Below are 57,350 nucleotides of genomic sequence, written 5' to 3'. Positions count from 1 at the left end.
TAGTAATATTTAAAATATGCAAATAATCCATTTAAGGCTGAGGATTGCATTTGAACGATAAGGAGCAGTACCACTGACAGTACTAGTTGCAGGCCTCCCTCTCTAACAATCCCTCTTCCACTTTTTTCTCTGCCTCTATCCTGTTTGTAAATCGATCTTCCTTTCTGTTTAGTTTCTCCATTTTGTAAATGTTCTTTTCTATACCGTTTCGCCCTAAGAAAGGTGCTAAATCAAAAAATGAATATCAGAAATAAAGACAGAGTGACAATTTATCCATTTATATTTAGGCAGTAGCATGTCCTTTAAATATTTCCTCCAGTAGTTTTTTGTTAGGTAGTTCCTGCTGTTCTTATTGGGTTCTAGCAGAATAATGTAGCATTTGGGGATAAAGATACAGCCCAGGAGTCCAGCACTGGAGGCCAAGTAGCAAATATATCCCTGCCACCATGTACTTGCCCTTGGTGCTCAGGTACGTTGGGATGAAGGAGATCCAGACGCTGCAGAACACCAGCATGCTGAAGGTGATGTACTTGGCCCTCATTGAAAGTGTCGGGGAGATTTCTTGCTAGGAAAGCTATGATAAGCTGATGCCAGCCAGAAATCCCAGGTAACCCAGAACACAGTAAAATGCAACTATTGACCCTTCATTACATTCAATTAGTATTGCTCCAATTTCTGATCTCATATTAAGATATGGGAATGGGGGAGCAGTGAACAACCAGGCGAGACACAGAACAGTTTGAATAAGGAACAGAAAAGGACTACAAAAATTGGAAGATCCTGGAACCCATCCATTTCCGGAGCTTGCTTCCAGGCTTGTGGGCATGAAAGGCCAAGACCACAGTGGTGGTTTTTGCCAATATAGAGGAGAGACGATGGAGAAAACTGATCCCAAAGGCAGGTGTCGGAGAAACACAGGTCACTTTGTCAGGGTGGCCAATGAATACCAAGGAACAGAGGAAGCAGAGCATGAGGGAGATAAGGAGAATGTAACTGAGGTCCCGGTTGTTGGCTCTCACGAAGGGAGTGTCTCGTAATTATAAAGATCCTAGGATGACAAGCAGTGATCAGAAAGAAGAAGTGCTGATGGAAGTCGACACTATCCCCAAAGGTTCTTCATAGGACAGGAAGGTTATCACTTTTGGGATGCAGGGCAGCTCTTTTGTGATGGGCCATTTGTCTTCTGGGCACTTCCAACAGTGTCACCATCTACGAATGAAGATATTGTCTAAGTATCTCATAAAGAGCATTGGTTCATGACACTGAAAATAGTTCTCTTATATTATGGACAATTTTACATTGTAGCAACAGACTATAGAAGAATGGATAGGGGTCAATATTTTATGTCCCTTGGAAAGTGTGGTTCTGCCTGAACGCCTTAGGAGAGAATATTCAATGGCATTTAACAGGGAGTGGTGCTGATTATTCCTTATGGCAGATACACACGCTGGCCAGGGAGAACTGGGCTGATCAGGAGAACTACTCTGGGCCATCTCCGCATCTGGATTTCCACCGTCCATCTTAGTATCTCTTCCCGTTCCCTTTTCCTTCTTACCCTGTTCCTTCCCCCTATCCATGTAATTGTAATTGATTAATCCTGTACATTGTAAGCCACTTTGAGTCTGCTTTATGTGGAAAAAAGTGGGGTATAATGGTTCATAAATAAATAAATAAATTTAGGTAATCGCGAAGTTTAGTAAATATTCCCTGATGTACTTAAAAAAAAAAAAGACAAGGCAAATCGGTGACAGGGTGGTTTGCACCTTAGAATTTTACCACCTGTCCAATGGGATTATAAGGATAATGAAAAACAATGGCACTTAGTACAAACAAACGAAGCTTTTTCAATAAGGATATTTTAGTGTCATCAGATTATAACAACATGCAACATATGAGAAAATTATTCCCCTTGGTATATTGTTCAGTCTATCCAGTCAGTCTCAAAACTACATCCATCATGCACCCTGTTAACAGAAACCATACATGTTAAGACATTTTTCTAATTGCCAGTCTAGTTGTGTTGTATATGCTTGTATCTGTCCCTGCAACCTTATGTATATAGGCAAAACCAAAAGAACACTCAATAAAAGAATAATAGAACACAAAAGTGGCTACAAGAGAAGCATCATAGAGAAACCCCTGGTGGAACACTCCTTAGAACACACTCAAAAATTCAAGGAATACAGTTTTTGTTATCTGTAGTAGAGAGATGTGGTAGCCATGTTAGTCCACTTCTAAAGCCAGTCAATAGAAATAGAATAAATAAAACATAGAAAAGAAAATAAGATGTACCTTTTTTATTGGACTAACTTAATACAGTTTTTGATTAGCTTTCCTGCGTGCCGCCCAGAATTTAAAAGTTCTTACCTCAGGGTCCGGCGGCGGCAGCAGTGAAAGGCGAGCAGGCACGGCGCTTCAACCTGCCTTCCCTTCTCTCTCAGCTCTGCCTCTGGTCCCGCCCTCATTTCTGTTTCCGCAAGGGCGGGACAGGAGGCAGAGCTGAGAGAGAAGGGAAGGCAGGCTGAAGCACCTAGCCTGCTCGCCTTTCACTCCTGCCGCTGGAGAGGGGGGTTTGGAACTCGGAGGAGAGGGAGAGAGGGCGGGGGCCTGGAACTCGGAGGAGAGGGAGGGGGGCCTAGAACTCGGATGAGAGGGAGAGAGGGGGGAGGGAGGGGGCCTGGCTGGAACTCGGAGGAGAGGGGGCCAGGAACTTGGGGGAAGGGGAGTGAGAGGGGGAGGGAGGGGAGCCTGGAACTCAGAGAGGGGGGCATGGAACTTGGAGGAGAGAGAGGGAGGGAGGCCTGGAACACAGAGGAGAGGAGGGCCTGGAACTAAGAGGACAGGGAGGGGGTCCTAGAACTCGGATGAAAAGGGGGAGAGGGAGTAGGCCAGGCTGGAACTTCAGAGGAGAGGGGCCAGGAACTCGGAGGGAGGGGGAGGGAGGGGGGGCCTAGAACTCGGAGGATAGGGGGGCTGGAACTCGGAGAGGGAGGGGGCCTGGAACTCAGAGGAGCGGGAGGAGGGTCAGAGTGGGGAGGAGAGGGAGAGGGAGAGGATGGGGAGGAGAGGGGGCCTGGACTCAGAGGAGAGGGAGGGAGGGCAGGAGCCTGAAACTCAGAGGAGGAGAGAGGGGGCCTGGAATTCCGGAGGAGACAGAGGGGGCCTGGAACTTGGAGAGAGAGATGGAGGGAGGGAGGGAGGGAGGAGATGGGGGCCTGGAACTCAGAGGAGAGGGAGGGGGGCCTTGAACTCAGATGAGAGGGGGGGAGGCGGGGGCCAAGCTGGACTCAGAGGGATACCTTGCTAGCGCCCATTTCATTTGTGTGAGAACAGGCCTTTTTACTAGTCGCAGATAAGATTAAAAGTGTTTTCCTTTTGCCTAAGCTAGATGCCTTCCATTTTTACTAGTATGCTTTTATATTATTCTTCCAGGTCATCTTGGATGATCAGTTGTGCTATCCGCTAAGCCTTTTTTGTCCCTGGTTAGGTATGTTTGCTCTGAATTTTAATATTTGCTCACGAGCCCCGTGTTTAGCCTTTGTCCTGTTTTTGATTGTATATGGTATTGATGTTCTTTTTATATATGTTTTATGTATTCTTAAAGTTGGCTTATAGTCGATTTTTATGTAAATGCTGTTTTATTATTTTGATATACCTTTTATCTCTTTGCTAGCTATTTTATGTCACTACCACTGATGCAGCCTCATTGGCAAAACGTGGCCACGTCGGGTCTGTACGAATAAAGAGCCTGTTGGGACTTTCATTGTCTGCTTTCTGTTTATCTCTTCTGTTGTTGCAAGACACTCAGCACCTCTTTGCTATTCCATCTGTTTTGGGATCTTGTCAGGTACTGGTGACCTGGATTGGCCACTGTTGGAAACAGGATGCTGCGTTTGTGGACCCTCGATCTGTCCCAGTATGGCAAAACTTATGTACATTTTTCACTGAATCACTGATTAGATACAACTAAGCAGATATCATTATATCTATGGATTTTTATTAAACATTTGGTGTTTTTACCTCTACTGTCCTCGTCCTCTTTTTGGAAGCCCGTGGTCTATACCCTACTCTCATAGTACTGTTTGATATTTTACGTAGAGTGTTTAACTCCTCTTTCTGTTGTTTTGGTTTTGCCCATCATATCACCCACCATTTTGTTGGAGACCTCTCCCTCTGCACATGGAATACAGTCATAGCAGCAGGCAGGCTGTCCTTCCCTGATTAATTTCCTGTAACCAGGACGGCAACTCGGGCTGCATCTGGATTGTGGAGGTGTCTGAAGAAATGAGAAAACAACTTATATAACTTTAATTGACACTCGGATGTTATGTATAAAAGCAGCATTCCTTTACTGCAACAACAAAAAAGTGAGGTGGACTCAAGGAGGATGTCAATAAGTCTTTAATTCTAAAAAGCATAAAAATGACCCAACACGGCTATGCTTCGGTACAAAGGCCTGCGCTCAGGGTCAAGTGGATCTCTAGTGTTGTGGCGAAAAAACTTAACTTAAAAGTAAAGTCAAGATCCTGGCTGTTGCTGGTCAGACGGTGTTTGCATTCACAGTGTTTTCTTCCTACCGAGGTTCACACAGAGGTTCAACAGCCAGGATCTTGATTTTATCTTAACCAGCTAAGTGAATATTTATCACTGGCCAGTTAAGTTAATAGCGGGTAAAGATAGGACTGCTATTTATGTGATCATATTTGCCCGCTAAACTTAGCTGGTCAGCTCTGAACAGTGCTGGTTATTTTGCGATATAGCCAGTTAACTCTTTGGCGTACATTCATTTATTTATTAGGAGTTATTTACCATCATGTTGGAGAAATTCACCCAAGGCGGTCTAACTTTTACTATTCTGTTACTACACATGTCTCTTCAACAGGGCGTATTTTACAGGAGAACATCTATGGGGTGGAGTCTGGACAGAGCATGGGCAGGGCAACACACTCATATCGTATAGTTTCTGAATCTAGGTAAAAGTATTTACCTGTGGTTTCTCTAAGTTTCATCATATTTTAGTGGAACTGGATTCTCACCTCAGTGAAGTCACTCTCCCACACAATGGCCTTCTCATCAATGGTAAAATCCTGTCCCAGAGGAGCATATGGGTTATAACTTCCAACAATTTCATTCCTCTGTATCCCATTGGGTAGATAGACAATGTTGATGATATCATATCCAATGGTGAGGTCTCCATTCTCATCAAAAGAAATCTCTTCACCAAGACCATTCTTAAAGTGAACACTCTTTAGGTAATGATGAAGCTAAAGGATTGATGACAAATGAATAAATCAAATGAAACACAGGTAAATAGAATTAATCTGGATTAGTACTCTAACAATAGTGATGAGTCTGTGTCTGTAACTTCATCTTCATTCAGAAAGAATTGTCAATGACTGATAATGAGCACTAGCAAACTAAGCCCCTGCAGTTAGAGCAGTAGTTGGTAGCTCACGGTCAATAGTCAACAGGGGAAAAATCATTATGGCTTTCTATGGTTGAAAGGGATACTAAGCAGGCATACGATGCCTCAGTGTGGAGTGTTCAGCACTCTCTATACACACTGGATTTCTTCTTAAAGGATAAATCTAATGGCCGTTGCCATGTCTTTCCACTATTTCCTCCTACAAGATCACTCGGAGGGTGAGGGCAAACCTGCTCCTCTCAGCATGTCCAGAGGCAGAAACTAACAAGTAGCTTCAAGTACTGAGGTGCCCATGACCAGAGGCAAACGTGGGTGCAAAAAGCCATTAGCACCAGATTAGTGCCTGTGTTTGCTTCCACCGAGGATCAGACCCGGTAAGTGCATGAAACAACGAACACACTGGCTCTAAACGCTAATGGCATGCAAATGCATGCTAAACAGGGCCATTAACATTCCTCCTCAATGGTCAGTGGGCAGCGCACCAAACAAGGGTGCTGCTCCCACGCAAATCCTATGCTAGCTCGGAGCTGGCGTTAGGGTTTGATAGGGCATTGGGGAGGAATGCATGCTTTCAGGCCCCCCACTCCCCACAAACACAATGCCCTGGAGGTTGGATGGACCTTCAGACCCCCACTCTCCCAAACACAAGGGACTGGAGGTCTGGTGGTCCTCTAGACCCCCTATCCCCCACACACAAAAGTCCCCCCAACAGTAAAAAAAAACTTGATGGTCCAGAGGGACCCTTGCCAGGCCAGGCCAGGCCTGGCCCAGCCTTCACCCCTGAAAGCTAGCCCTGGTGGCCTAGGATTCCCCCAAGTTCCCAAGTACCTTAACAAAAGTGAGTCCAGCCTTGAACAGGAGGAGGGACTAACTCCCCCCCCACCTACTGCAAACACTACCTCAAATGGCAGCTCTCTGCCCTTCCTGGTGCATTCTGGGATGCGCTGGCTGGGGCCTAACTTCCATATAAGGGAGAGAGTCCAGGCCCATGTGTTTGAGGTGGCTGTGGTATCTGGAGGTCCACTGGATGTCCAGGCCCTTGTGCTGGGGGGGGGGGGGGGGGTTGAAGGTTCACCGGACCACCAGGGCTTTAGATTGACAGGTCCAGGCATTTTTTTACAGCACATGTCCAGGCACAATCCTCCCACTGAAGTACCCCTATGATCAACGCCAATATGTTATTAGCGTTGATCATAAGGGCGTCCTTTCTCTGCGCTATTCTGGAGGGAATTTTAAGGCACTGCTTGGAACAGCACAGGAATACTGATCACTGGCACCTGAGTGCAGCACAGGTGCTTACAAAGGTTAATCACCGAGGACCACCGAAATACAGGGATAGGGTCCGTTTTACACACATAAAATGTACAGACATGAAATCTATTACCATATATAGAGCAAAGGCTGTCCCATGCAATGGGACCAACACACCTGTCAAAGTCAGTTCCCCTTGTGGTATCAATGGTCACATTTACTTGTGAGAAATACCCACATAATTTACAATATTTTCTAACTCTTCTTACTCTCTTACCTATCTATATGCTCCTTTTTTGCTTACACCCTACACTGTCTGTTAAAATGTTTTATTGTGTATTGTGTTGACATTGTAAGTAGTAACTATGCCATACTTTGTATTGTTGTTTGAATATTTTTACTCATGTTTGATCTATTCTTACTGTACACTGCCAATTCTTTCAAAAAGGTGGTAAATAAATCCTAAAAAATAAATAAGTAAATAAGTGAGCTCTACCCAGTCGCTGATAATGTGTTTGCCCACCTGCTAAATGCTGCCAAAGATATGCGGATAATTATAGACCAGTGCTTATGCAGAATATTGGTAATAACAAGTATTTGTGCCAATATTTTAATCATTTCTGCACCAATCTGATCCGTAAGTGTCGTGTCAGCTCCTCCTCTATTGAATTTACTCAGGTGTCTTCTCCTCCTCTCACGAAGGATTCCCTTCCACTCTGTGCTAGTATATTTCACTCCTTTAACTTTGATCTTACCTTCCACGGCAAATAATCCAAAAATCTCCTTTCTCCACTCCACATGGTATCATTTCCAATACCAGACGTGACCATGTCATGCAGTGCATGTGCCAGGGCGTACACAGCATTGTACACACTGTAGCTGCTCCCCAAGAACTTGGTGCCACAATGTTGTGGAAACATCGAAGTTTCATTCGTATTGCAAGATCTTCTGATGCTTTTTTGGCACTGACTGTCACACAAGCCCCTCCACCATGACCAAGTATAATAATCACTTGGAAACAGGGTATAATTCACTTCATGCACAAATTTTGAAAAGTTTGGAATATTTTTCTTTGCAACTGTGAATGCCAAGGTGTTGTTCTTCACACTCCTGCTCAATGGATAACTTGAGGCAAAGTCCTGCTCAAGTGTAGTGATCCAGACCTTTTTGGTTAAAGTTCCATTCACATATAGATTCCAGGCATAATCCTTACTACAATAGAGAATAATCACACTAGTTGATGACTCATTGGAGAAATCAATTGGCCTGAACTTGTCACGATTGAAGATTTCTACGAACGCAATACAGCCTCCATTCTGCTCAATCCCTTCTTTCAGGATATGGACAGCCCTAAGGCTCTTGTCTTCATAACATGCAATGACACCAACCCAACTCCAGCCAAAATGTTTCAGTAACTTGACTATCCCAGTGCCGAGGTGCAGCTCATTGGGGACAGTCCGATAAAAATAAGGAAACTTAACAGCGTTGCTCATCAGAAGACTCTGTGAGGTGAAACTGATCTGTTGAGATAAGGATTATTTCGGTCATTGTGCCATAGCTCTTAAAATCTCCCTGTGAGGGCTAAGGGAGGGGAAACACTACAGCCTAGTGGGCTGGAAAATAAGAGAGAGAAGCAGACTTAGGTATAGGCGCACCAGCAAAAATCTTTATTATGGTATATCACTAAGCCAAAATACAAACAATTGTTCTCTCTCTGGAGCAGGTTGTCAGACAGCAATGCCAGACGCAGAGACTGGTTAACAAAGAGGGGCATAATTGAATGGCGCTGGCGAAATAGATTGCCGGTGATCTATTTTGGAGGCACCGCAAACAGCTGGCTAAACCGTATTATCGAAAAAGATGGCTGGCCATCTTTTCTTTCGATAATACGGTTTGGCCTGGCCAAATGCCAGAGTTCGCTGGGTTTGAGATGGCTGGTTTTGTTTTTCAGCAATAATGGAAACAAAAAGCAGCCATCTCAACCCCGGCTAAATCCAAGGCATTTGCTCCTGAGAGGAGCCAGCATATGTAGTGCACTGGTCCCCCTAACATGCCAGGACACCAACCGAGCACCCTAGGGATCACTTTTAAAAAATTTTTAAAAATATACAAATACCTCCCAGGTGCATAGCTCCCTTACCTTGGGTGCTGAGCCCCCCAAATCCCCCCCAAAACCCACTCCCCACAACTCTATACCATTACCATAGCCCTTATGGGTGAAGGGGGGCACCTACATGTGGGTAGAGTTGGTTTGGGGGGGTTTGGAGGGCTCAACACTTACCACCACAAGTGCAACAGGTGGGGGAGGGGCCTGGGTCTGCCTGCCTGAAGTCCACTGCAACCCACAAAAACTGTTCCAGGGACCTGCATACTGCTGTCAGGGAGCTGGGTATGACATTTGAGGCTGGCATACAGGCTGGCAAAAAAGGTTTTTATTTTTATTTTTTTAGTGTGTGTGTGTGTGTGGGGGGGGGGGGGGGGGTTGGTGACCACTGGGGGAGTACGGGGAGGTCATCCCCCATTCCCTCTGGTGGTCATCTGGTCAGTTGGGGCACCTTTTTGAGGCTTGGTCATGAAAATAAAAGGACCAAGTAAAAGCGGCGAAATACTGATTAACGCCGCTTTTATTTTTCCACTATCTGCGAAAGCCGCCCATCTGGTAGCCACACCACATACATGCCTGCCCATGTCCCACCTTCACTACGCTGCCGACATGCCCCCTCGAACGTTCGCCGGCTGAACCGTAACATCAAACCCGGCGAAATCCAAGGCATTTGGTCATGGGAGGAGCCAGTATTTGTAGTGCACTGGTCCCCCTGACATGCCAGGACACCAACCGGGCACCCTAGGGGGCACTTTTAAACATTTTTTTAAATATACAAATACCTCCCAGGTGCTTCGCATCTCCCAAATCATATGATTTCTCCCAAACTAGAAATCAGAAACTAGCCTGTGTCATATATGGATTTTTCTGTATTATACCAATCTCTCCTGATGTGTGTTCACGTGAACACTCCATGGCCATTGGCTAATTAGCTACCAGTAGTGCATGCAAACTAAAACAATACCCTTGTGTCCTCTCTCTGTCTCTCGCCCCACAAATGAGGCTCACTTTGTCCTCAGTCTGTCAGCAACTCCCAAGGTTACATCCACCTTATATGAAAGACATTACACAGCTTTAGCCAAATGTGCATCTGTGAAGTGTCTATTCTCAGCTCCTGAGAAAAGCACTGTATGTTACAAAGATTCCAACTTGTTAGGCCAACTTGTGAGAACCAAACTGAGGCCTTAGTAGTAGGCCTAGCATAGGAAGGAATATACATTTCCCTCTTGAAAGGCTGAATAGCGAGGAGCATGAAGCCTTTCACACACTCGGAGCTCACACAGTGGTGGTGGACAGAGGACTGGGTTCTTCAGAGCCAGTACTGGAAGTGTCTCAGAGAGAAAAGGTCACAAGGGATGTTTGTGCTAAAAAAAACTAATGATTAAAACAAAAATAGAATTTTAAAGGACAAAAATGGGGTGCAGGAGAGAATGATATGTCTAAGGAGAAGCATAACGCAATGGTATGGTAACATGAGTAAAGGTGGGTACATGAACAATTAAAACTATGGTGGCAGGCTCGATGGACCCTTGGTCTGTCCCAGCATGGCAATGCTTATGTACTTATGTACATTGAACTTGAGTCTATTTCGGGCTAATGTGGGATATAAGTGTCATGAATAAATAATTAGATAAATAAAGAAATCTGGCCTACGCCCTAGTTTATAACATTCCATAGAGTGCAATGCACAAGGTGGTGTGGTCATGGCAGGTGTATGGGTGTGTCAGTAGAATTTCCAGAAATTAGGCGCAATGTTAATAGATATACTTGGATTTCCGTGCTCAGCTGCCATCAGTTAGGCAGTGGGATGTTCATCAGGTTTCAGAAAACATAAATCCTTGTGACAAAGTTGGAAGCAGGAATCCGCTCTAGTTTAGCAAAGCTCTTTCCAGCACCTAACTTTGGACGCCATTTACTGAATTCCACTTAGTTGCATAATGATGTAAGCCCCTCCTCTTTTTTAGAGGTACCCAGGCAATTGCCTAGATAGAGTCCAGAAGGTGGGAGAAGGGGCACATAAAGAATTTATTTGATGGGACCAGGACTAGGGTCAACCTTAAGGCTGGAGGGCCGGGCACGCGAGGCATCAGACTTCCATTCCAGACCACCTGATAAAGTAAATTAGCATTAAACCCTTTACTGCACTGTTAATTGATGAAGCAGAGGAATATTGAAAACAAAAAAAGCAAAACAAAGTCCATTCAAACACCAACTTATTTATAGCAGATATCCATTTCTCATGCTTCACACCTCTTAAATGTTAAGGCTACTCAGGGTAGGTTGATGATATTCAGATAGTGAATAGCACAGTTCAGTAAGGTGTCACATTTGAACAAGCTGATGGTCCCACACAGTAAACAGTCACCTTTGCTGCTGTAGCATAGTACAGCAAAATGTTTTGTTTTTATTTCTCAAACTTTCCTCCACTCTGCCATACATATAGTGTCCCTTAAAAGTGGATTATGGGCTGCCTGGATGAGAAAGTTGAGTGTCCCGAGAATCTCCTTGTTCCTTTCCAAATGAAACTATATGGGGTAAGAAGGGTTTCCACACCTTCTCACTATAGCAAGCCAGTACTGGGTTTCAGATATGTCACTTGCCCCAGTCTCTGAATCGTTACTCTTGCAAATGCCACTACTGTCTAACCAGTTGGGTATAGATGGGCTGATTCTCTCTCTCATTCTGCTAGACCCTCTTAAATCACTGTAATACTGGAAATTCAAACACGTGGAATGGCATTTTAGAAAGGTTGTCGAATTTGAAATACAAACATCCAGGTCGGTATGTCACCTGCCAAAGTATAGCCTGTTCTAAAATAGATGGAAAATATGTAAAAAGAAGGGGAAGACCAATCAAACTCCAACACAAGGACAAACGTTTAATAGAATCAAAACAATGGACTCTCAGCACAAAGGCACCTGCCACAGGAGTCAAAAAAATTCTATCAACTTGATAGCACAAAATGACCATAAGTTGTTCTAAATGGAGAATGCAATTCCAAAGCAGAATAGCAAATATCGTACCATCCACAAGTGATAAGTTGAGAGAAATACAAATGGTAAAATGAAGTTGCCAAAACACAGGACAGCGTCGAGTCCATTGTTTTGATTCTATTAAATATTTGCCCTTGTGTTGGAAATTGATTGGTCTCCCCCTTCTTTTGACATATTTTTATTTGTTTGGTGTGTTTGGGGGTTTTGCTTCTTTCTTTATTCTAATATACATGGAGAAGTGGATGTCCACATAGACATCCATGTACCAGGACAAGAAACTTTATGTCAGCCATTATAGTTCCATGAGCATTCATATTTCTAGAAGCTGTCACACAGCCCAGTACACATTGCTAGTTTTGCTTTTGGGGAGGGAGGCAGCAGCCATTGAGGGATTGAGGGGTGACCTCCCTTAATACCTCTAATGGACCACTGTTCTAATACCTAGATGATCAGGCAGGAGGTCTAAATATCGACATTCACTTTTTTGGACATAGATGGACATTTTTCTTCTGAAATGGTGTCAACAAGAACGTTTAGATACATAAAAGAATGGGGCAATATATGGAAAATCAAAAAGCTATACTGTAACGATGGGCTGCATCTTACCATGGTAGAAAGAGAATCCTTGGTGAGAAATTCAGGCATTATGTTTCAAGACATTTAAACTAGAGGGTGTGGATGGTGTATGGAAGCAGGTCAGTCCCAGCTAAAGCAGAAAGAGAAGCTGGAACCTTTATCCATACATGTGTGATCCACAGATCTCCAGCAAAAATAATGACATATAACTGATATCTGAATAACACAAACACATCGCATACATGTTCTCAATAGGAGAATTCTCAAAAGACAAAGATGACATCGTACTAACCCCTATTCAGAAAAATACAAGTAAAATCAACGACATCACAAACTAAAGACCAGTGGCCTCAATTCCACTACTGGCCAAAACGATAGAGGGTCTTCCAGCACAGTAACTAATGGAATACATGACACAATTCTCACTTCTTCATAATTCTCAATCAGGTTTTAGATCACAACACAGCACCGAGACAGTCATAACCACACTGATAATGAAGGTCAGAAGTTTAATACGCCAAGGTCACAATATACTACTACTACAATTCGATATGTCAAGTGCGTTTGACCTAGTAGATCACACAACACTAATGGCCCTGCTCAAGAACAAGGGAATTGGTAGTGCAGTGGCAACATGGTTCAATGGTTTCCTTAAGTCCAGATCCTACATCGAAAAGATGTCTAACCAGACATCAGCCACCTGGATCCCAGAATATGGGGTACCACAGGGCTCCCACCTATCACCAATACTGTTCAACTTAATAATGGCACCACTTGGCAAAAACCTCAAACAAATGGGTCTCAACCCATTCATATACGCAGATATGGGGAAGATAAATACATATGTGCTACTTTTTGTGTATACCTGACCTTGATTTGTATCTGCCATTTTCAGGTCACAGACCGTAGAAGTCTGCCCAGCACTAGCTCCGCCTCCCAACCACTAGCCCCGCCTCCCACCACCGGCTCTGCCACCCAATCTCCGCTAAACTTCTGAGGATCCATTCCTTCTGAACAGGATTCCTTTATGTTTATCCCACGCATTTTTGAATTCTGTTACCGTTTTCATCTCCATCACCTTTTGTGGGAGGGCATTCCAAGTATCCACCACTCTCTCTCCGTGAAAAAATACTTCCCGACATTTTTCTTAAGTCTGCCCTCCTTCAATCTCATTTCATGTCCTCAGTTCTACCGCCTTCCCATCTACGGAAAAGGTTCATTTGCGGATTAATACCTTTCAAATATTTGAACGTCTGTATCATATCACCCCTGTTTCACCTTTCCTCCAGGGTATACATGTTCAGGTCAGCAAGTCTCTTCTCATACGTCTTGTAACACAAATCCCATACCATTCTTGTAGCTTTTCTTTGCACCACTTCAATTCTTTTTACATCCTTAGCAATATACGGCCTCCAAAACTGAACACAATACTCCAGGTGGGCCTCACCAACGACTTAGACAGGGGCATTAAAACCTTTTTTCTTCTGTAAATGTAAATTATAAGCCACTTTTTAACCGAAACCTGTTTGTAGATAACAGTGAGGTACAAGAATGCATATCTAAATTATACAATACTACATATTCCATCCGTTCTGGCATACATCTAGCTGAGGATATTCATACCAGTTATAGGGCAGGTATAAGTGGTCATGCCTAAATATACCTCTATTCTCTGCCACTTACACTGGTATTTTGTAAACAAAATTAGGCACCTATCCTTCTATTTTGAATAGGCTTAACACAGGCCCTATTACAGATTTCTCCTCATAGTCACCTGTGTGTCTTCGTAGTAAAGCCACCAGAGAGGAACCTACTTGGACTTCCTGCGTAGGCAAACTGGTCTAAAGGAATTTGTCATTTTTCTGCCCCTTGCATAATAATTTGTGTTTCATAGGTTTGGGTTTTCTAGCAGGTGTTATAGCAAAACTGAGATTCACCCTTACCTGTGGGTAGTGGTATATTCTGAAAATGTTAGATATCTGAATTGATTCCTCCACTAGAAGGTCTTCAACGATCGCAGCCAATGTGCCAGATGTTTTACAGCTGTAATTTGGGATCTTAATTTCCATTCCTGAAAATATTTTCACGCCAGCCATAAGTGCTAGGCTGGGATTGGTGTAAGACTCCTGTACAATGAACCCCAGCGTAAGGTTGGGTAAGAGCTCGGAGCTGTTGTTGATCTCCTCAATGGTATAAAGAAAAGCCAGAAAACTGTAGTAGTTCTGTGGAGTAAAACTGTAATGACATTAAATGTCAGACAATATGAAATATATTTATAAGAAAAGAAGAACATACTGATTGCTATACTGGGTCAGATCCAAGGGCCACCTACCAGCTTATAATCGAACGAGAATAACGCCCAAGTTCCGACCTAAATCGGGAGATGGGCGTTCTTCTCACAAAAACAAATAAAGCGGCATAATCGAAAGCCGAACTTTGGACGCTTTCAACTGCACTCCGTCGCGGATGCGGACAAAGTTGACGGGGGAGTGTCGGAGGCGTGGTGAAGGCGGAACTGGGGCGTGGTTATCACCCGAACAGAGATGGGCGCCCTTCGCCGATAATGGATGCGTTTGTAGCTAGAATTTAGGGCACTTTTCCTGGACCCTGTTTTTTGACGAATAAGGCCCCAAAAAGTGCCCTAAATGACCAGATGACCCCCAGAGGGAGTCGGGGATGACCTCCCCTGACTCCCCCAGTGGTCACTAACCCCCTCCCACCACAACAAATGATGTTTCACAACTTTTTACTTTCACCCTCAAATGTCATATCCTCCTCCCAAGCAGCAGTATGCAGGTCCCTGGAGCAGTTGTTAGGGGGTGCAGTGGACGTCAGGCAGGTGGACCCAGGCCCATCCCCCCCCCGTACCTGTTACAATTGTGCTGCTTAATGCTACTAGTCGTCCAACCCCCCCAAACCCACTGTACCCACATGTAGGTGCCCCCCTTCACCTCTTAGGGCTATAGTAATGGTGTAGACTTGTGGGCAGTGGGTTTTGAGGGGGATTTGGGGGGCTCAACACCCAAGGGAAGGGTGATATGCACCTGGGAGCTCTTTTACCTTTTTTTTTGTTTTGTAAAAGTGTCCCCTAGGGTGCCCGGTTGGTGTCCTGGCATGTGAGGGGGACCAGTGCACTATGAATCCTGGCCCCTCCCACGAACAAATGCCTTGCATTTATTCGTTTTTGAGCTGGGCGATTTCATTTTCCATTATCGGTGAAAAGCAAAAACGCCCAGCTCACACCTTGGCGAATAAAACATGGGCGTCTATTTTTTTTTAAAAAATACGGTACACTCCGCCCCTTCACGGACCCGTTCTCGGAGATTAACGCCCATGGAGATAGGCGTTTCTGGTCGATTATGCCCCTCCTAATCTAGTATCCTGCTTCCAACAGTGGCCAAACCATGTCACAAGTACCTGGTAGAATCCACAAGATACGAGGCTACTGATTATTTTTAAACCCCACTATGCTAACTGCTTTTATCACATACTTCGGCAATGAGTTCCAGAGCTTAATTTGCATTGAGTGAAAAAATATGTTCTCCTATTTGTTTTAACATCATGGTGTGTCCTCTAGTCTTTGTAGTTCTTGAAAGAATGCCTTCACTCCTTCCACTCCACTATCATATCCCCCATCAGCTGTCTATTCTCCAAGCTGAAGAGCTCTAAACTCTTTATCCTTTCCTCATATAAGAGCAGTTCCATTCCCTTCTTTAATTCTTCTATATATATTTTTTTTGAGATGCGGTGACCAGAATTGCATAGAACACTCAACGTGTGGTCACATCATGGAGCTATCCAGAGGTATTATAATATTTTCTATTTAATTATCTATTTCTTTCTTAATAATTCCTGTTTGCTATTTTTGGCCACCACAACACACTGAACAGAAGATTTCAATGTGTGGCCTACAAAGAGGTGTATTTTCAAAGCACTTAGACTAACACAGTTAAATAGGGGTGCACGGAACTTTGTAAGTCTAAGTGCTTTGAAAATGAGCCCCCAAAACACCTAGATCTTTTTCTTGGGTGGTGACTCCTAAAGCGGAACCTAATATCAAGTAATTTGGGCTAATCTTCCTAATGTGCATCATTTTGCACTTGTCCACATTAAATTTCATCTGCCATTTGATGCCCAGTCTTCCAGTCTCATAAGGTCCTCCTGCAATTTCTCACAGTTAGCAACATTGAATGTCTTTGTGTCATCTGCAAATCTGATAAGCTCACTCATCATTCCCATTTCCAGATCATTTATAAATATGTTTAAAAATGCAGATTCTGATGCAGATTCCTGTACCATCCACTATTCATCTTCCTTCATTGAGAGAAATGACTATTTAACCCAACTCTCTGTTTTCTGTCTTTTAACCAGTTCCCAAAGTACAACAGGACATTACTCTAATCCCTTGACTTTTTAACTTTCACCACATCAACTGATTCACCTTTGTCCACATGTTTATTCACACTTTCGAAAATGAAGCAAATTGGTCAGAATATGAAGTTATATTTCACATCCTATAAATAAGATTTTTTAAGAAATCTCTAATTGTACATTTTAAGTCCTCTCCCTACTTTAACCTTCTAAAGTGTATGAAACAAGATTTCAACATTTAAAACTACAAAATATACATCAATAGGTGACATTCAAGGGAAGCTAAGCATTAACATAATATTTAAAAACATAATATGATCTGCTAACATTTTCAATGCTTCCACAATGTTCCTGTTGGTAAGAATGTCAAGTGTGTTTTGGGTGTACTTACAAGGTGTCTCCGTAAGTGAAGCCAGTTGTGAAAGACAAAGGTTCAATTATAATAAAACGTCTCACAGTTATAATTGCCCCAATGATGATGTCTCCATCCTTGTAGTATCCTGGTAAAACTCTCCAGTCGAATACTGATGTAAGTTCTTGCTCAATGGTCTTCCACAGCACATCATAAAGCATCAATACAATTAGAACTGTATAAACAACCATCTTTCAAGAGGTGCAATAATGTTTCCTCTGGTAACGCCTGTCCTTCCTGCCCTTCAGATAGGTCTTGGGCTTGAAGGGTGATGCTCTACGGGGCTTGGTGGTCCCATCCAATTGTATCTTTGAATTACAGATTTTAAAAAAATCCCATATTAAACTGCCCACAAAACAGAGTGAGAAGAGTCAGTGAAATTCTAATGCAGACACAGAGGTGACCTCTATTTTTAGAGGAGATCCAGAGTCTAAAGGGACATGATGTGATGGTTTGTTGGCCCTACTGCTCAAAGGTTAAGCCTTGAGGGATATCTGCTCCTGATTTATGCATTTAATATTAAATATAGGTTATTATTTTATTTAAAAAAATATTACCTGACAGCATCTATGTCTTCATTAACACAGAGACAAATAATAATTTGATTGGAATACTTGGTGGAGTAGATGATAATACCCAAGAATAGTATTTTGTGCATCTGGTCTTTAGAAGATAGAAAATAGTTCAGTGTGGAAAAGCTGTTTGTGTGATCAGAATCTAACAGGTGTTTGACTCCCTGCTGGACAGAACAAGGGTCAGTGTTTATAGAACAGTAACTTGAGTCTTAGGAGTGACTGATCAAGTTTGTTCACGTAACGTGCAAATGCCATTGCACACAGTTGCATCTGCTCAGAAGTTGGTTTAAATATATGCACGTACTCTCTCCGTGCACTTTCATTTTTTTATGAAATACATTTACATTTACTAACTCTGCCCCTGTCCTGCACGAACTCTACCCTGGGAATACCTACATGTGTCATCTATATAAGTGTTTGCTAGAAAACCGAACTTTTCAACATGATTGAGGTTGTGAAACCCAATGGAAATTACCTCTCCCTTGACACAGTTAAAGAATTTACATTAGAACATAAGCGTTGCCCTACTGGGACAGACCAAAGATCCATCAAGCCCAGTATCCTGCTTCCAACAGTGGCCAATGCAGGACACAAGTACTGGACATGATCCTAGAACAGTAAAACAGATTGTATGCTGCTTATCTTAGAAATAAGTGGTAGATAATGGACTTTTGTTTTCAGGAAATTATCCAAATCTTTTTTTAAACCCTGCTAAACTAACTGAGTACTGGAGGTGTTCAAACACTCACAGAGCTGGTTCCTACGGTGCATGTCATCCTGTTAGCATGGATCCATATATCTGTGTATATAGCACACAATTTAATACAACAGTTTCACGTGTGGAAAAACCTTTATAAAATTAAGTGAACCCATAGGAGCCGACTCAGTGGGTGCTGTGGGTGCTTGAGCACCCCCAACATTGAGAAAATTCCTTGTATGTGTCCAGGGAGAGGTTATTTCTACTGGGCTTAGCACCCCCAATAATTTTGAAAAGTTAGCTCCTATGAGTGAACCAAATAAGTATCAGCAAGTAGAATATTCAACAGCACTGACAAGATTAATGCCTTAAAAATTCCCTCTGGCTGCCTCAGCAGTACCCAGAAAGTTCTGCGGCGGTGTAGGGGCGGAGCTTGGAGAGACACAGAGGTTATTCATACTGCTAAATAGATAAGTAGCCAAATAAAATTGGAACAGAAAAAAAGACTTTATTAAGTACCAGCCAGTATTCGGATTCCAGCACTGAATATCCAATATTATTTATCCATTGTGGCCTCTAATTTAACATCCGCACCTCATCCTATATATTGCTATCCCTCAGTCACACTATATCGACGTGTCCTCTTTGCTGTCCCCTTTTAATATATCAGAAATAGGTCTTATTCAATGAAAGACTGCCCTGCATTCCAACATTATTTCTTGTGTCTATCAAACTACATCATGGTCCTCTTCCTTTTGTTGTATTTCTCTTTCTTTACCTGTTTCTAATTTCATTAGCCAGATAGATGGAAAATCAATGAAATCAAAAGTACCAAGAAAAGTAAATCAAATAATAGAGTTCCAGCCGATGGTATCATTAAGGCCAGTAGGAGCATATTGTGTGGCAATGGGACATAGCTTTGACATCTTGACATGGCCCATTATAGATCACGTTCTCCCTTTCTATGGGGAAGTGATCAAGAGTTATCTCTTGCCAGGCAGCAGCAATTTTGAATTTTTCAACTTAACACTGTTACTCCAGCCTTAATGAGGCCATTGATGTGCTTTTCTTGGTACGTGTGATTACATTACTCATCTTGGCTGTAGAGAAGATTTTTTCATTGATTGTTTTTATTTGCTAAGTGAATATTTAGCTGGAGGTCATTTCTTTGACCATTAAGTATAGTGCCATCATATTATATTTTACGTAGGATCGCTGTGCCTCTTGGGAGCAAAAGTCCGAGAACGCTAATGTGTCATGTTTTGCAGGAATTATGAGTGCTTGGAGGTCGGCAGCCTTTCAACTTTGAAGCGTTTCTGAATCATTGCTCAAGATGCCACTTGAGTCCTTGATGGCAAAACCCGTGGTCAGGCGTGTAGGTTGAAGCAGTAAGGGGCATCGGAGGAGAGTTTGGAATTGGAGAAACTCTTCTCTGAGGAGCTTCGTTTAAGTGTATTGACACAAAGAACACCTTAAAGATAAGTGAAGGGTTTCTAGCCCAATTTCTGAAGTTTAGGTTCTGTACATTTATTTATTTTGAATACTAGGACACTTAAACACTGCATTAATTATGAGTGATTTGGTGTTGGTGTTTTTGAAATGGCCCCGTGAAAGAAATAAATCCTGATTCACCTTGAAGGTGTCCAATTGTGGATGCTCTATGAGTGAATTTAAGTATGTCTGAGGGCATTTCATATACATTTTAAGGCAGCGATGTAAGGGACTAGTTAGCCAGCTTTTGCATTGGCTAATAACACTGGTTCGTTACTGTAAAAATATAACAGAAAGCATGTGGATACCTAAAGGGATCCTCAGTGGAATGGTAAAAGGGGGGGGGGGGGGGGGGTTCATTGACTATACTCATACATTTGTGAAAATTAGAAAGATTATTAAAATCCGTAGGTGCTGACTACTAATGCAAAAAGTGGGGAAAGCATGTGCAGCATAGCTCACGGAATTCTTTCATTCTCTCTGCATTGTCATATAAGAACTACCTATGAATTTGTAGCTGACAAGTTGGTGCTGCACGTAGGTATTCCTGGTGGCATAATCTGGGTGTACTTTGGGTGGAGTTGTGATCTACACACATTTTTATAATATACAGAAATAGAAGCTTAGAGAACATGTACATATTTACACTCCAGTCAATATTGAACACACAAGAGGCAGGCTGGCTATGTGCCGTGATCAATCATGACCCCGGTCATTCAATGCCGGGCTGTTTCCGGTGACCCGCATAGATTAAGCGTCTTCACAGGTAAACAACAGTATTTCCATTTGGGTATATCAGGTCACGTGGCAGTGGGATTAAGGCCATTCCAGGTGTGTGACTTAAATTTGTCTATTTGGATGGTGATTCTTTGAAAGAGATCTACTTTTAGCCCTATGAATGAGCCTATTTGGTACTTATGTTAGAAAGAAAAGTTGGTGTCTACTTTTCTTTATAGACTATCAGCGTAATAGAACTGGTATAAATGTTCACACCTAGATTGCTAAAGAATGCACATACATGACAGTATGTTATGTTCTATGCCTGTAAATGTACACCTCACCCATGATCTCTCCACACTGCATCCATGCAAACATCCATCTCGCAACTTCTTATAGATATACCTCCATACCAGTCATATGTAGCCAATATTGTTTATCGTTGTCTATTGTTTATTTCCCTTAGGTGATTTACAACATAAAGGTTATCAGGAAAATAAAGCCTTTAAGTATTATAGCGTTGACTGCAGGTTTCCTCTGATTAAATTCCTAGATGGACAGAACCATCAGGATCCTTAAAAGCCAAGGTAAAAGAAAACACATGGGGGTTTAGACCTATCATAATTTTTTTTTTGAACAAAGGCTCAGAAGAAAGAGAAAGAGGCAAACTGTTCCAAAGGAAGGGAGCTACGAAATAAAATACGTTTTTTCTGGTGGACCTTCAGTACACTCGTGAATGTATGATCATTCAGAGATCGAAGATGTCACACAAGAACACAGGGAATTGTTAATGCGGCAAAGCACTCTGGGATCCCAGTGTGAAGTGCTTTATCCAAAGCAAGTTATCCATCTAGGGACGCACCTAGACAATGAGGTTGTCAGGATATGCAGAATGAATATGAATGAGACAGATTTGCATTCATAAAGATTTGCATGCAGTGGGTTTTATTCTATAAAGTTACAGGATCTGGGATGTTGCGTGCTCAGTGTGGATTCTATATTTGCAATTGCTTCTGTGATTCCAGTTTAAAAATACTAACATAAGTCCATTATTACATGCACAACTATAGGTACAAACACCTACGCTAGCCAAATGGGTTAGATGCATAACTGCAGGTATTCTATAACATGTGAGTGCAAGTGCCGGGCATGCTCCAGACTCTCAGGACCACAACCCCTTCCAATTGTGTACTTGAAAATTTGAGCACCCAAGCTATTAAATACTGACTAAAAAATGCCAACACCACCAATTATAGCTAATTATTGGTTGTTAAGGCCGATCAGCATCTAAATATTCCATTCCATTCCATGTGCAGCTGATCTTAATTCTATTACTTGGGTGCGCAGGTTTCTAGAATTAGGGGTCGTTATATACAAATCCTATTATCATTATCTACTACTACTATCGTTTCTAAAGTGCTATCAGACCAGACAATACTAAGATTTGTAACAGCGTGGACACCCCGGAGAGAGTAGAAAACATGAAAAGGGATCTGCAAAAGTCTAACGTTTGGCAATTAAAATTTAATGTTACTCAAAAAATGTACTCCTTAATTATAAATCAATTAATTTTTATTACTACATACCCCACACATACCTATACCTATACACATACATATAGAGAGTATCTAACAAGAGTCTTAGGAACTCACTCACTCAACCTTTCACTCTACTATAATATCACGGCACTATGTAAATCAACAATACCACATCTCAACTTAAATCTATCAGCATGAAATCACAAAAGTTCTTAATAGTGTCCATAAATTATCATATTATACTCCCGTTGTTGACCTTCATATGGTTTCCAGTAGCATATACCATCAGTTCAATTAATTATACTACAGGATACCATATGAAGATCAACAACGGGAGTATAATATGATAAGAACTTTTGTGATTTCATGCTGATAGATTTAAGTTGAGATGTGGTATTGTTGATTTACATAGTGCTGCGATATGACAGTAGAGTGAAAGGTTGAGTGAGTGAGTTCCTAAGACTCTTGTTAGATAATCTCTATATGTATGTATATAGGTATGTGTGGGTTATGTAGTAATAAAAATTAATTGATTTATAATTAAGGAGTACATTTTTTGATGAACATGTATAAGTGAGTACTCTGGTTTGAAGAAAAATTCCCCCAGATTGAGATAAATTAAAATTTAATGCAAAGAAGTGCAAATTGATGCATTTCAGGAGTAGAAACCCAAGGGAGCTGTATGTCCTAGGAAGTGAGAGGCTGATATGCACAGATGGGAAGAGGGACCTTGGGGTTATGGTGTCCGAGTACCTCAAAGCGAAAAAACAGTGTGGCGAGGCGGTGGCCATAGCCAGAAGGATCCTTAGCTGCATCCAGAGAAATGCTAAATAGTAGTAGTAGTAGTAGTAAGAAAGGAGGAATTGATGCCCCTGTACAAGTCACTGGTGAGGCCCCAACTGGAGTATTGTGTTGAGTTTTAGAGGCCACATCTTGCTAAGGATGTAAAAAGACTAGAAATGGTCCAGAGGAAGGCGACAAAAATGATATGGGGCTTGCACCAAAAGACGTATGAGAAGATACTGGAAGACATGAATATGTGTAGTCTAAAGGAAAGAAGGAACAGGGAGATATAATACAGACATTTAAATACTTAAAAAGTATTAATATAGGAACAAATCTCTTCCAGAGAAGGAGAAATGATAAAAGTAGAGACATGAACTGAGGTTGTTGGTTGGTAGACTTAGGAGCAATGTCAGGAAATTCTTTTTCACAGAGAGGGTGGTCGATGCCTGGAATACCCTCCCGAGGAAGGTGGTAGAGACCAAAAATAGTGATGAAATTCAGAAAGGTGTTGGATGAACACAGAGAAACTCTATTTAGAAAAAAAAGATGGTATAAAAGAAAAATAAAAAGTTTAGGATAGGCTGGAAAGAGCTTCAATGGCAACTTCAGTAACTAGAACCGAGGACCGTGCTGGTAAGACTTTTACGGTCTGGGACCCGCAAATGACAGGGCGGATTTGGATAGGCTGATTTGGGCTTTGACGGCAACTCCTGTAGGTGGAACATAAGGACAGAGTCGAGCGGACTTCAACGGTCTATGTCCCAGAAACAGCAATAAAAGACTCACAATAAACTATAATATCACATTCATTGTTAATTTAAGCATGAATTAAAAATGAGTGCGATTGTTGGGCAGACTGGAAGGACCATTCAGGTCTTTATCTGCCATCACTTACTATGGTACTATGTAAATATTAATTTTGCATATCCTGGAAATCTGGCTTGAGAACCACTGATCAACATGGACTGTACAATAATAGTAATATTTAAATATGCAAATAATCCATTTAAGCTGTGGATTACATTCCAGCAAACCCTTCTAAACTGAGCATTTGAACCATAAGGAGCAGTACCACTGACAGGACTGGTTGTAGGCCTCCCTCTCTAACAATCCCTCTTCCACTTTTTTATCTCTCTATCCTGTTTGTAAATTGATCTTCCTTTCTGTTATTTTCTCCACTTTTTAAAATATTCTTTTCAATACCGTTTTGCCCCTAAGAAAGGTGCTAAATCAAAAAATGAATATCAGAAATAAAGACAGAGGTGACAATTTATCCATTTATCTTTAGGCAGTAGCATGTCTTTAAATATTTCCTCCAGTAGTTTTTGTTAGGTATTTCCTGCTGTTCTTATTGGGTTCTAGCAGAATAATGTAGCATTTGGGGATAAAGATACAACCCAGGAGTCCAGCACTGGAAGCCAAGATAGCAAATATCTCCACTGCCACCATGTACTTGCCCTTGGTGCTCAGGTACGTTGGGATGAAGGAGATCCAGACGCTGCAGAACACCAGCATGCTGAAGGTGATGTACTTGGCCTCGTTGAAAGTGTCGGGGAGATTTCTTGCTAGGAAAGCTACGATGAAGCTGATGCCAGCCAGAAATCCCAGGTAACCCAGAACACAGTAAAATGCAACTATTGACCCTTCATTACATTCAATTAGTATTGTTCCAATTTCTGATCTCATATTAAGATATGGGAATGGGGGAGCAGTGAACAACCAGGCAAGACACAGAACAGTTTGAATGAGCGAACAGAAAAGGACTACAGAAATTGAGATCCTGGAACCCATCCATTTCCGGAGCTTGCTTCCAGGCTTGGTGGCATGAAAGGCCAAGACCACAGTGGTGGTTTTTGCCAATATAGAGGAGAGAACGATGGAGAAACTGATCCCAAAGGCAGTGTGTCGGAGAACACAGGTCACTTTGTCAGGGTGGCCAATGAATACCAAGGAACAGAGGAAGCAGAGCATGAGGGAGATGAGGAGAATGTAACTGAGGTCCCGGTTGTTGGCTCTCACTAAGGGAGTGTCTCGGTAATTAATAAAGATTCCTAGGATGACAGCAGTGATCAGAAAGAAGAAAGTGCTGATGGAAGTCAACACTATCCCCAAAGGTTCTTCATAGGACAGGAAGATTATCACTTTTGGGATGCAGGCGTCTCTTTTGTGATTGGGCCATTTGTCATCTGGGCACTGCCAACAGGTGTCACCATCTACGAATGAAGAATATTGTCTAAGTATCTCATAAAGAGCATTGGATTCATGACACTGAAAATAGTTCTCTTATATTATGGACAATTTTACATTGTAGCAACAGACTATAGAAGAACGGATAGTGGGTCAATATTTTATGTCCCTTGGAAAGTGTGGTTCCTGCCTGAACGCCTTAGGAGAGGATATTCAACGGCATTTAACAGGGAGTGGTGCTGATTATTCCTTATGGCAGATACAATACTGTCCAGGGAGTGCTGGGCTGATCAGGAGACAGATTTAGGTAATCGCAGAAGTTTAATAAATATTCCCTGGTGTATTAAAGAAAAGACAAATGCAGATCGGTGACAGGGTGGTTTGCACCTTACAATTTTACCACCTGTCCAATGAGATTATAAGGATAATGAAAAAACATTGGCACTTAGTACAAACAAACTAAGTTTTTTCAAATAAGGATATTTTAGTGTCATCAGATTATAACAAACATGCAACATATGAGAAAATTACGCCCCTTGGTTACTACCCCTTGGTAAATGTTCATTCTATCCAGTCAGTCTCAAAACTACATCCATCATTCACCCTGTTAACAAGAAACCATACATCTTAAGACATTTTTCTAATTGCCAGTCTAGTTGTGTTGTATATGCTTGTATCTGTCCCTGCAACCTTATGTATATAGGCAAAACCAAAAGAACACTCAATAAAAGAATAATAGAACACAAAAGTGCCATTAAGAGAATCATCATAGAGAAACCCCTGGTGGAACACTCCTTAGAACACAGTCACAAATTCAAGGAATACAAGTTTTTTGTTATCTGTAGTAGAGAGATGTGGTAGCCGTGTTAGTCCACTTCTAAAGCCAGTCAATAGAAATAGAATAAAATAAAACATAGAAAAGAAAATAAGATGATACCTTTTTTATTGGACTAACTTAATACAGTTTTTGATTAGCTTTTGAAGGTAGCCCTTCGTCAGATCAGATTTCTGACGAAGAAGGGCTACCTTCGAAAACTAATCAAAAAATGTATTATTAGTCCAATAAAAAAGTATCATCTTATTTTCTTTTCTATGTTTTATTTTATTCTATTTCTATTAGCTTGTTATCTGTAAAATCCAACCTTCAAGGCGAGGTGGGAATGTGGACAAAATCCTTGTGAAAACAGAACAAAAGTTTATTTTAGATTTCAATCCTGTACAGCCTTATGGTTTGATCAATGACTTGGATCTTTTAGCCTGTGTTTGATAAATTTTATTTATTTATATATTTTGCACATTTATATCCCACTTTTTCCACAGGGATGCAGACTCAAAGTGGCTTACAATGTTGTACAAATACAATTACATGAAACAGGAGAGAACGAACAGAGTTAGAAGAAACAGGGAAAGGGAAGAGAGACTACCTGAAGATGGCAGTCAGAGATAGGCTGGTCTTCATTAGACTCCAGATGTTGAGACGGCTCAGAGTAATAATCTTGCACTAACATGCCTTCTGCACATTTTTGATTTTGTTGGCCTGTTTTTAATTATTTATTTTTATCCATGTATTTTGTATGGCTTGAAAAGTAAGATGTTTTAGCTTCACACTCTTTTAATGAAAAATTTGTCTCTGCAGAAAACATTCCTATTGTGCCATACTGTACATTTGCTTTTAAATATTCTTTGAATGTTTATATTATTTATTGGCACTTTTTATATAAGCTTTTACTCTTTTTTTATATGTACTTTTTATGGATTGGTTGTTTTTATGTATATGCATTTATTTATTTACTTCCCATATCACACATGCCTGTTTTTATATACATTTATATGGAAATCCCACAATGACATTTTTCAGCATGAGTCAGGAAGAGTTTGATGGGGTTTTTTAAATTACGTTTTAGGTTTTTAGTAATGTTTTTGACCTCAGATGGCTTTGGATTTAAACTTTAAGTATGTTTTCAAGCATCCCATATCCAGGGATGCCTGATGATGTCACTGGAATGCTTCCAAGATGGCCGCTGGAACGCATACAATTTTTAGCATTTTAAAATCATTTTTAAGCAGCAGTTTTTAGTAAGAATTACATTTTTATATAGGGCATCACTTAGGGAATCAGATTCTGTACTTAGTTTGTATTTTCATTTTTTTCACCAAAAACGCCAATTTTAAATGCTTTTAATCCATCATTTTTTAATCAGTGGAGCATTTTCCTATACTTTTATTCTGATGCCTCAAAAGATTTCACACAAGTGATGATTATATTTTTAAGTATTTCTAATTTTTAATTTTGAGAAGAAGGACTCTCAGCACTATAAATAGTGGGCTGGTCCAGATGGCAGTCCCCATACAGAGGTATGAAGCTGCTGCTCCACTTTAAACTATTGCTGAAGTAAGTTTTACCCCTTTACTATTTATTATTATTTTTTTTTATATACAATTCATCTTGTTTATAGTGGGTTTCTTTTACACCCTTTGGTGTTTTAATGGTTCTGGTCTTAATTTGAGTTTTTACTCCAGCAATGCGCTGGTGTACTGTTATGGCGCACTTCTGTTCTAAAAAGTTTTAATTTACCACTTCAGCCTTATCCTATATAATAATTTGCACCTCCAATGTCCTACGTCTGGATGCCCAGGTTCGTAACATCCATAACCATTCATTGCCCCGCCCTCGCGTCAAAATGTAATGAAGTCAGAGGGCGGAACAGTGAGAGGGAAAGGAAGCCAGCGCCAGCCAGCCAGAGAACGTTCAGGTACAAATCGAGGGGAGGAGAGAATCGCAGGAGAAACGCACCCCTCCCTTCCCCCCTCTCCTCTGAGTTCCAGGCCCCTCTCCCTCCCTCCCTTTCCTCCAAGTTCCAGGCCCCCTCCCTTCCTCCCCTCTCCCTCCCCCTCCCTCTGAGTTCCAGCCGGGCCCCCTCCCTCCCCCCTCTCTCCATCTCATCCAAGTTCCAGGCCCCCTTTCTCTCCTCTGAGTTCCAGGCTCCCCTCCCTCCCTCTCCTCCCAGTTCCAGGTCCCGCTGTCCTCCGAGTTCCAGGCCCCCTCCCTCCTTCTCCTCCGAGTGGTATCCCGACCTGCGCTGCCCGCCCTCTTCTCCCAGTCCTTTGCCTGCTCCTCGCCTTCCTGCGTGCCGCACAGAATTAATAGTTCTTACCTCAGGGTCCGGCGGCAGCAGTGAAAGGCGAGCAGGCACAGCTCTTCAGCCTGCCTTCCCTTCTCTCTCAGCTCTGCCTCTGATCCCGCCCTCATTTCCTGTTTCCGCAAGGGCGGGACCAGAGGCAGAGCTGAGAGAGAAGGGAAGGCAGGCTGAAGCGCCGTGCCTGCTCGCCTTTCACTGCTGCCGCTGGACCCCAAGGTAAGAACTTTTAAATTCTGGGTGGCACGCAGGAAGGCGAGGAGCAGGCAAAGGACTGGGATAAGAAGTCGGGCAGTGCAGGTTGGGTTGGGCTAGCACTCAGAGGAGAAGAAGGGAGGGAGCCTGGAACTCAGAGAGGGAGGGAGGGAGGGGGCCTGGAACTCAGAGGAGAGGCAGAGAGGGTAGGCAGGGGCCTGGAACTCGGAGAAGAGAGAGGGAGGCCTAGAACTTGGAGGGGAGGGGGGCCTGGAACTCGGATGAGAGGGAGGAGGGCCTGGAACTCGGATGAGAGGGAGAGAGGGTGGAGGGAGGGGGCCAGGCTGGAACTCGGAGGAGAGGGGGGCCAGGAACTCAGAGGGAGGGGAGGGAGGAGAGGGAGAGGGGGAGGGAGGGGAGCCTGGAACTCAGAGGAGAGAGAGAGGGAGGGAGGCCTGGAACACGGAGGACAGGGGGGCCTGGAACTCAGAGGACAGGGAGGGGGCCTGGAACTTGGAGGGAGGGGCCTGGAACTTGGAGGAGAGGGGGCCTGGAACTTGGAGGAGAGGGGGCCTGGAACTCAGAGGAGGGAGGGGGCCTGGAACTTGGAGGAGAGGGAGGAGGAGAGGAGGGAGAGGAGAGGGGGCCTGGAACTCGGAGGGTAGGGAGGGAGGGAGGGTAGGGGCCTGGAACTCAGAGGAGAAAGAGGGGGGCCTGGAACTCAGAGGAGAGGGAGGGGGCCTTGAACTCGGATGAGGGGGGGAGGGAGGGGGCCAAGCTGGACCTCGGAGGATAACCTTGCTAGCGCCTATTTCATTTGTGTGAGAAACGGGCCTTTTTTACTACTCACAGATAAGATTAAAAGTGTTTTCCTTTTGCCTAAGCTAGATGCCTTTCGTTTTTACTAGTATGCTTTTATATTATTCCTCCAGGTCATCTTGGATGATCAGTTGTGCTATCCGAGCTAAGCCTTTTTTGTCCCTGGTTAGGTATGTTTGCTCTGAATTTTAATATTTGCTCAACGAGCCCAGTGTTTTAGCCTTTGTCCTGTTTTTGATTTGTATGTGGTATTGATGTTCTTTTTTATATATGTTTTATGTATGTCTTAAAGTTGGCTTATTGTCGATTTTGATGTAAATGCCGTTTTATTATTTTGTGATATATCTTTTATCTCTTTGCTAGCTGTTTTATGTTACTACCACTGATGCAGCCTCATTGGAGAAACGTGGCCACGTCGGGTCTGTACGAATAAAGATCCTGTTGGGACTTTCATGGTCTGCTTTCTGTTTATCTCTTCTGTTGTTGCAAGACACTCAGCACCTCTTTGCTATTCCAGTCTGTTTTGGGATCTTGCCAGGTACTGGTGACCTGGATTGGCCACTGTTGGAAACAGGATGCTGGGTTTGAGGACCTTCGATCTGTCCCAGTATGGCAATACTTATGTACATTTTTCACTGACTCACTACTTAGATACAACTAAGCAGATATCATTATATCTATGGATTTTTATTAAAACATTTAAGTGTTTTTACCTCTACTGTCCTCGTCCTCTTTTTTGGAAGCCCGTGGTCTATACCCTACTCTCATAGTACTGTTTGATATTTTACGTAGAGTGTTTAACTCCTCTTTCTGTTGTTTTGGTTTTGCCCAGCATAGCACCCACCAGTTTGGTTGGAGACCTCTCCCTCTGCACATGGAATACAGTCATAGCAGCAGGCAGGCTGTCCTTCCCTGATTAATTTCCTGTAACCAGGACGGCAACTTGGGCTGCATCTGGATTGTGGAGGTGTCTGAAGAATGAGAAAACAACTTATATAACTTTAATTGACACTCGGATGTTATGTATTAAAAGCAGCATTCCTTTACTGCAACAAACAAAAAAGTGAGGTGGACTCAAGGAGGATGTCAAGAAGTCTTTAATTCTAAAAAGCATAAAAACGACCCAACATGGCTATGTTTCGGCACAAAGGCCTGCCTCAGGGGTCAAGTGGATCTCTTGTGTTGTGGCAAAAACATTTAACTTAAAAGTACAGTCAAGGTCTTGGCTGTTGAACTTTTCACAGTTTACGTCACTGTCCGTTGCCGGTCAGATGGTGTTTGCATCACAGTGTTTCTTCCTACTGAGGTTCACACAAAGGTTCAACAGCCAGGATCTTGACTTTATCTTAACCAGCTAAGTGAATATTTATCACTGGCCAGTTAAGTTAATAGCGGGTAAAGATAGGACTGCTATTTATGTGATCATATTTGACCGCTAAACTTAGCTGGTCAGCTCTGAATATTGCTGGTTATTTTGTGATATAGTCAGTTAACTCATTCGTGCACATTTATTTATTTATTAAGAGTTATTTACCACCTTGTTGGAGAAAATCGCCCAAGGCAGTCTACCTTTTACAATTTTGTTACTACACACGTCTCTTCAACAGGGCGTATTTTTACAGGAGAACATCTATGGGGTGGAATCTGGATAGAGCATGGGCAGGGCAACACACTCATATCGTTTAGTTTCTGAATCTAGGTAAAAATATTTACCTGTGGTTTCTCTAAGTTTCATCATATTTTAGTGGAACTGGATTCTCACCTCATTGAAGTCACTCTCCCACACAATGGCCTTCTCATCAATGGTAAAATCCTGTCCCAGAGGAGCATAAGGATTATAACTACCAACAATTTCATTCCTCTTTATCCCATTGGGTAGATAGACAATATTGACGATATCGTATCCAATGGTGAGGTCTCCATTCTCATCAAAAGAAATCTCTTCACCAAGACCATTCTTAAAGTAAACACTCTTTAGGTAATGATGAAGCTAAAGGATTGATGACAAATGAATAAATCAAATGAAACACAGGTAAATAGAATTAATCTGGATTAGTACTCTAAATAGTGATGAGTCTGTGTCTGTAACTTCATCTTCTTTCAGAAAGAATTGTCAATGACTGATAATGAGGCACTAGCAAACTAGCCCCTGCAGTTAGAGCAGTAGTTGGTAGCTCACGGTCAATAGCCAACAGGGGAAAAATCATTATGGCTTTCTATGGTTGAAAGGGATACTAAGCAGGCATACGATGCCTCAGTGTGGAGTGTTCAGGCACTCTCTATACACACTGGATTACTTCTTAAAGGATAAATCTAATGGCCAGTTGCCATGTCTTTCCACTATTTCTCCTACGAGATCACTCGGAGGGTGAGGGCAAACCTGCTCCTCTCAGCATGTCCAGAGGCAGAAACTAACAAGTAGCTTCAAGTACTGAGGTGCCCATGACCAGAGGCAAACGTGGGTGCAAAAGTGTCGCGTTCTCGAGGGCCTTTGCATTCTGTCAGGTCCTCGAGGTAGAACCGGGAATCATGAGCCCTTGGACCCCTGCCGAGGAGCGGCAGAGGCAGGTAAGACCACCCTGGAACTGGACATACGGAAGGACAGGAATGGAACTCTGGATTGGAAGTAGGCAACAGGAACCGGCCGAACAGGAACCGCTTCACCTGCACTTAGCCACCGTTCTGCTGGAGTTGAGCTCCAGCTTGCGGGTGGCCGGCAGGGCTTGCAGGACAAGGCCAGAACTGGAGATCCAGAGGACCCACCCTGGGTATAGGAAACATGAGGAAGCAATACTAAATACTAGACTGCACTGAGTGCTGCATGCAGCCGCTAAGCCAGAAACACAAGACAGATTATGAAGACAAGACGTACAAGAGCTTAGGAGGAGCAAGGACTAGGGCAACATGCAAGCTAGGCAGAAGGGAGTTCAGGGAATACCCACAGGGTAAACCCACTAGCTAGGTAGAGGCAGGATACAGGATAATCACCCAGGAAATACACACTAGCTAGACAGAGACAGGATTCATGGATATACACTCAGGATATACGTTAGCTAGGCAAAGCGGAGAACTGGGTAAACACTAGCTAAGCAGAAACAGGATTCAGGATAGACACTCAGGACATACGCTAGCTAGGCAGAGCAGGAAACCGGATAACACTAGCTAAGCAGAAACAGGCTTAAGGGTTGACACACAAGCTGGGCAAAGCAGGGCTCAGGGTAAAGAGAGAAACCCAGGAATAACAGGCCAAGGGTCTTGGGCTGAAGCTACAGCAGCTCCACACACAGCCAGAGAAATAAACCCAGGCTGTAGCTGAGTGTCTCCAAACCCAGGCTGAGAACAAACAAAGACTGAGGCTACAAACACTGAGGAAAGCACTAGAAAGACTAGCAGTCTCCAGACACTCAAACAGAGAGGCAGACCCCACCCGAAAGGACTAGCAGTCCACAGGTACAGAAAGCAGATGGGTAGGAACCCAGAGACAGGCTTAGTAGCAGCGCAACAGTACTCTCACTAACCTGCTGACCTTTAGGCATGACACCATGCAAAGGCCCTGAATGCAAGCACAGCACTTCCTTATGAAGGATCTCACTGATGAGTCACCACCAGCAGGACAGAAGCAGGAAGTACACTGACCCCAAAGAGAGGCTTGACACACATAGGAAAGACAAGCAGGAGCCATCTTGGAAGCGGGCATAGAGCCGGTGGCAGCCATCTTAGATGCTGGCTCCCTAGAGAGGCAGAGCCCACACAGGTGAGGTCTAGTGGAGCAATCAGCACACAAAGCCAGAGCCAACACTAAGACAGACAGAAGCCAGCAGAGCTGCTGACCCCCAGAAAGAAGGTAAGGCTGAGGGTGGTCACGGCCACAGACGTGACAAAAAGGCCATTAGCATCAGATTAGTGCATTTGCTTCCACCCAAGGATCAGACCCGGCAAGTGCATGAAACAACGAACTCACCGGCTCTAAACACTAATGGCATGCAAATGCATGCTAAACAGGGCCATTAACATTCCTCCTCAATGCTCAGTGGGCAGCTCACCAAATAAGGGTGCTGCTCCCACGTAAATCCTATGCTAGCTTGGAGCTGGCATTAGGATTTGACAGGGCATTGGGGAGGAATGCATGCTTCCAGGCCCCCCACTCCCCACAAACACAATGGCCTGGAGGTTGGATGGACCTTTAGACCCCCACCCTCCCAAACACAAGGGAGGTCTGGTGGTCCTCCAGACCCCCTATCCCCCACACACAAAAGTCCCCCCAACAGTAAAAAAAACTTGATGGTCCAGAGGGACCCTTGCCAGGCCAGGCCTGGCCCAGCCTTCACCCCTGAAAGCTAGCCCTGGTGGCCTAGTATCCCCACAAGTTCCCAAGAACCTTAACAAAAGTGAGTCCAGCCTTGAACAGGAGGAGGGACTAGCACTACTACTACTACTACTATGCAGCGCTGTACACTTAAACATGAAGAGACATTCCCTGCTCGGCAGAGCTTACAATCTAATTAGGACAGACAAACAGGACAAATAAGAGATAAAGGAATTATTAAGGTGGGGACCAGCTCAGGAAGTTTATTCCAGGCATATGGTGCGGCAAGATAAAGGGAATGAAGTCTGGAGTTAAGCAGCAAAAAAGAACAAAAAGCCCAAAAAACAAGAGAAAAAAAAAACACACCCGTGTGAACTCATAGCCAAAGCTAGACTAAAGGGACTCATGAGGTACCAGTGCATGGGAAGACTTTTCTGAATTCAGACAATATTCTGTGTCGATGCCATTGTTATGTCATATACTTGTCGATGGAGAATCACTCCCTCCCGCCTCCTGCAAACGCTACCTAAAAATGCAACTCTCTGCCCTTCCTGGTGCATTCTGGGATGCGCTTGCTGGGGCCTAACTTCCATATAAGGGAGAAAGTCCAGGCTCTTGTGTTTGAGATGGCTGTGGTATCTGGAGGTCCACTAGATGTCCAGGCCCTTGTGATGGGGGGGGGGGGGGGGTTGAAGGTTCATCGGACCACCAGGGCTTTAGATTGACAGGTCCAGGCATTTTTTTTTACAGCACAACCCAGGCACAATCCTCCCGCTGAAGTACCAGGGCCACCGAGAGGGGGGGACAGGGGGGACAAAATTCCCGGGGCCCGGGCCTCCAAGGGGTCCCGGCACCGCAGTCCCACCCGCCACCACCACCGGGCCCCTTCCACCCGAACCTACGCCAGCAGAAGTGCTGTCTTCTGTTCTGACCCCGGCGTGATCAGCCCACACAGACGCGCTCCTCTCAGCTGATCTTCACTGTACTCTGCAGGGCTTCTGTGCATCTGACGTCTTGCACGTGCAGAACGTCAGACGCACAGAAGCCCTGCAGAGTACAGCGAAGATCAGCTGAGAGGAGTGCATCTGTGTGGGCCGTGCACGCTGGAGTCAGAAGACAGCACTTCTGCTGGTGGGGGTTCAGATGGAAGGGGCCCGGCCCGGTGGCGGAGGCGGGTGGGACTGTGGCGCTGGACTCCCCTCGGTGGGGGGGGGGGAGGCGGTGACAACCTGGGGGGGGGGAGGCAGTGGGGGCGGGGCCCAGGGGGCAGGCCCGGGGGCGGCCTTGTCCCAAGCCTGGCCCACTCTCTTAGCGGCCCTGTGAAGTACCCCATGATCAACGCCAATATGTTATTAGCGTTGATCATAAGGGCGTCCTTTCTCTGCACTCTTCTGGCAGGAATTTTAAGGCACTGCTTGGAACAGCACAGGAATACTGATCACTGGCACCTGAGTGCAGCACAGGTGCTTACAAAGGTTAATCACCGAGGGCCACCGAAATACAGGGATAGGGTCCGTTTTACACACACAAAATGTACAGACATGAAATCTATTACCATATATAGAGTAAAGGCTGTCCCATGCAATGGGATCAACACACCTGTCAAAGTCAGTTCCCCTTGTGGTATCAATGGTCACATTTACTTGTGAGAAATACCCACATAATTTACAATATTTTCTAACTCTTCTTACTCTCTTACCTATCTATATGCTCCTTTTTTGCTTATACCCTACACTGTCTGTTAAAATGTTTTATTGTGTATTGTGTTGACATTGCAAGTAGTAACTATGCCATACTTTGTATTGTTGTTTGAATATTTTTTACTGCTGTAATTGCCTATTGCTCATGTTTGATCTATTCTTACTGTACACTGCCAATTCTTTCAAAAAGGCGGTAAATAAATCCTAAATAAGTAAATAAGTGAGCTCTACCCAGCCGCTGATAATGTGTTTGCCCACCTGCTAAGTGCTGACAAAGATATGCGGATAATTATAGATCAGTGCTTATGCAGAATATTGGTAATAACAATTATTTGTGCCAATATTTTAATCATTTCTGCACTGATCTGATCCGTAAGTGTCGTGTCAGCTCTTCCTCTACTGAATTTACTCATAGGTGTCTTCTCCTCCTCTCACGAAGGATTCCCTTCCACTCTGTGCTAGTATATTTCACTCCTTTAACTTTGATCTTACCTTCCACGGCAAATAATCCAAAAATCTCCTTTCTCCACTCCACATGGTATCATTTCCAATACCAGACGTGACCATGTCATGCAGTGCATGTGCCAGGGCGTACACAGCATTGTACACACTGTAGCTGCTCCCCAAGAACTTGGTGTCACAATGTTGTGGAAACATTGAAGTTTCATTCGTATTGCAAGATCTTCTGATGCTTTTTTGGCACTGACTGTCACACAGGCCCCTCCACCATGACCAAGTATAATAATCATTTGGAAACAGGGTATAATTCACTTCACGGACAAATTTTGAAAAATTTGGAATATTTTTCTTTGCAACTGTGAATGCCAAGGTATTGTTCTTCACACTCCTGCCCAATGGATAACTTGAGGCAAAGTCCTGCTCAAGTGTAGTGATCCAGACCTTTTTGGTTAAAGTTCCATTCATATATAGATTCCAGGCATAATCCTTACTACAATAGAGAATAATCACACTAGTTGATGACTCATTGATTTTTCCATAAAGTTTGGAGAAATCAGTTGCCCTGAACTTGTCACGATTGAAGATTTCTACGAACGCAATACAGCCTCCATTCTGCTCAATCCCTTCTTTCAGGATATGGACAGCCCTAAGGCTCTTGTCTTCATAACATGCAATGACACCAACCCAACTCCAGCCAAAATGTTTCAGTAACTTGACTATCCCAGTGCTGAGGTGCAGCTCATTGGGGACAGTCCGATAAAAATAAGGAAACTTAACAGCGTTGCTCATCAGAAGATTCTGTGAGGTGAAACTGATCTGTTGAGATAAGGATTATTTCGGTCATTGTGCCATAGCTCTTAAAATCTCCCTGTGAGGGCTAAGGGAGGGGAAACACTACAGCCTCGTGGGCTTGAAAATAAGAGAGAGAAGCAGACTTAGGTATAGGCGCACCAGCAAAAATCTTTATTATGGTATATCACTATGCCAAAATACAAACAATTGTTCTCTCTCTGGAGCAGGTTGTCAGACAGCAATGCCAGATGCAGAGACTGGCTAACAAAGAGGGGCATAATCGAACGGCGCCGGCGAAATAGATTGCCGGTGATCTATTTTGGCGGTGCCACAAACAGCTGGCTGAACCGTAACATCAAACCCGGCGAAATCCAAGGCATTTGGTCATGGGAGGAGCCAGAATTTGTAGTGCACTGGTCCCCCTGACATGCCAGGACACCAACCGGGCACCCTAGGGGGCACTTTTAAACATTTTTTAAAAATATACAAATACCTCCCAGGTGCTTCGCATCTCCCAAATCATATGATTTCTCCCAAACTAGAAATCAGAAACTAGCCTGTGTCATATATGGATTTTCCTGTATTATACCAATCTCTCCTGATGTGTGTCCACGTGAACACTCCATGGCCATTGGCTAATTAGCTACCAGTAGTGCATGCAAACTAAAACAATACCCTTGTGTCCTCTCTCTGTCTCTCGCCCCACAAATGAGGCTCACTTTGTCCTCAGTCTGTCAGCAACTCCCAAGGTTACATCCACCTTATATGAAAGACATTACACAGCTTTAGCCAAATGTGCATCTGTGAAGTGTCTATTCTCAGCTCCTGAGAAAAGCACTGTATGTTACAAAGATTCTAACTTGTTAGGCCAACTTGTGAGAACCAAACTGAGGCCTTAGTAGTAGGCCTAGCATAGGAAGGAATATACATTTCCCTCTTGAAAGGCTGAATAGCGAGGAGCATGAAGCCTTTCACACACTCGGAGCTCACACAGTGGTGGTGGACAGAGGACTGGGTTCTTCAGAGCCAGTACTGGAAGTGTCTCAGAGAGAAAAGGTCACAAGGGATGTTTGTGCTAAAAAAAACTAATGATTAAAACAAAAATAGAATTTTAAAGGACAAAAATGGGGTGCAGGAGAGAATGATATGTCTAAGGAGAAGCATAACGCAATGGTATGGTAACATGAGTAAAGGTGGGTACATGAACAATTAAAACTATGGTGGCAGGCTCGATGGACCCTTGGTCTGTCCCAGCATGGCGATGCTTATGTACTTATGTACATTGAACTTGAGTCTATTTTGGGCTAATGTGGGGTATAAGTGTCATGAATAAATAATTAGATAAATAAAGAAATCTGGCCTACGCCCTATTTTATAACATTCCATAGAGTGCAATGCACAAGGTGGTGTGGTCATGGCAGGTGTATGAGTGTGTCAGTGGAATTTCCAGAAATTAGGCGCAATGTTAATAGATATACTTGGATTTCCGTGCTCAGCTGCCATCAGTTAGGCAGTGGGATGTTCATCAGGTTTCAGAAGACAAATCCTTGTGACAAAGTTGGAAGTAGGAATCCGCTCTAGTTTAGCAAAGCTCTTTCCAGCACCTAACTTTGGACGCCATTTACTTAATTCCACTTAGTTGCATAATGATGTAAGCCCCTCCTCCTTTTTAGAGGTACCCAGGCAATTGCCTAGATAGAGTCCAGAAGGTGGGAGAATGGGTACATAAAGAATTTATTTGATGGGACCAGGACTAGGGTGAACCTTAAGGCTGGAGGTCCGGGCAAGCGAGGCATCAGACTTCCATTCCAGCCCACCTGATAAAGTAAATTAGCACTAAACCCTTTACTGCACTGTCAATTTATGAAGCAGAGGAATATTGAAAGCAAAAAAAACAAAGTCCATTCAAACTCCAACTTATTTATAGCAGATATCCATTTCTCATGCTTCACACCTCTTAAATGTTAAGGCTACTCAGGGTAGGTTGATGATATTCAGATAGTGAATAGCACAGTTCAGTAAGGTGTCACATTTGAACAAGCTGATGGTCCCACACAGTCACCTTTGCTGCTGTAGCCTGGTACAGCAAAATATATTGTTTTTATTTCTCAAACTTTCCTCCACTCTGCCATACATATAGTGTCACTTAAAAGTGGCATATGGGCTGCCTGGATGGGAAGGTTGAGTGTCCCGAGAATCTCCTTGCTCCTTTCCAAATGACACTATACAGGGTAAGAAGGGTTTCCACACCTTCTCACTATAGCAAGACAGTACCGAGTTTCAGATATGTCACTTGCCCCGGTCTCTGAATCATTACTCTTGCAAATGCCACTACTGTCTAACTGGTTGGGTATAGACAGGCTGATTCTCTCTCTCATTCTGCTAGACCCTCTTAAATCACTGTAATACTGGAAATTCAAACATGTGGAATGGCATTTTAGAAAGGTTGTCCAACTTGAAATACAAACATCCAGGTCAGTATGTCACCTGCCAAAGTACAGCCTGTTCTAAAATAGATGGAAAATATGTAAAAAGAAGGGGAAGACCAATCAAACTCCAACACAAGGACAAATGTTTAATAGAATCAAAACAATGGACTCGATGCAGTCCTGCGTTTCAGCACAAAGGCGCCTGCTACAGGAGTCAAAACAATTCTATCAACTTGATAGCACAAAATGACCATAAGTTGTTCTAAATGGAGAAAGCAATTCCAAAACAAAATAGCAAATATCGTACCATCAACAAGTGATGAGTTGAGAGAAATACAAATGGTAAAATGAAGCTGCCGAAACGCAGGACTGCGTCGAGTCCATTGTTTTGATTCTATTAAATATTTGCCCTTGTGTTGGAATTTGATTGGTCTCCCCCTTCTTTTTACATATTTTCAGTTGTTTGGTGTGTTTAGGGGTTTTGCTTCTTTCTTTATTCTAATATACATGGAGAAATGGATGTCCACATAGATATCCATGTACCAGGACAAGAAACTTTATGTCAGCCATTATAGTTCCATGAGCATTCATATTTCTAGAAGCTGTCACACAGCCCAGTACACATTGCTAGTTTTGCTTTTGGGGAAGGGGGCAGCAGCCATTGAGGGATTGATGGGGTGACCTCCCTTAATACTTCCAATGGACCACTTTTCTAATACCTAGATGATCAGGCAGCAGGTCTAAATATCAACATTCACCTTTTTGGACATAGACGGCCATTTTCCTTCTGAAATGGTGTCAACAAGAACGTTTAGATACATAAAAGAATGGGGCAATATATGGAAAACCAAAAAGCTATACTGTAACAATGGGCTGCATCTTACCATGGTAGAAAGAGAATCCTTGGTGAGAAATTCAGGCATTATGTTTCAAGACATTTAAACTAGAGGGTGTGGATGGTGTATGGTAGCAGGCCAGTCCCAGTTAAAGCAGAAAGAGAAGCTGGAACCTTTATCTATACATGTGTCATCTACAGATCTCCAGCAAAAATAATGACATATAACTGATATCTGAATAACACAAACACATCGCATACATGTTCTCAATAGGAGAATTCTCAAAAGACAAAGGTGACATCGGTCTAACCCCTATTCCCCAAAATACAAGTAAAATCAACGACATCACAAACTACAGACCAGTGGCCTCAATTCCACTACTGGCCAAAACGATGGAGGGTCTTCCAGCACAGTAACTAATGGAATACATTACACAATTCTCACTCCTTCATAACTCTCAATCAGGTTTTAGATCACAACAGAGAACCAAGACAGTCATAACCACCCTGATAATGAAGGTCAGAAGTTTAATACGCCAAGGTCACAATATACTACTACTACAATTCGATATGTCAAGTGCGTTTGACCTAGTAGATCACACAACACTAATGGCCCTGCTCAAGAACAAGGGAATTGGTAGTGCAGTGGCAACATGATTCAATGGTTTCCTAAAGTCCAGATCGTACATCGAAAAGATGTCTAACCAGACATCAGCCGCCTGGATCCCAGAATGTGGGGTACCACAGGGCTCCCACCTATCACCAATACTGTTCAACTTAATAATGGCACCACTTGGCAAAAAACTCAAACAAATGGGTCTCAACCCATTCATATACGCAGATGATGTTACCATCTACATACCTTTCAAAAACAACTTTAATGAAATATTAGACAGAATAAGAAAAAGGGCTGGACCTTATGGAAGAATGGGTAACCACCGTGAAACTCAAACTTAACAGAGATAAAACCAAATTCCTCGTATTATACAGCCTGCACAACCCCACATCACACCAAAATTTCACAATCAACCAACAAATATTTCAAATTGAAACAAAATTAAAAATACTGGGAATCATCCTCAACAAACACCTATCACTGAACAGTCAAATATCAGCAGTAACATCAAAATGCTTCAGAACACTATGGAAACTGAGAAGGATAAGAGACTATTTTTCCCAACAATCCTTCTGGATAATGGTTCAATCTCCTATACTCTCACAACTAGACTACTGCAACACAGCATACGTAGGATGCAAAGAAAGCACACTAAAATCACTGCAAACCATCCAGAACATGGCAGCAAGACTTATACTCAAGAAACTGAAATATGAAAAAGTGAGCCCACTGCTCAAAACATTACCCAGACTGCCAATCAAGGCACATCTACTTTTCAAAGCATGCACACTCATTTACAAGATTCTATTTGGGATGGCACCTGAATATATGCTAAATCTGATAAAACTATCCTCAAGGAATGCTAGCCCAGAAACCAATGAATTCCTACTTCTTCATTACCCAACTTCAGAAACATAACCTTCAAAACCATCTTCACAACAGGATATAGTCACCTGGCTTCCAAATGGTGGAACTTATTACCAAAAGTCACAAGAAACATCACTAACCATCTTCAATTCAGAAAAGAACTGAAAACCTACCTCTTTAAAAAATTCTACAGGTAACTGATAAAACTACAGTTGTCTCCCCCATGTCCCAACTGTAAAAAAACCGACTGTAACTCACCAAATGTTTGACGGCAGAGAAAGACATGCATGGTCCATCCAGTCTGCCCAACAAGATAAACTCATATGTGCTACTTTTTGTGTATACCTGACCTTGATTTGTATCTGCCATTTTCAGGTCACAGACCGTAGAAGTCTGCCCAGCACTAGCTCCGCCTCCCAACCACTAGCCCCGCCTCCCACCACCGGCTCTGCCACCCAATCTCCGCTAAACTTCTGAGGATCCATTCCTTCTGAACAGGATTCCTTTATGTTTATCCCACGCATTTTTGAATTCTGTTACCGTTTTCATCTCCATCACCTTTTGTGGGAGGGCATTCCAAGTATCCACCACTCTCTCTCCGTGAAAAAATACTTCCCGACATTTTTCTTAAGTCTGCCCTCCTTCAATCTCATTTCATGTCCTCAGTTCTACCGCCTTCCCATCTACGGAAAAGGTTCATTTGCGGATTAATACCTTTCAAATATTTGAACGTCTGTATCATATCACCCCTGTTTCACCTTTCCTCCAGGGTATACATGTTCAGGTCAGCAAGTCTCTTCTCATACGTCTTGTAACACAAATCCCATACCATTCTTGTAGCTTTTCTTTGCACCACTTCAATTCTTTTTACATCCTTAGCAATATACGGCCTCCAAAACTGAACACAATACTCCAGGTGGGCCTCACCAACGACTTAGACAGGGGCATTAAAACATCCTTTCTTCTGTAAATGTAAATTGTAAGCCACTTTTTAACTGAAACCTGTTTGTAGATAACAGTGAGGTACAAGAATGCATATCTAAATTATACAATACTACATGTTCCATCCGTTCTGGCATACATCTAGCTGAGGATATTCACACCAGCTATAGGGCAGGTATAAGTGGTCATGCCTAAATATACCTCTATTCTCTGCCACTTACACTGGTATTTTGTAAACAAAATTAGGCACCTATCCTTCTATTTTGAATAGGCTTAACACAGGCCCTATTACAGATTTCTCCTCATAGTCACCTGTGTGTCTTCGTAGTAAAGCCGCCAGAGAGGAACCTACTTGGACTTCCTACCTAGGCAAACTGGTCTAAAAGAATTTGTAATTTTTCTGTTCCTTGCATAATAATTTGTGTTTCGTAGGTTTGGGTTTTCTAGCAGGTGGTAAAGCGAAACTGAGATTCCCCTTACCTGTGGGTAGTGGTGTATTCTGAAAATGTTAGATATCTGAACTGATTCCTCCACTAGAAGGTCTTCAACGATCGCAGCCAATGTGCCAGATGTTTTACAGCTGTAATTTGGGATCTTAATTTCCATTCCTGAAAATATTTTCATGCCAGCCATAAGTGCTAGGCTGGGATTGGTGTAAGACTCCTGTACAATGAACCCCAGCGTAAGGTTGGGTAAGAGCTTGGAGCTGTTGTTGATCTCCTCAATGGTATAAAGAAAAGCCAGAAAACTGTAGTAGTTCTGTGGAGTAAAACTGTAATGACATTAAATGTCAGACAATATGAAATATATTTATAAGAAAAGAAGAACATACTGATTGCTATACTGGGTCAGATCCAAGGTCCACCTAATCTAGTATCCTGCTTCCAACAGTGGCCAAACCATGTCACAAGTACCTGGTAGAATCCACAAGATACGAGGCTACTGACTATTTTTAAACCCCACTATGCTAACTGCTTTTACCACATACTTCGGCAATGAGTTCCAGATCTTAAATTTGCATTGAGTGAAAAAATATTTTCTCCTTTTTGTTACATTTGTACCCTGCACTTTCCCACTCATGGCGGCTTACATATTGTATACAGGTACTTAATTGTACCTGGGGCAACGGAGGGTTAAGTGACTTGCCCAGAGTCACAAGGAGCTGCCTGTGCCTGAGGTGGGAATCAAACTCAATTCCTCAGGACCAAAGTCTACCACCCTAACCACTAGGCCACTCCTCCACAACATCACGGTGTGTCCTCTAGTCTTTGTAGAATGCCTTCACTCCTTCCACTCCACTCTCATATCCCCCTGTCTATTCTCCAAGCTGAAGAGTTCTAACCTCTTTATCCTCATGTAAAAGCAGTTCCATTCCCTTAATCATTTTGGTCGCCCTTCTTTAATTCTTCTATATATTTTTTTTTGAGATGCAGTGACCAGAATTGCATAGAACACTCAACGTGTGGTCACATCATGGAGCTATCCAGAGGAATTATAATATTTTCTATTTAATTATCTATTTCTTTCTTAATAATTCCTGTTTGCTAGTTTTGGCCACCACAACACACTGAACAGAAGATTTCAATGTGTGGCCTACAAAGAGGTGTATTTTCAAAGCACTTAGACTAACACAGTTAAATAGGGGTCCACGGAACTTTGTAAGCCTAAGTGCTTTGAAAATGAGCCCCAAAAACACCTAGATCTTTTTCTTGGGTGGTGACTCCTAAAGCGGAACCTAATATCAAGTAATTTGGGCTAATCTTCCTAATGTGCATCATTTTGCACTTGTCCACATTAAATTTCATCTGCCATCTGATGCCCAGTCTTCCAGTCTCATAAGGTCCTCCTGCAATTTCTCACAGTTAGCAACATTGAATGTCTTTGTGTCATCTGCAAATCTGATAAGCTCACTCGTCATTCCCATTTCCAGATCATTTATAAATATGTTTAAAAATGCAGATTCTGATGCAGATTCCTGTACCATCCACTATTCATCTTCCTTCATTGAGAGAAATGGCTATTTAACCCAACTCTCGTTTTCTGTCTTTTAACCAGTTCCCAAAGTACAACAGGACATTACTCTAATCCCATGACTTTTTAACTTACACTACATCAACTGATTCACCTTTGTCCACATGTTTATTCACACTTTCGAAAATGAAGCAAATTGGTCAGAGTATGACGTTACATTCCACATCCTATAAATGAGATTTTAAAAAAATCTCTAATTTTAAGTCCTCTCCCTACTTTAACCTTCTAAAGTGAATGAAACAAGATTTCAACACTTAAAAGTACAAAATATACATCAATAGGTGACATTCAAGGGAAGCTAAGCATTAACATAATATTTAAAAACATAATATGATCTGCTAACATTTTCAATGCTTCCACAATGTTCCTGTTGGTAAGAATGTCAAGCGTGTTTTGGGTGTACTTACAAGATGTCTCCGTAAGTGAAGCCAGTTGTGAAAGACAAAGGTTCAATTATAATAAAATGTCTCACAGTTATAATTGCCCCAATGATGATGTCTCCATCCTTGTAGTATCCTGGTAAAAATCTCCAGTTGAATACTGGTGTAAGTTCTTGCTCAATGGTCTTCCACAGCACATCATAAAGTATCAATACAATTAGAAATTTATAAACAACCATCTTTCAAGGGGTGGAAAAACGTTTCCTCTGGTAATGCCTGTCCTTCCTGCCCTTCAGATAGGTCTTGGGCTTGAAGGGTGATGCTCTACGGGGCTTGGTGGTCCCATCCAATTGTATCTTTTAATTACATATTTAAAACAAATTCCCATGTTAAACTGCCCACAAAACAGAGTGAGAAGAGACAGTGAAATTCTAATGCAGACACAGAGGTGACCTTTATTTTTAGTGGAGATCCAGAGTCTATAGGGACATGATGTGATGGTTCGTTGGCCCTACTGCTCAAAGGTTAAGCCTTGAGGGATATTTGCACTTGATCTGTGCATTTAATATTAAATAGAGGTTATTATTTTATTAAACAAATATTACCTGACAGCATCTATGTCTTCATTAACACAGAGACAAATAATAATTTGATTGGAATACTTGGTGGAGTAGATAATAATACCCAAGAATAGTATTTTGTGCAACTGGTGTGTAGAAAATAGAAAATAGTTCAGTGTGGAAAAGTTGGTTGTGTTGTCAGAATCTACCAAGTGTTTGACTCCCTGCTGGACAGAGCAGGGGTCAGTGTTTATAGAACAGTAACTTGAGTCTTAGGAGTGACTGATCAAGTTTGTTCACGTAACGTGCAAATGCCATCGCACACAGTTGCATCTGCTCAGAAGTTGGGTTAAATATATGCACGTACTATCTCCGTGCACTTTCATTTTTTATGAAATACATTTGCATTTTCTAACTCTGCCCCTGTCCTGCACGAACTCTACCCTGGGAATACCTACATGTGTCATCTATATAAGTGTATGCTAGAAAACCGATCTTTTCAACATGATTGAGGGTGCGAAACCCAATGTAAATTACCTCTCCCTTGACACAGTTAAAGAATTTACATTAGAACATAAGCGTTGCCATACTGGAACAGACCAAAGATCCATTAAGCCCAGTATCCTGCTTCCAACAGTGGCCAATGCAGGACACAAGTATTGGACAAGATCCCAGAACAGTAAAACAGATTGTATGCTGCTTATCTTAGAAATAAGTGGTAGATAATGGACTTTTGTTTTCAGGAAATTATCCAAATCTTTTTTTAAACCCTGCTAAACTAACTGAGTACTGGAGGTGTTCAAACACCCACAGAGCTGGTTCCTACGGTGCATGTCATCCTGTTAGCATGGATCCATATATCTGTGTATATAGCACACAATTTAATACAACAGTTTCACGTGTGGAAAAACCTTTATAAAATTAAGTGAACAAAATAAGTACCAGCAAGTAGAATATTCAACAACACTGAAAAGATTAATGCCTTAAATATTCCCTCTGGCTGCATCAGCACTACCCAGAAAGTTCTGCGGCGGTGTAGGGGCGGAGCTTGGAGAGACACAGAGGTTATTCATACTGCTAACCAGAAAAGTAGCCAAATAAAATTAGGACAGAAAAAAAGACTTCATTCAGTACCAGCCAGTATTCGGATACCAGCACTGAATATCCAATATTTTTTATCCATTGTAGCCTCTAATTTTCCATCCGCACCTCATTCTATATATTGCTACCCCTCAGTCAGACTATATCGACGTGTCCTCTTTGCTGTCCCCTTTTAATATATCAGAAATAGGTCTTATTCAATGAAAGACTGCCCTGCATTCCAACATTATTTCTTGTGTTTAACAAACTACATCACGGTCCTCTTCCTTTTGTTGTATTCCTCTTTCTTTACCTGTTTCTAATTTCATTAGCCAGATAGATGGAAAAATGCAAGGGTGGCAACCATTTTCATCAAATGCCAAGTAGTCTAATTATAAACACCAAATTTTGATAGTTGTGGAGGGGCATAATCGAAAGATCGTCCAAGTACGAATTAGGATGTTCTTACGAAACCGTCCAAAATTAGACATGTAAAATCGAAAAATAGTATGGGCGTTTTTCGATAATCGATTATCCCTGTAGCAAAACAATCAAATGAGGAGCGCATAAGCGTGACTAAATTGGGCGCCCTAACGGTCGATTATTGCAGGTGCAAACGACCAAATCAGAAAGTGTGTAAAAGAATGTACATAGGTGTACCGCAAGTACAGTACATGTTGTTCTGGCCATCAAAGGTACGGGAAAATATGAGGAACGCTTATAAGCGTCAACTACAGAAAAATCATGCTGCTCCACCCATATATTCCTCATATGTGCCCATCTGCATGTCCGGACCTGCATGCACTGTACACCTACTGAACATGCAGCTATATGCATATTGTGTATATGTGAAAAGGGTCGGGTGGGGTGCGTCATACTCATCTATATAAGGCACGTTCCACACACATAACCAGGCATGTGCACGTGAAAGACGTCTATGCTTACGACGGCGTCCACGTGCTGATAGGGCCATATATGGGATGGTCATCCATATATGGAGCTGTGCATGAAACGACGTCCCTCACGCAAGGTCGTCTATATAAGGCACTTGTTTTCCAACACGTGGAAAAATGGCGCAGCACCGGCACAGGCTCTTCGTGCAGCATCACCACCTGCCCCCCAGGCTCCAGGCCATGCGAGCCTGGTCCCGCATTAAGGACAGGCTTGAAAGGTAAGGTTTTGGGCCACCCCCCCCCCCCTCCTGTACCTACACATATAACAGCTCCGTCATCAATGTTACCACCAGTAACTGGAGTGTGCATGCAAGGATAAAGTAGTTTTACAAGCATACATTATAATGCATACAAACGGTACTTTCTGGCCTCATGGCCACCTCTATGGCATCATCTACATAGGAACCAACTCGGTGGCTGATGTGGGTGCTTGAGCACCCCCAATATAAAATAAATGCCTTGTATGTATGTATGGAGGGGTGATCTCCACTGGGGGTTGCACCCCCCAAAATGGTAAAAAGGTGGCTCCTATGATTCAGTACCAATGGAGGTGGTCCCTCCCCAACATTGTTGACCCTCTCTCTCTGCTATTTGACTAACAAATCAATGTGTGCAGAGGACAAAAAGGACCATCCCCCCCTGACCCCTGCTCTACAAACTTATATCTTATAGACACTTCGGAGTGCACCGGGACCTTGAGTCCCTGAGGAGGCGGTTCCGCCGTGTGAGGCGGGAGAGGCCCGAGCTCATCCGGGCGGTGCGACGGTACCTCAGGGCTCGGCGTAAGTATTCAAAAACAGGACACCTGTACAGATTTGTAAATACACTTCTTGAATAATGCGAATGTGCTGTACAATATCAATTCCCATGTGGCTAATAGCCAACTAGCAAGTAATAACATATCTGTCCCAGATCAAGGATGCAGGTTGCAGGGGTCCTCCCATGAGTGTGGCTGCAACTTCCAACCATCCCCCCGAGATGAATGAGATGACATGCCTCACTTTACTATTCCCCTTTCTGGGGTGGCTGAATAGTGTGTCCTGGTAGACCTGCCTGAGGCCCTACCTTTAGTGCATGTCATGGCCTAACTCACATAAAGGTTTTGTGCTCAACATCCTTCCCACTGCCCCCCCCCCCCCCACCAATAAAACCAACAACAACTGCCCATCAACCCCTCGTCGCATCTCACAATGCAAACATGCTGGTCAGCAATGAATGTGGTATGGCAACATGTCCTGTGTGGTGTGTGTCAGAGGAGGTTCCAGGGTTCTTTGTCATGTCATCTGATGCAACTCATTCCCCATGGGCATAGGCCACGCCTTACCACACCGTGGCCCATCCCCCACCTCAGGCCACCCAGCTACTGCACTATGCAAGCCATGTTGTATGTGCTGATCTCAATCACACTCCTTTTACATACACAGGGCTCCACCACCAGCAAGCGGAGCGCGTTGATGAGGAGGGCCACCACCTGCAGGAGGAGGAGGAGGAGCAGGAGCACGATCCAGGCCAGGAAAGCCACCTGGAGGAGGAGGCGGCGGCGCCAGCACAGAAGGCGGAGGAGGAGGAGTCGTCGGGCTCAGAGGAGGGGGTCCTCGTAATAGATGAGGACTATATGGAGGCCCCCTCCCCACCTGTACCACCAGCAGAGCCCTCTCCCTCCCCTCGGCCATTCCCATCCCCTGCGGCAGCTCCATCACCTGCCCCACCGCCTTCCCCTGGGTCTGCTCCATCCCCTGGGCCTGCTCCAACCCCTGGGCCACCTCCAGCCCGTGGCCCACCTCTAGCAGCCCTAGGCGCAGGTGCCATGATGCGCCTCCTGCAGCAGCTGGTAGATGGCCAGCACCAGCTGCTGCAGGAGGTCCAAGCCCTATGGCAGGGCAATGAGCAGCTCCAGGGCCCACTAAGGGTACTGCTGGGGCTGCTCATTGCCCTGCTACAGAGGGCCTTACACAGAGGGCGTGCCCGCCCTTGACTTACATTGGGGGGGGGGGATTGTTGGGGGTGTGGGGAGTGGGGGGGGGGGAGGGAAATGTTGGGGTTCTGTGTGGGGGGGATTGTTGGGGTTCTGTGTGGGGGGGAGGGAATTGTTGGGGTTCTGTGTGGAGGGGGAGGGAATTGGTGGGGTTGTGGGGAGTTGTGGGGGGGGGGGAGGAGGGCATTGTTGGGGGCTGTTTTGAAGGGGTGGGGGTGGGGGGAAATAAATGTTTTTGTTACACTTTAACTATCAGGGTGTCTGTGTGTTTGTCTCCCTTGTGCATTACATATTGTTAGAGGGGGTTAAAGGAAAAGTTTAAAAAAAAAAAAAGTTTTTATACTTTCCTGGGGCTTCAGAGGTCCGGGAGTGGCTGCTGGAAGAGGGTGGCAGGCGGTAACAGGCTTGGGGCCGTTTTGGGCTGCTCGTTAAAGGGGGAAGCACTGTAGGAAGTGGCGCCATCATTTTGTAGGTCCGGGGACGATCGGGCACGTCCCCGGACATGAAGAGGTGAACTGGGCGTTTTCGTGGCCGAGGTGGGCCGCCGAGGGTTCCAGGAGCGCTGTTCGGGGCTGTTTCCGGCTTCCGAGGGGAAAGGGACGCTCGGTTGGCACCAGGAGTGAAGCGTCGTCATTTTGGTGCCGATCGCAGTTGGTGGGGCGACGCATGGGCTTCTCCTGCTGTTTCAGGGGCCTTGTAGAGCTGGTGGGAGAGAGGAGCGGAGAGGAAGACGTGCGGGCGCGCTCCCGACGGGGCGCGCCTCATGCACGGATTGCGGGCGCGCGTCTGAAGGAAAACTCCGTTTAGGCCGAAGCCGGGGCCTAAATTTTGGGCCTGGTCACGGAGGTTTTTTTGTTTTTCCTCCGTTTTTGAAGGAGGACCTTCGGGACCGGAACCTGCGGGGGTCGTCGCGAAAGAGAAAATTCTTCTTTCAGGTAAGGGGTCGTTTGACCCGAAATTTTAATTTATTTAATTTTAAAATGTGAAAATAGCGTTTTTTATTTTTAAAAATTCGGGGTTTTGAGTTTTTTAAATCTGTTTTTCAGTTTTGGGGTCGGGGAATTTTGGGGGATTTTTGTGGCGGGTTAGATTTTGAATTTGAATATTTCTAGTGGGGGTTTTTGATGGGCGTGGGTTTAATAGGGTTAGGAAAGAGTTAATTTTTTTAATTTGACAGGGTAGGTCCGGGAGGGGATTTAGAAATTTTTGGGATGATTTTTGATTGGATTTGGGATTTTGAGAAAGGTTTAGGATAGGTTATTTAGGGGCGGACTTTGGAATTTGGGATTTTTAAAATTGGAAATTAGGGGTGTGTAGGGAATGTGGGATTGGATTTTTGGTTGGAGTTGGAAGTATTTCGGATAATTTTTCGGGTAATTTTTGGCAAAAATATATGGTTTCCATTATTTTCCATGGGAAAAGCAGTTTTAAAATGGAGCTGGAGCAGCGCTGCCCAACATTCCGCAGGTCAGCTCAGCCAGTTGGGGAGAGTGTGTTGGACAGTCTGAGAGAGAGGAGGTGTAGTTGGTGATGTGGAGAATTGTATGGTGTTTGAGAGTTTTAATTTGAGAGATTTCTTCAGCTAGAAGGCCACAGTGAAAAAAAACATTTGCTTCCCTGAAGTGCAGAATCCTTATTGACTTAAACAGAGTAGATAGGGTCTTGCTTCCATTTACTTTAAATTTAAGGAAAGGTTTAGGAAGAAGAGTCGTGTACACATTCTTCTGAAGACGACTGCAAGGGCCCCGACGCAAGAAAGATTTCGCTGCATGTTTGGGAGAAAAGAAGTCTGAAGCATCAGCAGCTAAGTGACTGTGGGGAAAAATGGGACTGGGGTAAAGGATAAGGGAAAAATTAGAGAGACTTACCTAGGAAGGGAAAAGGAAAAGAGAAAGAAAATAAATAAAGCACTTACCTGTTCCTGTAAAAAGTGAGTGGAGACGTCTCCTGAAAAACATAAAAGTTGACACAAAGTATCAAATTCAGAAAGAAAGTTAACCAAAGGGGCATTAAGAAGAGTTTAAAAGGGGAACAGAACTAAGGAAAAAGAAATGTAATACTTCTGACTTCTTTAATCTGATGCAGAGGTGTGAACTCCTGGAAAGAAAAGAAAGTATTTTTTTTAGTTGACTGTTGGGTTTGTTGTACAATTTTTAATTGCATTAAAATTACTTTGTCTATTTCACTGAAAAAGGGGTACTAATAAATGTTACTTTGTTATTGATAAAAAAAAACCTGTTGCTGTCTGGGTTTGTACGCTCAAGCAAGCAAGTATCCTGAAATTTAGTTTCATTTCCTCACTGAGTCCGAGTGGCTGAGTGACGTGGTTAGTTATTGTACCCACTCCTCAATCTTGGTGTCAGGTGTTCCGACAAGGCTGGCACGACTACAACCATCAGGCTGTTGGAACACCGTCATCTTATACATCACACTCAAGAGTGTGGGGGTGGGTAACAATATAAGCAAATGGTGCTATTGAGTTGAGAGGAAGGAGGCAGCAATATGCATAGCATGAAATGTGCAGTGTGAATGAGAAAGTTGATGTATGTGTGAGAATGTTGGCCATACAGAAGGTCACCTGTTCATTCCAACCTGCATGGCCATATGTGCAGGGGGGGTGGGCCGGGGAGGCTGGATGGATATTAGTGTTCATGAACACAAATGGCCAGCCAGCCTCTCTCCCTCCATCCCCTCCACCATACTGACCCACAACACAGAGTGCCATCAATAAGAGATTAATTGTGTAGCACGTGTGATCTGCCAAGTAGACACTTCCACATAACCCCAGGTAGCACATACACAGTGTTTGCTGTCTGATGGCCAGACATCCTTACCCACAAGCCACATTGGTGGGGGGGGGGGGGGGGGGGGGGGGCAAGAAGGACCTACAAACAGCTGGTTCATATTTTCACATTCACTACATCAGCTATGGTATATAGTGCTGAGGAGAAAAGGGGAAACAATGGGAAACCCATTAGATGGATGGTTACTTCATCACAGTTGCAATGTAATACTTGAGTTACAGAAGGGCACAAATAAAAATGGTGCTCATTATTTGCAGCTGTGATCACACTTTCTCCAGTAGTAGATCAAGGTGTGTTACATTCAGGTATTCCTGGTCTGTGTCAAAGTTTGTCCCTAAGCCAACTGACAGTGAAGTGACTTGCCTTAGGTGGGAATTGAACCAGCAACCTTGTGATTATAAGGCTGGTGCTCTAACCACTAGGCCACAGCAGCCACCAGGCTGTAGCCACCTGCAGGTACTTTGGGTTGGGACCTGTACACAGAACCCTCTCCCTCACCACCACGTCTTAAGGCCTCAGTGGCAGTACCTGTAGCCACCTTGAGCCTATTTTCCAGGCTACCAATTATAAAAAATGTTCTTGTTCCCTACCTATGGAAGAATTTAGGAAGGTGTTCCATAATGTGCTAAACACATCCATTGCATATATCATTCCCCCTCCCCCTCCTATGGACCTTGAGAATGGGTGGCCACTTCATAAATGGGGACTGGGGTTCACCACATAAACAAGGAAGATGGAACCTACCGGGAACAAATACAGCAGCTCCAACAGCTGGCCCACACCACTGAGGACCTGCTAACCCCACAGTACAGTGCACAGGAACCTGGTGAAAAGAGAGCTAGCTAAGAGTTGACTCCAGACTACATACAGTGAATGCACACTCCTTGACTTTGAGCACAAAGAGAAGAGGTGGCAGACAAATGAGAGCTTACCATGAACGTCTGTTTCAAGACTGTGTAGTGCGCCTTTTATCTTCTGGAACATTAGCTGCACATCTCCCTCATTGAAATGACCCTTACCGAGGGGTGCTTGATTTGGGGCGAGTGTAGCAATTTCGTCGCCCCCACAGACTGCCTGCTACAACCAGGCAGAGAGAATGGGAGAAAGTAAGGGAGCCTCACGGGATGTGGAAGAGTGCAAACGGAAGGCGTGGTGGCTGAGGGCCAGCAATAATCCCCCCCCCCCCAAATACACAGGTGTACCCAAGCATACATTGCCAAACACAAACCTTATTATAAGTGAGGGTAAAACCCTGTAAACGATTCTTAAGAACACCCGGCAAGGTCCCAGTGCAGGAAATAGCGGGTTAAATGGCAATGAAGAAAGGGAAGGCAGGTGGGGACGCCCATAATTATCTACCCATAATCAAAATCATGTGCTCCAAATCGCTATCTGAGCTGGGCATGCTTAGGAATTATGTGTATAATTGAAAAAAAACCGCCCATATCAGACACGCCTATCCCCCGTCTCAATGGGCGTTCCTGGCGACTATATAAATGCCCACTCCGTATTTTCGAAAACCCCATTGGTACAATGCCGCCTCGTCAGCCCCCAACCCGGAAGGGTAATTTTTCCGACGGTGAAGTGGAGCTCCTGGTGCAGGAGATACAACAACGGCACCGGAATCTGTTTGCTCCCACAGGACAGAGGCTGGCTGCAACCACGAAGCAGCGGGAATGGGAGGCAGTACGTGACAGCCTGAATGCTGTGTACCATTGTGGGAGAGACGTGGAGGACTGTAAGAGAAAGTGGCGGAAGCTGAGGAGGGATGGCAGGAGGAAGGCGGGGGCGAATCCCCCAGGACATGACACAGCCAACCTCACCCCCATGGAGCTGATGGTTTACTCCCTCCTACCCCAGGAGGGCATCCACGGGATTGGCTCCCTCCACACCTCGGCCCAGCCTGAGGACTCAGGTAGGTTTTTCATTATGAAGTTGGGGTATCTGTTGTGCTGCAGTACACGTGTTATAGAAGTTGGGGCCAGGGGGAGGGAGGTGAGGAGTGGGGGGCAGGAGGAGGGAGGTGGGGGGGAGTGTCTCTGGCTGTCTTTATGTACAATAACAGGCCACCTTTATGATGGTTGTGACCTGCTAATCCCTAATCACTTGCTCTGTACCCTTACTCCCTATCCCTACCGTTGTCATTGGCTTTCCTCTTGTCCTGTGTGCGCATCTTAATTTAATTGTAAGCTCTATTTGAGTAGTGGTAGTGTTCATGTGTGTTATAGGAGCAGACTCGGTGGGTGCTGTGGGTGTTTGAGCACCCCCAATATTGAGGAAAGATCATGTAGCTGTGCAGGGAGGAGTTTTGTGCACTGGGCTTAGCACCCCCAATAATACTTTACAGTTGGCTCCTATGGGTGTGTGTAGGTTACTACTGTGGCACAACTTTAGAGGCCTTCCTTCCCTACTACTCCCTCCTATTTTCCCATCACCAAACTGTGCCTATTTCCTTCTGTCACCTCTGTGCTCTAGTGAGTGTGGGCCACATGCATTCAACTGAAGGAGCCTGTAATGGGGGTCATAAAGCAGTTCTACGCAGTCTAGCAAGTCAGTAGTAACACAACACATGCTGAAATGTTCTTCAATTTAACAATTATACAACAAACAGCTTGTCCACAACGTTGTGAGCGGTGTCCTTCTCTTGGCTGATCGTCCACCACCTCTACCCAGCTGCCTGTGGGGCTCTCTCTTTTGCACCGGTGTCAATTCCATTCCTCCTCACCATCTCTTTGCTGGGTCATCAGGTTGGGGGCCATGCCAATGTATATGAATGCTGAAAGACAAAAGTGGGTTATTTGCACCAACACAGTTCCTCACTCTTGTGCTATACAGGTGATGACTCAGAGGAGGCTGGCCCTAGTGGCCTGCAAGGCCAACGCCCTACACCAGCAGGACTGCCTCAACCTCCACCGCCTGTAGCAGCAGTCCAGCCTCTGCCTCCATCCCCTGCAGCACCAGCAGTCCAGCCTCTGCCTCCACCACCACCTGCACCAGTCCAGCCTCTGCCTCCACCACCTGTAGCAGCAGAACCTGCAGTACAGGCTCATCCTCCACCAGCACCACCAGCAGAGGCCACACCTCCAGCACCGGATGACTTTGGTGAGGAGGAGGATGCATATAGGGGGCCAGCTCCTCGCCAGAGGCCATCCAGCCAAAGGAGGCAACTCCTGCGGCTGGCCACAGAGTTGCTACACCACAACGTGCGCTTGGAGGCGTACCGGCAGCAGAAACTAGACCTGCAGCGGCAAGCACTGGAGGCACAGCAGCAAGCCCACCAGGAACTCCTCCAGGCACAACGCGAAGGCCACCAGGAGGTGCTCCACGCACAACACCTAGCCCACCAGGAGGTGCTCCAGCAACTCAAACGGCTGGAGCACAGCATCCAACGCCTGCCCCCTCAGGTCACAGCACCTACTCCAGCCGTGCTGCTGGAGCAGGGCCTGCCATCAACTTCCTCCTCCACTGACCACCAACCACCAGCTAAGAGGTGGACGTTGCGATCGTCCACCTCCGCACCCACTCCTGCAGCACCCACCAAACCTGCTCCCATTCTGGGTCCTGTGGCCAGCCTACAGCCAACAAGGTGGCCGGATTTCCACAGCGCAGCCGAAGCCGCAGGCTGCTGTGGGGATACGGAGGAGGACACTGGGAGCAGCACCTCAGAAGAGTGTGAACAGACTTCCCGTGCAGCACCAGCTGCAAAGGAAGGCCGTGGGAGGGGTAGGAGGGGACAGGGGAAGGGAAGGGGAAAGTGATGGCACATGCTGTAGGGTGAGGGTTGGTGAGAGGAGGGGTGGTGGGGGTGGGAGGGGGGTGGTGGGGGTGAACACAGGAACACATGCAATTAATATCAATAAATGAACACTTACTTTCACCGAAAACTTGTTTCAATGAGTCTTTGTCTTGCTCTTACGCCAAGCTGGTAAGCATTGAGCTCTGCTCTGTGGGCTGGGGGTGGAGGGGGCTCCTCTTCCTGCTCATCTGGGGCCTCTTCTGGTGGTGGCTGTGGCTCCTCTGGGAGAGGCTGTCCTCTGCGCTGGGCCAAATTGTGCAACATGCAGCACGCCACAAAGATCTTGGCCACCTTTTCAGGACTGTAGAGCAGCTCTCCTCCAGACCGGTCCAGACAGCGGAACCGGTTTTTCAACAAACCAAAGGTCCGCTCAATGATCCCCCGGGTGCTGCAATGTCTCCTGTTGTAGGTTTCTTCTGCCCCTGGTTGTGGGTGGATCAGGGGGGTCATGAGCCATGTCCTCTGCGGGTAGCCTCGGTCACCTTTGGAGAAAAGCAGAATGAGATAGATGAGTGTGTATTGCTTGGAGCAGGTACAGGGGGGGGATTTGGATAGTGGGTTGTGGAGTGAGGTGGAGGAAGCCAGGGCGGAGGGTTGCCCAGTGGAGGAGCTATAGTATGGGTACATGCATGTTACACTTACCTAGTACCCATCCACCAATGAACTCCCCTCGCTCGAACCTGCGGAAAATGCCCGAATGCTGTAGGATGTAGGCATCGTGGGTGGACCCGGGGTACCTGGCACACACGTCTAATATCTCCCCCTGGGCATCACATACAACTTGCATGTTCATAGAATGAAATGCCTTCCTATTTCTGTAGGTGGCTTCGTGTGCCCGGGGGGGTCTGAGGGCTACGTGTGTGCAGTCTATCACACCGATGACCGAGGGGAATCTAGCAAGAGCATAGAAGGCAGCCATGTTGTTGTGCAGGGCCTGGGGGGTGGTGGGGAAAGTGATGTAGTGTGAGGTGTGAGTTAGAAAGGCATCCAGGAACTGGGTGAGACAGTGTGAAATAGAAGCCTGGGTGAGCCCTGTGTTAGCAGCTAATACTGATTGAAAACTCCCAGTGGCCAGGACAGAGAGAGAGGAAGTGATTTTGAGGTGGGCAGGGATGGGGTTATTCCTATGTGTCTGGGGCTGAAGGAGGGGTTTCAGCTGCTCACACAGCTGAAGAATGGTGGCCCTATCAAACCTGAACCTTGTTAGACACTGCTGGTCAGTGAGTTGTAGGAAGGTGGTGCGGGGCCTAAACACTCGGGGCCGTGAATACCTCCTGCGGTGGGTGGCCTCTTCCTGTAGCATGCATGCCACAAGTGCATTAAGTGCATCCATATCCCCACCACCAGTGCAAGTATTAGTACTAGTAGTCAAACACCAACACACACAGATCTCTCACTTCCAGCCACCACGCCCTCTGGCCACTCACTCGCCAAACAGTACAAGAACACAGAGAGAAACGGAGGTCAGGGAATAGAGTATACACGTGGGAACAGTGAATGGGGAGGGATAGGGGGAGGGGAAGGGGGCGATGGAGCAAAGGAGTAGGAGTA

At 44.2% G+C, this 57,350-nt stretch overlaps 1 protein-coding gene and 1 pseudogene across 1 annotated transcript; both read right to left on the bottom strand.

Moving 5' to 3' along the window:
* Positions 1–225: 225 nt before the first annotated feature.
* On the bottom strand, positions 226–17,323 carry LOC115464582 (annotated as a pseudogene).
* A 6,915-nt stretch (positions 17,324–24,238) lies between these two features.
* LOC115464581 (vomeronasal type-2 receptor 116-like) lies at positions 24,239–36,528 on the bottom strand. Its single transcript, XM_030194946.1, has 4 exons — positions 35,773–36,528; positions 31,037–31,264; positions 30,119–30,245; positions 24,239–25,149 (listed from the first exon to the last, which is right to left on the bottom strand). The coding sequence occupies exons 1-4, from the start codon at positions 36,526–36,528 to the stop codon at positions 24,239–24,241; spliced, it is 2,022 nt and encodes a 673-aa protein (XP_030050806.1).
* Between the last annotated feature and the right edge of the window lie 20,822 nt (positions 36,529–57,350).

The sequence above is a fragment of the Microcaecilia unicolor genome, chromosome 3 (assembly GCF_901765095.1).
Source record: "Microcaecilia unicolor chromosome 3, aMicUni1.1, whole genome shotgun sequence".
Classification (NCBI taxonomy): Eukaryota; Metazoa; Chordata; class Amphibia; order Gymnophiona; family Siphonopidae; genus Microcaecilia; species Microcaecilia unicolor.
Note: the sequence above shows the minus strand (reverse complement) of the source record. Positions and strands in the feature narration are given on the sequence as shown.

Bases quoted from the DNA above. Each gene is read 5' to 3' on its own strand.
- LOC115464581 (XM_030194946.1), bottom strand. From the start codon at position 36,528: ATGAGCAACGCTGTTAAGTTTCCTTATTTTTATCGGACTGTCCCCAAT. The intron at 31,265-35,772 runs GTAAGATCAAAG...TCAATCCTTTAG, and splicing joins TGGATTATTTGCCGTGGAAG to CTTCATCATTACCTAAAGAG. The intron at 30,246-31,036 runs GTGAGAATCCAG...CTCATTCTTCAG, and splicing joins GGGAGAGTGACTTCAATGAG to ACACCTCCACAATCCAGATG.